General features: G+C 35.3%; 3 protein-coding genes and 1 long non-coding RNA gene across 4 annotated transcripts; 3 read left to right on the top strand and 1 right to left on the bottom strand.

The window, feature by feature from the left end:
• Positions 1-41,942: 41,942 nt before the first annotated feature.
• On the bottom strand, positions 41,943-42,827 carry LOC116182067 (putative ankyrin repeat protein RF_0381). Its single transcript, XM_031502567.1, has 2 exons — positions 42,701-42,827; positions 41,943-42,653 (listed from the first exon to the last, which is right to left on the bottom strand). Exons 1-2 carry the CDS (start codon positions 42,786-42,788, stop codon positions 42,001-42,003), a joined length of 741 nt encoding a protein of 246 aa, XP_031358427.1. The 5' UTR covers positions 42,789-42,827; the 3' UTR covers positions 41,943-42,000.
• A 10,908-nt stretch (positions 42,828-53,735) lies between these two features.
• LOC116182060 lies at positions 53,736-54,152 on the top strand. Its single transcript, XR_004147405.1, has 3 exons — positions 53,736-53,832; positions 53,892-54,015; positions 54,072-54,152. It is a non-coding gene; the product is annotated as an uncharacterized LOC116182060 (long non-coding RNA).
• An 8,784-nt stretch (positions 54,153-62,936) lies between these two features.
• LOC116182068 lies at positions 62,937-64,369 on the top strand. Its single transcript, XM_031502568.1, has 5 exons — positions 62,937-63,068; positions 63,601-63,681; positions 63,737-63,897; positions 63,946-64,050; positions 64,105-64,369. Exons 2-5 carry the CDS (start codon positions 63,612-63,614, stop codon positions 64,156-64,158), a joined length of 390 nt encoding a protein of 129 aa, XP_031358428.1. The 5' UTR covers positions 62,937-63,068; positions 63,601-63,611; the 3' UTR covers positions 64,159-64,369.
• A 3,240-nt stretch (positions 64,370-67,609) lies between these two features.
• On the top strand, positions 67,610-69,060 carry LOC116182071. Its single transcript, XM_031502570.1, has 5 exons — positions 67,610-67,722; positions 68,254-68,334; positions 68,383-68,543; positions 68,589-68,693; positions 68,748-69,060. Exons 2-5 carry the CDS (start codon positions 68,265-68,267, stop codon positions 68,799-68,801), a joined length of 390 nt encoding a protein of 129 aa, XP_031358430.1. The 5' UTR covers positions 67,610-67,722; positions 68,254-68,264; the 3' UTR covers positions 68,802-69,060.
• The last annotated feature ends 3,029 nt before the right edge of the window (positions 69,061-72,089 follow it).

The following is a 72,089-nucleotide window of genomic DNA, read 5'->3' as shown; positions in this document are numbered from 1 at the left end:
TTCGGTTTTGGGACATAGGAACGTCAACGGTGCGGTTCAAAATATAGTAATTTTGAGGAAATTATTTGTTCAGCCATCGAGCGGGAAGTCACGTTCAATTCTGTTACGAGCTCTCGAGAGCACAATATGTTGAATGCGGTTCGTTTAAAGAAATATCAAGGTATAACGCGAATCGTCCTTATAGGTTTTCGCGAAAAAATGCAGTAAATATGAGATTTTGCAAGGTCCTCAGTGACAGTTGGTCCCATTTATAATATCTTCAGTTCCTCCCATTTCCTTCCATCTCCATATCTTCGTTCCGTACAAGAGTGCGCCTCTCACCACTGCATCGAATAGGTACTTTTTTGTTGTACAGTCATTCATCAACCCTCCCTCTTATTCATCACACATATTCCATCACCACCACCCCCTTTTTCCTTAATTCTCTTATTTGCGCATTTGCTCCAGACCTTAATATTTAATTTTCTTTACCTTTTCTATCCCGTTTTCCTTTTTTTCCACCCCCTTTCCAAGTATCATCATCTGTGACTTTTCAGATCTTCCATTTTTTATCTCGTTCCACTCAACGTTTCGTCGCCTTCAAGTTCATGAAAAAAGCGAACACGTTTCCGCCCTTTTTTCCAATTCCTTTTCCACCAATGTGTGTAATACATATTTGTGCAGTCGATCGTTACCCTCCCTTTTCTGAAGTCTATTTGTGTTTCTCATTAAGGTACTTCCCCTATAATTTCCCACACCATCTTTGCTCTCTCTTTTTTGAAGATCAGCACAATCTTCTTCCTTTCACTCTTGGGGTAAACCCACCCTTTCCATATCTAGTTTTCTAGATTTCCTTGTGCCTATCTGTGGCGAAAATCCACGCCTCATTACCTATCTCGTCTCTCCTTGCCGCTTTCCCTTTTTCAGTCGTTTTAATTGCTGACCTCCTACCTCTGCCATAGCCTCCTCCTTCCCTTGCTTCCCTTGTAGTAACTTCGCAAAATGTTGTTTCCAGTCTTATAATTGTACCTTCTTCCTACTTTTTCTTTTTTCTGCTGTTTATCATCTTCCAAAAATCCTTTTCTGTTTTTATAGTTTCTTGATTTGTTCTTCGTATTCTTTGTGTTACTCCATACTTTTTCTTTACATTTCCATTGGTACTTTTTTCTGTTCTCTCTCCTCTTTCTTTCTCCGGCATTTTTCTCTATCAATTTCTCCCTTATATACGCGCTTTGTCCCAATTTCACGTTACAGCTTTTTTAATACTCTCCTTTTGCAATTTATTTTAGATTCCTGTTACTGTTGCTGTATATGTTACCTGTTTTGTAATAACATAGGTAGCTATATTGCTTGTTCAGTTTGCGTTATTTACCATATTTTTACAAGTTGGTGCTTACAAATTAAGAGAATTTAATAAAATACTTTTGCAACACCTATATCTATAAAATGAAACGAGCTATGCAGTTCAAATATAACCCCCTCATGTTATACCACAAAAAGTAGAATGAAATGGAATTTAATTAAAGCTACCTATGCATGCGAATTTTTCCGCGCAAGAATGTTTAATGTATTTGTAATTATTATCGGAGGAATAAATGAGTTTCATTTTGGGTAGCTTGTAAATGCATAATGTAAATATGTTTCGTTTAATTACTTTAATTTATACTGAAACATTCCACTGCATACGCATTTCTATATTTGTAAACAGTTGATTTTATCCCTTAAAGCTTCACTATTCTCCGCCTAAATGGTTCAAGGTATCTGTGTTCCATTCGTCATAATTGAGTATCCAGTGTATAGATTTGAATGCATTGGAGATAATCTTCCAAGTCGCATGCACGTTCAATAATACCTTTTTTTGGAAAAACCAGGATTATTATTTCTACAGTAGACTTGTTATTACCTTAGTGCTTTAGTTCCCCGCTAGAGGTCGTAATCTTCTTTTCGTTCTCCCACACGCGTAATTCAATGCAAAGAAAAACTGTCTCGGATTAAAATTGTCTCCTGAACCTAAAATTAGATTTAAAAAGGAATTTTGTATCCGCACAATTCAAATCAAAACAAAATAATTATTTGGTCAACGGAAGTCTTTCATGCGCACATTAAGCTGGAACGCAATTCTTTACTCGCAGGGATTCTTTTAATGCTGAATAACTCCCGAACGCCGATTCACTATTCCAGAAACACTTCAAAAGAAAGGATCTCAAAATCAAAATACCCGACAAATTCTATCTACTATGGACCTCTTATTAATTCGGTGGTCCAGAGCCGCGTGCTCCGCAGCGACACACGCTCCGCGCGAATATCTACAGAAATTTATATCCTCGACTAAAATCTTTCCATACGCACTTCTACCCAAATATAATTTGAAATCTACTAAAACTTAAAATATTCAACAAGTTTCCGTTACATGGTTCGTTTGCTACAGATAAGGCAAAACAGTGCCTTTCTGATCTCGAAAAGGTCGTTACCAGCTGTGGTTTTATTTTTCGATGACTCCTTAATATAACCTTTGATTACATACTGGTTTTCGATACAATCGAATTGTAATTACCACATTATTAGTTTGAATAGTCATTTAACCATTGTAGCTTCGTTATTTTCTGCGGAAGCCTGTTTTAATAATTTTTCAGTTCACGAATTGATCCCCTTTTTTGCTAAAAAGTGGCATTGACATTTCAGATATAAATATTACAGTGTCGTATTTGTAATATTTTGAGATCATTTATTAAACTACCCTCGATTGTGACAATAATTCTCGTTTATGTTCTATCCCTGTCAATTATTTTCTTTCTTTAGCTTATCAAGACCAGGACATGGATCTCTTGGTCTGCCTTGTTTCCCCTTTAGGTATGAGTATTCTCTTTTCTCTTTTGAAATTTACTAAAGACTAAGTGGCGCTTATCTGGTTTACTGTTACTACAGCACAAAATTTTAAATTAGCAGCACAAACTGCGCAAAATGATCACAAAATTATGAGATACTTGGGACTTAATTCCCTTTAAGTCGACACTACTACTTCACGGGCCCTCAAATTTGTGTGTGGCACGATGCATAACGTGGTAATGACTTATATCGATCATTATTCGTCAACATACCTACCTTTCATGATTGAAAAGTGGAACAACGAACCTTTCTTGTATGCAAAGATTGTAAAATGAAATACGGTAATTTAGTCGTCGCGCATTGAGTAGGTACTTAGGTAGGTAGTACGTATCTGTAGGTAAAAGCAATAAGTGCAGATTGAAAATGTATGAGGGCAAACTCAGAAACAGTTTCTTGTTGTTTATTTTTCGGATATAAATGAGAACAAATTTATGTCTGGCAATAAACGGGAAAAGTTCCAGTAACTACACACTTAAAATAAATATTATACAGAACGCTTAAATTGTTTGAACTCAAGTCAACCGTTGTGCTTGTATCAATAGAAAAAACTCGGAAAAAACGCAAGGCTAAGCACTTCAATTAGCAACACTTCGAAATTCATGTTCTTGTTGAGTTGACAGTTTTTGTATACTAGGTTCTGTTTCCAATTGCATTAAAAACTGGATCGTAAATGGTGAATGGTTAATTTTCCACTGGAACTTCCAGAAGTGTGAAGTCGTAAATTTGAGGTGTTTCCAATTCCTACGAAAATCTGGTACATTCAGACCCTAATTAGTTAATTTTACAATTTAAGTCAGAATTATGTAACTAACATTAAAATATGATGAACAGATATGAAAAAAAAAAATAAAAAAAAATAAAATAAAATTAAGATTTTTAAAACAGTTTCAAAGAATGTATGAAGATATGATTCGCTGTGTCTGTAGATGCCGAGGGTTTCCCCTTTCTTCCATTAAACTTGTTGTTCATTCCTAGGTATAGTCCTCATTTTGGTGAGATCTGGGAAGCATGAATAAAGTCTATGAAATCACATTTAAAGAGAGCTCTTTCTATCATCTAATTTATAAAGATTTTCAAACAATTTTAAAACAGTAGGAGTATTGAATTCTCGTGGTCCTCTCTCTACCGATCGTTTCGATCTAAATCCTTTAAATCCGGCTCATTTGCTACTGGGACGTCCACTTTCAAGCAATTCCCGAGCTGGATTTAAAGCTAGTTCAAGAAAACCGCCTAAACCTAAATGAAAGGATTAAATTTCTTCACCAATAGATTTGGAACTCTTGCGTTGGTCACTTGAATATATTTTCTAACTTCAGAATCGACAAAAGTGGAGAAGTAACAATGATCAAATCTATTTGGGCTCGTTAGTTCTTATCAAAGATAAACAATTATCGCCAAGAGTTGGTTTCTTGGCCGTGTGGAAGAACTACATCCTGGTTCTGATGGTGTCACCAGAGTGATATCCTTAAAGTCTCCAAAAATCTGTCCCTTTCCTATAGAAGAACAGTGATGTGCATTTCGGCTTTGCTTTTGAAAGTTGTCCCTTTCAAGACGGGGCGAGTATGTCTGAACTTTATATTATAAATTAATTTCTGATCAAGTAGTTATAATAAATAAAAAACGTTAAAAATTCCTACAACGTCCTGTCACAAAGGAATGCCCTTTTCCAACTCAATAATCCTATAAGTTAATTTTTTTTTGTTCTTGATATTATTTGATGAAAGTATTTTTTAAAAATATAATATTACTCGATTAAATTCCTTAGCGATTACATAATTAGTTAATTATACAGAATTTTACTGACGTTGTGGATTCTGAAGAATTCTTCAGGGTAGTGGGAAATGTTTGGTTTTCACATGCAGGATTTTCTATGATTTTGTAATCTGCCAGGGTCGCGTAGATAACCGGTCAATTCCATTTAGTCCGTCGTGCAAATAAGTTACCTATACGGTTTGATCTCATACAATCTTTAAAATCACTTACACGTGTGGTTTGTTGTTAAATAGCAATTAAAGTTTGTTCAGTGTAATTGTTAAAAGCGTGAATAACGAACTAGAAATTCAAAACAATTAATGAAGACCTGCATTTACCCTAATCTCCTTATTTACCTTATTTCTCTTCCATATCAATCTTGTGGCGAAGGAATTTTATCAAAAAAGGGTAAGTGCAAACATTAACTAAAAATTACATTTCACTTAAATATGCAACATTTGTTGGTCCTATCGTATTTCGCGCCTTTTTTACGAACTGCACTGTTCGATTGTTCGGTTCGGTTCGGTCGGGGTTTACATATGATCTTTTTCCCTTAGAATTATTGAAATACATTCACTTTTCATCGACACCATGCATTTGTAGCTGGGGCCATTATTCGATTTCATATTTCTAGACCTAAGTAATCCAAAATGATTAAGTACTTACATCTAATTTATTAAACAGCCCCAATTTGTAGCCGAAAACAAGAAATTTGCCCCACTTAATCGTGCAGATATCCAAATTTGATAGTATGAAATAAGTACCTACATCACCTTTCCTGAAGTGTTTTGTAAACTTTTGGAATTGTTTTGAAAATTATAGTAATTTAAAGAAGTGACGGTCTTTTTATCTAACTGGTTAGTTTGAATTTCGTGTTGATTGTATAATACCAAGAGCAGTGGATAGGAAACTTAAGTTTTCAAAATTTATTGAATAAAAGAAACCAGTTTCAAAGGAGTTTCAAACGAATAATTTGATCGTATTTGTTACCCCTTTCCATTTCAACACGACTTTGTAAACGATTTAGAGAATATTTTAGTGAGGTTTCTAGGAACCGCTAGGGATTTCCAATATGACAATGGATTCTTTAAAGAATTATGAAAATTTTAGGAAAGTTTCATCAAAACACTTCTAAGCAGATTTTTCTTTACTTCTAAAAAAACTGCTCAGAATATTTCCAAAAAACCCGAAAAGGCTCCTTAGACCAATATTTTTAAGGGTTCTTAGGTGTTTTTTTGGATGGTTTCTGGAGTGACCTCTAAGACGACATTTCTATGAACATTTCTAAGTATATTCTGAAGAATAGCCTCGGAGAAATGTTCGTAAGATAATTTTTAAGAAAAACGGAACTCCTAAGAGTTATTTTATGGTACCTATGAATGTAAATTTATACGCGTTTCATAGAAGATTCTTAGAAACATCTACAAAAAAATTTAGAGCCGAAGAATGTTTCTCCGATGGTTACTAACAGAAGATTTCTAATTTTTCAACAACGACTACTTAATTTTGCTTGATTATTATGGAAACCCAGTTGGTGGCCTTTTACCACAGCATTTAATTAGAAATTAAAGTAATTTTAGATTAATCAAGCAGTTTTCCTATCAATAATAATAATAATATAATATGTATTTCGTGTTTGTAATACAAGTACACTTTTCAAAAAAGAAATATTTAAAAAACATACTTACAATTACCTATTAAAATGATTGCAAAACATGAATTCTTAAATTGAGTAAAACGCTTTGCTAATCACTGCTTTTTTGAGTTTTTTCTTAAATTCATTCAAATACATGTAATTCTTTTTCCGTTTATGTGTCAATATTTAAATTTATGTTCCATTCAGTACCCTTTACGCCATCTATATACTTCCTCTGTAAATCTGTCAATTTTAGATGTAGCTGCTTGAGTGTTATAGGTTTCATTTACCTTAATTGAGCCACAAATTTGGATCACCCTGTACTCTTCTGCATTTAATTTTATTCCTTCTTTTTTATTTTCTACAAAAACAAACACTTTTTCCGATTAAAAAGCATCCTTACCTCTAGTTAATCACATCAATCATTTATAACAAAAAACGTAATACCCAATAATTTATTTAACAAAACAAATTGATAACGAAAACGAGATATAATTTTCCTACCCTTAATAATTCTAGGAAACAATTTTTTTTATAATGACCCAAATAAAGAAACTCCTTGGATACACGCTAGATACGCAAAATCGTTTTGTGTTTAATAGTAAGGAACCCGCCAGTTAAATGAGTCGAAATGAATATTGGATTGGTAATCAAACGGCCTGCATTGTCTTCTACATTTTTATTGGGCTACGTCTCTGTTAACAAAATTCAACCATGGCCTTTATTTGCCATCGGCCTAATGACTATCAATTATAGTCATAAGCCTAAATAAACATGTTTTAAACGCTTCTTGTCAACATGTTTAATACATAAGACTCACATTAGTTGCATCTTCTTTTAAACATACTTACCCTGACTGTAGGATACTTTAAACTATATATATTTTAGGACATCGCTGGAAACAAAGACCTGGCTTTACCACCATAGTTGTGAAACTTTCACGAAATCCACAATGAGATCCAATAAATCCTCTTCTCATCTTCTACCCCAAACGCAAGGTCCCCAAAGCCTTCGAAATTTGCAGAATTGATATCTTCAAAACCAAAGAAGCTGTACTACGGAATCAAGACAATAATTTGTATCTTTTTCAGGATACGAGGTATAACTTGTAAATGATTTGCTTAAACTTTTTTTAATGAACGACTTTAATTCTCTCTTTTTTTTGTTTCATAAATACCTTTGTAGCGAAACACCGAAGTGCCATAAAAGATTATAGTGATCGGCGAAAAGAAACGAAAGCGGATGTGGCGCATTCTTTCCGGGAAATATGACGTGTTTGTTTGAGAACATTCGATAATATTCGGGAGCGTTCTAGAACATTCGAGAAGTGGGCGTTTGATATATAAGCAAATCGAATTGTGCTTCTAACAGCGTTGCCGAAGTGAAGTATTAAGCTCCCGCTCCTGTTACATTGATAATTACTGTTATAAATTAATTCATTTCAAGACTGTTGTAAACTTATTGTTAGTTAATTGAAAATAAATAAATCCCGTAATTAAATTTACGTTACACTATGATCCCATATCCAACTTCCATCTAAAAATCAATCGCTGTACATGTGGTAGTAGTAACGAAAAATGTCTTAGGTTGAGTATCGCAGAGACGATACAATATTAAAAGAGAATTTTTAATTAAAAACTAGCCAATGTGTATTTAATTTCTATATTACTTCTACTAAATATTCATTTATTCAAGTTGGTACACAAGAAAACTGTAATGTAAAAAATGAGAATTTATCGCGAACAAACGCATTGTAAATTTTACTCCAATTTCCGAAAATATAATTAAGTCAACATTTACTTACCTACAAAAAATAAACATTGCCTAAAATAAAATAACAATACATAATAATGAAAAAAATGTGGAAAATTTCCTCGTACTAATTGGTTTGTTTTAGGTTCCTGAATATTGTTCAAAGTATATGAATCGAGGTTTAATCCCCAAAAGATGTCAAACAAATTGCGTTCGTTATTGTTTTGGTTTTGCTCGTATCAATATTTACCGAGTTTATGGATCCGTGTAGGTGATCGTCGTCGTTCCGAAATTAACCCGGATTAACATCACAGGGTAGATCACACACGAGTGTATGGTTGATCGGTTTTGTATTATTTTTACTGCTGCTCCACTGATCTGTAAGTGTTTATTCATTTACCCTCGTTTGATTATTGAAACGTGCAAAAGGGCGCATGTTACTATATTAGTGCCTATAGTACAGTAGATGAACCTTTACATACAAAATACCTATACTAAATGAACTTTAACGACGACGCAGTTACTATAGTATGGTAGTGTTTGCTTTGCTTAACTCTATTTAAACCATTCAATAATTAATAATTTGTAATTACAATAAAATTAAATTAATCCAGTATCTCCGCTAAGGACGCAACCTTTAAAATTTTAAATTAATATTAAGAAAAAGAAACACGTCTTCCTTCCTTGAATGTGGAAACTTTTTTTAAATAATCATCCCTAATGAATTATACAATTGTCACTTGGCCATTGAACATTAAAAAACCTTACTTTAAATACAGCGTGTCCATTTTAAAAATGGGAATATATCGAAAACATCTAATAACTTCAGAAAAATGCTCCAACACCTTCCGATGGGAGGATTAGAATGCCGCCATTATCTCAAAAATTGGCAAACAATAAACCGTAATCATTTATGAACCCACTACCATGATAGTCTATTTTATAACATCAACTATACGACTTATTGCAGTTCTTGAAATAATTGAACCTCTACAGCACTGTCAAAAATTTCAAAATGGCAATTAATTTTTAATTTACCCACGGCTAGCTCAATAGTAAAAAGTGTTTTTTATACCCCTTACTTTCCGAATGTTTGGCCCCTTCTCAAAATCTGAAATTCAAAATTTAATGCTACACTAGTAGTAGATAGTCTTAAAATTTTTCCTATACGTTAAATAATTCTTTAATATCATACCAATTAATTTTTTACTCCAGAATTACAATGAATTATATTCATTTACAATGGCTCTTAAAGAGATTCGGCCTTTTAATACGAAATAGACAACACTGTACCTCGCAAAAGGAATATTCTTGCAGATAAAGGTGTTGAATCAGAAGAAGCTCGGAACGGCTTCCTTATTTGATAATGATATCTAAACTTAATCAGTAGTGTCACAAATGGTTAACTAACAGGTTCATTGAAGGGAAAATTTCCACTATGCGCGATTCCAAACTAAATTTTCATTAACCTTCTACCAAAAGTAGTGGCTTAAACTTTAAACACTTTGACAGATGAGAACTGATAATTTTATTGTAAGAACTACATGCTATTTATATCACAGAATTGCTTCCTGAATAACCTAGTTTAATATATTGTTAGTTAAGAATTACTGACATCCAGAGCTGGGCAGAATACTTTCAAAAAGTATATGAATACTAAATAGTAAATAGATACAAATCAAAGGTATTTGAATTCTAAATACTTTTACGTCCAGCACAAGCGAATAATAGATACAGATACATTGAAAAGTATTCAAATACTTTAAAAAATAAGTATAAATACTTTAGAATGTATTCGAATACTTTCAAAGGTATTCGAATACAAGTATTCAAATACTTGTCACTCAAGTACATTAAAAATTTAAAATAGTACACTAGATAAAAGTCTTAATACTACTTAAAAAATCAAGTTACCTATATTTTGTATACTTTATATACAAATTTTCCATAATTTCAAATAGTTTGAAGATTGGGCTACTAGATCAAAAGTTACAGCCATTTGAATTTTTTTCGAAATTTGTTTTTTGTTCATAACTTTTGATTGAGAAGTCTAATCGAAAAAGTACGAATTGTTTTGGATTCTACGCACCAAAATTAATAAGAAAAAGTGTTTTCCCGAGAAATTTTGGTGCAGTCGATTTTTGGTAAAAAGGAAGGTTATACACTGCCTTTTTTTGAGGCCCGAAAAAAAAATTGTCTCAGATCGGCCCGGAAAAAAAAATTCTTATAGAATGTGGCCTATAGAATCCATAATTTCAAACAGTTCCAAGATTGGGCTACTAGTTCAAAAGTTACAGCCCTTTGGATTTTTCCTTCGAAATTGGTTTCTAGTCTATAACTTGAGAAGTCTCATCGGAAAAGTACGAATTGTTTTGGATTCTAAGCACCAAAATTAATAAGAAAAAGTGTTTTCTCGAGAAATTTTGGTGGAGTCGATTTTTGCTAAAAAAGGAAGGTTATACACTGCCTTTTTTTGAGGCACAAAAAAAAATTGTCTCAGATCGACCCGGAAAAAAAACTTCTTATAGAATGTGGCCTGTAGAATCTATAATTTCAAACAGTTCCAAGATTGGGCTACTAGTTCAAAAGTTACAGCTCTTTGAATTTTCCTTCGAAATTGGTTTCTAGTCTATAACTTTTGATTGAAAAGTCTGATCGAAAAAGTACGCATTGTTTTGGATTCTACGCACCAAAAATAATAAGAAAAAGTGTTTTCCCGAGAAATTTTGGTGCAGTCGATTTTTGGTAAAAAGGAAGTTTATACACTGCCTTTTTTTGAGGCACGAAAAAAAAATTGTTCCAGATCGAGCCGGAAAAAAATTTCTTATAGAATGTGGCCTGTAGAATCCATAATTTCAATCAGTTTGAAGATTAGGCTACTAGTTCAAAAGTTACAGCCCTTTGGATTTTTCCTTCGAAATTGGTTTCTAGTCTATAACTTGAGAAGTCTCATCGAAAAAGTACGAATTGTTTTGGATTCTATGCACCAAAATTAATAAGAAAAAGTGTTTTCCCAAGAAATTTTGGTGCAGTCGATTTTTGGTAAAAAAAGGAAGGTTTATAACTGCCTTTTTTTGGAGCACGAAAAAAAATTGTCTCAGATCGACCCGGAAAAAAAATTTCTTATAGAATGTTGCCTGTAGAATCCATAATTTCAAACAGTTCCAAGATTGGGCTACTAGTTCAAAAGTTACAGCCCTTTGAATTTTCTTTCGAAATTTTTTTCTAGTCTATAACTTTTGATTGAGAAGTCTGATCGAAAAAGTACGAATTGTTTTGGATTCTACGCACCAAAATTAATAAGAAAAAGTGTTTTCCCGAGAATTTTTGGTGCAGTCGATTTTTGGTAAAAAAGGAAGGTTATACACTGCCTTTTTTTGAGCCCCGAAAAAAAAATTGTCTCAGATCGACCCGAAAAAAAATTTTCTTATAGAATGTGGCCTGTAGAATCCATAATTTCAAACAGTTCCAAGATTGGGCTACTAGTTCAAAAGTTACAGCCCTTTGAATTTTCTTTAGAAATTTGTTTCTAGTCTATAACTTTTGATGGAGAAGTCTGATCGAAAAAGTACGCATGGTTTTGGATTCTACGCACCAAAATTAATAAGAAAAAGTGTTTTCCCGGGAAATTTTGGTGCAGTCGATTTTTGGTGAAAAAGGAAGGTTAAGTAAGTAAGTGTGCGGAGTATTTGAATACTTCTCAAAGTATTCAAATACCTTGCGAAGTATTCGTATACTAAATATTTGTGAAAGTATTTGAGTTACAAATACAAATACTGCTTCCATAAAAGTATTTGAATAGTTTAAAGGATTTGAATACTAAAAAGTATTTACAAAATCGGATACTGCCCAGCTCTGCTGACACCTCGCCCTTGTGTTTATCGGTAACATTAGATTTTACAATTTTTATACTTTCTGTGATGATATTCACAAAGATTATTAGTGGATGCTGTAGGAGACATTTATTAGTGTAATATTCAACTCGTTAACTGTTTTGACCCATGCTGATCTCGAAGTATCCTGCGAAAATCTGCTCCTTTGAAAACACAAACTAAAACACTCCAATTAGTATGTGGAAATTGTGTAGCATGCGTAATTGGTTAATGTTAGAACGTAAACAGGAGAAACACTAATGTTACACAACATAAACAGCAAAATAAGAGGGTAGTTTTACAATTTCGGATGTTACATCACCCATGATACATGTAAATAAGCTTTCGAAATGTAGAATCCCAGGAAGAATCCATTTATATTTAGTTATACCATTTTTTAAGGACACTTCTAAAAAAGTGTTGTAGCCAATTACAGCGTTGATAATAATTGACACCCAGCCACTAAAAAAAAGCACACGTTGAAATGGTTCTCTAATAACTTTTTTATAACTCACAATTTTGAGGTGAATTTATTAACACTAACAAAAAGCAATTTACTAAACATACCCCACGTCTGAAGATAGTAAAAAAAAGTTATTGTTTAATGTAAAACACTTGAAAATTTCTCCCATTTTTTTTTCTTTTATCTGTATATACGACATGCTCGTAACCAAGTTGTAAAACGTACGAAATTTCCCCCTTCACTCTAACATTAAATTCAAGTTGCAGCATTGGTTAATTAATTACTACAAGTTTAGTAGCAAATTTAGCAGTTTTAAGTCGAAGTTGGAGAGACAGTTCTGTTCTCTATTATAGCGTGCAGATTATGAATCGTGAAACTAATTAGAATATTTGATTTGATTTATACACTTTACTCTTACAAACTCATCTAAACCTCAAATTAAAGGAGTAAATATTTCATAAGAATTTCTGCAGGAAACGCCGGGATTGCAATTAAAACTTGTTTTACACCCTTTCATGATTTTAGTCAAAAGTATTGATATTTTCTGTATGTTTCAATTAAAAGGAAAATCTATTACTCGAGATTTCCTCAGACAGCTTTTTAAGGTTAAACTCAATTTTTTTAAATAAAAGATGCCAGTGCCCATTAACCTATAACTAATGTACCTATGTTAAGATTTAATTAGTGACACGTGGAGGAGCATTAACAAAGCGTACATACGCGTGATCAATCCCTACTTGCTGCCATCAAACGAACTTTTGACAACTCATGCATTATAAAGAACGTTTCAAAGTGTTCGTGAAATACATATTTTCATTATTATCAGGCGGAATATAATGATAAATTTAATTTTAAAAGGACGGCACGTGGCATACACACAAGGTTTTTTGCCTTTATTACGTGCGTTCTACAGTTTCTCTGCAACTACGCCACGAATTCGGTTCTTATACTTTAAAGGCGTATACTAAATGTGGTATTTTCAAAATTCCTTCCGTCTGAAAAAACGGCCGTTCTGAGCGAAGTACTTTTTTCATTCATCACTCAGTGATACATACACACACTGTTAACTGCACTTTTGGGCTGCATCAGGCTTTTGCAGTGAACTTCTTTTCCTTTTCGCAAAAATTTGACTCTAATAAACGATGAGCTCATCTTCATACAATTGATCCATCAACCCCCAAGCAACTTTAATAGTTGAATCGAACGTGGTGTTGGTTACCACCCCCCGCAGACATTACCCTCTACCCTCCTGCATACGAGCCGTCTCCTCGGACCTAGCAGCCCTGTAAGCATGTTGGATGGAAGTACCAGTACCCCGTTCCTTATGTATGCATCCACCAGCTTCTCCGCCATTTTTAGATGAAATGATGATGTGTAGTGTAATAATATAAGGTTATTAACTTATGATTGTGTAAAAGTCAATATCCACAGGATATCCGCCGATATATGATGAAATTGGCTATTACAGCAGTCTAGAAGTAAGTAGCAAGGTTGGCAAACTCGCAGGTGATTGAGTTTGACGACGATTGATAGTCGGTAGTGTGTAAGACTTGCATTGAACGAGTTAGGTAGTAAATAAACTCTCTTCCCCAAATGCAGTCATTTATTAGTAAATAATCCTAACCCCACAGATGTAATCCTTCGCCAAGTCATCTTGACACGATCCGCTTTTGATAGGTAGTTTTCTCCTGCTTCCTGAAGCTTTCCCTAAAGTCAGGGAGGTCCTAACAGGGGCAACAAATGTAATAGCAGCGGTTCCAGGCTCTTCTGCAGGAAAGCCGAAAATCCGTGTCCGGTCCTCACTGGGCTGAACATGCTAATCGCCTATCTCAGAGATCCACCATGGCAGCTAGTTTCCAGCCAATCAACTTTACACCGACTTCGGTAGCTTTTCTTTTGGTGGGTCCGAAGTTAGGTAGTGCCCAGAGCTTGTAAGGTGTGTTAAATCCTCACCCATGGTAGACGTATATCTACCGTATGGAAGCCTCACTCCCCGCTTTTCGCCGCGGGTTCTTCAAAAGGATCTTACAAAGTCTATGTTACCACAGAAGGTTTTCCATTATCCTCGTTTTGACCTTCGAATATGGTCCTTGTGTCCAGCTTAATTCGCATGACCCATTGAAGAACCTGCGAGCCTACTTAGGAAAATTTTCGAGGTCCGAGTTCCACCAAGCTGTTTTCTTTGTTCCTGAAAGGGTTCACCAGTTTATATCTGACCTGACATAGCGTCGCTTACTAATGCGACCGCCTCTTTCGCCTGCCCTGATTTCCGATAGAGCAAAGATGGAGAGTTTCGACACATCGTAGTCCCAGTCTGTGAGCTATGGAAAAGAGACTCAAGGCTCCTCTATTACTGACGTGCTAGGTTCCTTCCTGCCCTTGGTCGGAGCCAAGAACCGCAACACAAGCCTAAAGCTCGTCGACAACTTTCTCAACCTTTGAGGGCACCGCTAGGTAATCATCCCGACACGCCTTCGAGGTCGATAACGAGCCGGAGCACTCGCTTTCGTCACAAATGTGACGTGCAAGGCTCCCGCTTGCGCTTGATGTGCCCGGTAGAATGCCTCATCGACACCAAATGCGAGAAGGACCATACCAGGCTCCTCCCTGCGGAAGGAAGTCCTCCATGCTCATCCTGAAACCACGATTTCGCATCTGGCGTAATTACTTTCTAGACAAAGTCTAATTCTTTTTAAAGGAGTCCAGTTTCATGTGAGTTCATGAGTAAACAGAAAGAATACTTGCAAGACAAAAGAGTTTTAATTGCCTATAGGTTGAGCTCTTTAAGAATTATCAAACCACACAATTTCTTAATTAAAATTTTCAACAAACTCGATCAAATTTAAAATTAGCATGATTTCTTCCTTAATGATTCGAACCTTTAATTTTGCATAAATGAAAAAAAGCTACGTCATATACTACGGCCCTTTTGCAGGTGACTATTGGGTTAGATACAACTATTCAAATACTTTCAAAAATAAGTATTCGAATTCTTTCAAAAGTATTCGAATACTTTCAAAGGTATTCGAGTACCTACTTTCAAAAGTATTCGAATACTTGGAAAAGTATTTCATTAGATTACTTTGAAAAGTATTCAAATACTTGTCACTCAAATACTTTAAAAATTAAAATTATTACTAGATATAGGTAGCAGGTACCAGGCCCTTCGGACCTTTCTCATATCAGTTATATCCTTAAGAACACGTGTACCAGTTTTCAAAGTGATCGTACGTCGTGCACATGACACGTACATCTTTCTGCAATTAATCCTAGCGATTTTGAAACAGATCCTTTTCTGTCGGTCCGTCTGTCCGTGTGCACGACAAGTTGTTTAGAAACGTTCGATCGCTTTGAAAATTGGTACGCATGGTCTTAAGGATATAAGAAAGGTCCCTATTGTTTTTAAGTTACGTAGACTATCGGGTCAAAAAGTTTCGCTCCAGGATCGTTCGGTATTCAGTTGTATCGGATTTTTATATTTGAATTTGTGATGATGGAAACTTCTCCAAAACATTTCTAAATAGTTCTCAAATATTTGAAAAATTTAAAAGTACTGCCTTTTTTTGAGCGGAAAAAAAAATTGTCTGAGATCGACCGGGAAAAAACATTTTCTTATAGAATTTGGCCCGTAGAATCCATAATTTCAAACAGTTTGAAGATTGGGCTACTAGATCAAAAGTTACAGCCCTTTGAATTTTCTTTCGAAATTGGACTTTTGGATACTTTCACTTTCACCAAGTATTCAAATACTTCGCTAAGTATTCGAATACTTCACCAAGTAGGTACCTATTCAAATACTTTGGTAAGTATTCGAATACTAAATATTTGCGAAAGTATTTGAGTTACAAATACAAATACTGCTTCCATAAAAGTATTTAATTACAAAGTATTCGAATACTTTTAAAGTATTTGAATACTAAAAGGTATTTACAAAATCGAATACTGCCCAGTTCTGTTGCCACCTCACCTCAGGGGTGGTAATTTTTTATTCCAATTTTCATACAGAAATAGATAGAAGAATTAATTCTAAGCAAAAAGTGTTCTATATATATTTTTTAGAAAGTTAATACTTCTCCAGTTATTCGCGACCGAAAGTATGAGTTTTTCATAGAAAAGGTCAAAGTTTTTAATTGACTATTCGCGAAAAACTCAAAAAGTATTATGCATTTTATTAAAAAAAAACCGTGAAGAACAAAATCGTAGCTTTAAAAAAAAACAAAGAAAATGTTTTTTTTTAATAATTGCTGTGTAACCAATCCGAACCGAGTTTTGGCTTGTTAAAGGTTACCTCTTGTTCGTCAAACGCTAAATTAGAGAGCTTCACAGTCAAATAACAGCAAAACTATGCATTTTTCGAGAAAAACTTGCAGAATATTCTTTAAAGTATTTAAAAAAACCTTTGTTCTTTTTTTTTAAAAACAAACTTTAGCATAAAAGTTAAGTGAGTTATGATGAAAATATGGTAGATCCGTACTTTTTCAGCGAAAAAATCAGCGCAAGCAACCCCCTAATTACCACCTTCATTAAAATTAGTTTTTTCTAATTACGTATTATTAATACATTCTAGAAGTGTGACCAGTTTAGAAGACTTTCAAATAATTAAAGCTAAAATTGAAAAACGAATTTTTGCAATTTCGTGAATAACGTCCTTCTTTTCAAAATAATTACTAAACAACTGGAGATACGTAAAAAATGCTAGAACATTCAATTGTAGCTTTTTTAATTCCAAACATTTTTCTCGCCGGGAATTTTAGAACCATGGGTTATATCAAAATGAAAAGTGGTAGGTATTAAAGTAAGTTTTTTTTCCACCAGAAAATAGGTTCACAGGTGTTGAATATGACCCCACTCGAGAGATATCAATACGATTATATGTACGTGCGCGGCTGCCCGGAACTTTTACCTTTGCACAAATACACAAACACTCTTTCTCTATGAAATGTTTAATGTTTATATCAACGTTTGATACCCCATCTATCAGGAGGTCGAACACCATACTTTGTCCGAAATGCACACTGAACAACTGTCGTCAATAGTAAATTATTATTCACTTTTTGAGAGTAAACACTTTTTTTTATTAAACCGCAGTAAGGGTTAATTTTGAAGGGTGGAAATATTCTGAAAGAATGTTCCAAAACCTCTAACAATCATTACTCAACTCATCTGAACCAAATTTTACTCAACTTAAGCTTTAATATGTAGTTTTATGGGTTGGCAAAAAGGGGTAGTTTTCACCCTTAAAAAATGAAGAGCGCCCATCGGCATAATATAGATGTTGAAGTGGAGGGTAAGTTTAAATCGATGCATTTTGAAAAAATTGCCAGGTTTTACACTATTTTAAGTTTCGTTTCCTGGGCAGTAGAAAATCTTGTTTTATAAAAATAGGACGTAGGAAAAACAAAACCCGAAATACTTTGGCATTTATGACATAGCATGTATCCAGAAATTTAGTGCAATTACGAACCCGAATAAGTAGACAACATGGCATCTTCTTTTGCAAGAAAGTATCCTCAGAGTTTCATACTCAAATAACTTGAGAAGCCCAAGTCTACGTAAACTTGGTTGTATCTTCGAACTTTAGGTTTTATAAGATCTCCTCTTGCAGTTTTCGTTCTTCAATTACCAATTTATCTATCTTATCTTGTTTGAGTAATGACTAAAAAACACGGTGTAAAATCAAGGCTGAAAATATACGAAATGTCGTCTCAATATTGGATCTTGTTAGAATCCCATTTGTGGCCTTTCATTGTAGCTTTGAATCCTAATTTTATATTCAAAGATTGTAGTTTACCTACTTTTTTGCCTTAACTAATATGAATTCTGTTACTACTTAAAAGCAAATTTTGCACTCAAACATCGTTTTTTATCTAGAATTTTCATCTAAAGATTGTTTTGTTAATTGCAATGCCGGTCAGTTTCTCCGAGAACGTGTAAGTAACGGCAGAAGAAATAACTTCTGAAAGAGAATTGCGTTTTATATTATTAATAACAAGGGCATAAAGGTTTTCGTATCTAAAATCAATAATCCTCATTTCCGAACATCACCGATCAACGACATTATCATTTATTTACAAATGCCGCTTGGGCTCCCTCAAAGAATGAGGGCCAGACGTAATTTCGTCTGAAATTTCGTGTATAAAGGAAACATTGTGAATGAGATATACCTTTGAAGTTGTTTTTTTCCTAAAACGCTCTCTAATAAAATTTTCCAGTACAAATATATTTGTTGGCATTTTTCCACAACGTGAACCGAACGCCTTATCATTCTTATTGTTGGGTTACAAGTACAGTATTTTCAATTACGTCATTCGAAAAAAAATTAGGTGCTTGTAAACGACCAAATTACTACATGTAATCTACTATGTCGTAGAAAAGGTCATAAAGTGTAGGTAGTACTTACTGCATGAGTAAGTCAAATTATTGTTGAGTAAGGAGCATGACAAGAGGTCACTTACTTAGAATTCCTTTTTTGAAACTTGACTTCAAGACTTGCTTTCTGAATTACTTGCTTGCAAAATTAAACACCGTAAATTTTTCTGATATAGGTAGTGATGAAAATAGTCAAATATAGGGAAATGGTTCTAATTTACATTATCCTTTACAGGATTTCGCTATAAAACTTCAGAATAACTAGATCAAGTTCGTGGTCACCGTCTTTGTGAATGAAATAATCATAATGGACCCACTAAATTGAAAGATATCTTTATTGGGTGTGCGGTAATTTCGCCCCGGAAGACTCGCCCCGGTAAATTCGCCCCCGGAATATTCGCCCCCAAGTAAATTCGCCCCCGGAGTATTCGCCCCCAATAATTCGCCCCCGGAATATTCGCCCCCAACAAATTCTACTCCAAAAAATACGCCCCGACAAATTCGCTCCCGTAGCATTCGCCCCATAACATTTATTAATCCTTGAAAGTAATAGTAAATATTTGGTGCGAGACTGACAACTCGAAATTGTTCATATTCAATCGTCTTTCACCTGCAAAAGGCTGATTCAACGGTTCAACGTCAACCGTAGGTTACGTATGTATTTTACAACAAATTGCGTTTACAAAGGAGTCTAATTACTCAGCCATGTATGGATGTATTGAAATGTTTTTGGCATCAATGTATAAACAAAGAATGATTCTTTCTTTAGACTTACATTTGAAAATTGGTCCAGATTTGATATAAATTTGTGTTGAAAAACACCAACATTGATGAAGTTTGCTGAAGTCTCAAATTATAATTAAAATAACTAAAAGAATCTAACTCGAAACAGCCCATTTCTTTAAAATATAAAAAAAGTTTGCTGATATATTTATTAGTTAAGTAGCAATTAGTCTGCTACGGTACTTTTACTCGTTCCAATTTCAGCCCGTCGGATCAGCCTTAAATTTGAGAATTTTGGTAAAAAATGTGCAAATGCCATAAAAGTTTTAAATTTCCCAAAGTATCCACTTGAGATCAAAAAATGTTGAACGTTGATCATTTACCAAAAATTTAGACCTTAAAAAGACGATGAATTTAGTATATACTTTGTGTCCTACTTTATGTATAAAAATGACAATACAGATACGTTTCTATTACTGACATAAAGAGTTTCTTTTTTGCTGTTGTCAGTTTGATTTTCGGATTTTTGTATTTACGAAAGGTTAAATATTGTGTTTGATTTACAATAAAATAAACTCTTCGTGTATTAGGATTGTAAATTTTAAAATCTTAGGGAATCGTGCACAAAATTGGTTTTTTTAAGTAAATCTAATTATCTAATTAAAAATTAATACAAAACTTACCAGCACCACGTGAAACCGATCTTCTTCAATACTCAAAACTATTTTTTCATACAGGTTTATATCAAACTCAAAATCCGTGTTCAAGCCAAGTATTGACCCGAAAGTTAAAAAAAACACCGTAGAATAAAATTGTTAACCAAAAATCAAAGTTCGTATTCGCGCCAAAATATAACATAAAAAGTTTCAAAACAAACAAAAAATGACCAAACGAGCCAACGTTGTGTTAGGAAGAAATTAAGAAGCTAACAACTCAGTCAATCAAAAATGTCATTTAAATTAGATTATATATATTACCTTCTTTTGCAATACAAGAGATAAGGTGGTTTTCCATATATCCATTAGGTCATTGTGAATACAGGTTTTATTTCCTTTGGATGTCAAATCCTTTGCAAATCACCCTTACTTTATTCAACCTTATCCTAATTACCTATACATATTTTAGTTAACAGATATTTGAGTGCTATTCTACCCCCTTTATGTAGGTATACACAGTTACTACAAAAAAATTAAAATTAAACAAAATTCATTTTATGAACTGCTGGCCCTGTTACCTCCGAGGATTAATTAATCTTATGGGGCGAATCTTCCAGGAGCGAATTTCTCGGTGGCAAACTTGCTGGGGGCGATTTTTCCGGGGCGAATCTTACGGAGGCGAATTTACTTGGTGGCGAGTTTTCTTGGGGGCGGATTTTCCGGGGCGAATCATTCTGGGGCGAATCTTACGGAGGCGAATAGTCGAGGGGCAAATTTACTTGGGACCGAGTTCTCTTGTGGGCGAATATTCAGGGGTCGAATTTTCAGGGTCGAAGTTACCGGGGCGAATTTTCGGGGGCGAATCATCCTATAATCACTCATGTACTGGCTGTTAACTTCATAAAAATACTTGTAAGTATTTTCTTGGATTTTGTGCGAGCCCTTCTGTTTCGTTGTTTACATTATTGGTTTGGTTCCTAAGTCGAGGGAACTCGTTCATGTTTAAGGGTGCTTGATGTACGCGAGCTTTATTTGCTAGTCTTCTGAATGGTGCATTTTTGGTCCTCTAAATGTGTTGGTAGACTGTACAACAAGCTGACGGTACCCGTAGATTTATTGCAGAAGCTAGCCGTTGTAGTCCAGTATGCAGATAATTTTGACCTGCAAAAAATGGTGTAAAAGATTTTATTGTTTTAAATGGTCCATTTGGGCCCAAATAACATGGATTGGAAGAGTGCACACCAATTTTTTCCCGGTACAACTTTTGGCAGCCAAAAAACCTCAAAATGTTTGGATTTTTTTCAGTTTTTCGCTCCATAAACGGTCCATATTTTATGAATAACACTTCTTTAGTCAAAAAAAGAAAACAAACGCCTGCGTCGATCAAGGATCAACAAACAAAATCGGTGCAACAGAAAAATTTTTACAAGCGATCCACGCCCATTTTTTCCAACTTTTCAAAAAAACTGAGTTAACCTTTTTTTAATACGTTGTGGCTCCTAAAGGAACAATAAAATCTACTAACCCCCTCCCAAAAGATTGTGGAACATCAATGGTGTCGCCAGAGTACTAAGGAGAGCTCCCCCAGCTTCTTCAATAGTGTCATGCGAGCTTGTAGGGTCATAGAATGTGTCCCGCAAATGAGTAACGTTGTTCAGAGGGTTGCAGATTTTTCTCTTTCCCTGGCTGAAGATTGCTACTGAAGTCGTTTCACACCGGCTCAGGGCGTGACTCAGCAGTAACCCCTTGGGGTTAAAGAGGTAGGAGGTGGTTCCATAGCGAACATATTGGGTCCTCCCTCTCGCAGGCTTTAAAAAGAATATGTTACCGTTTGACTGGCCCAAGGCTGTCATTAGGACAATTAAGTCGATGTCCTCCCCCACAACAGTCACTTTGTGGGACATCGACTTGTCGATGGCAGTTTGGACGATGGAGACGTCAGCATCCCCTACCGCCTCCTTTGCCTACATCTTACATCCCTCGAAATGTGTTTTGAGCAGGATTAGCTGGGTATCCACCAAATACGACGACCACTTCTGGTCCACAGTGCCTCTTTACGAATGTTGAGTAGGTTTCGGCTATGGTTTGGAATGATGCGTTTCGAGGCCAAACAACTTTACGAAGCAAGAAGCCTCCGCCAATAAACTTCCATCTCTCTTGTTCAGGCCGAGTGCTACTCCCTCCCTATTTGGTATGTAATTTTTTTGGCTCATCATCACAAAAACGTTGATTTTGTGGTCGCTTTTGCGGCCATAAAGTTTCACTTTATTGTACGCTTCTGTCAAACTTTACTTATTTGAAACTGATGTGTGAGAAACAGTAATCTGTTTGATACAAAGCGTCTATCTGGTCTAGCCCCATCAAGGATAGGGCCATCCACGTGTGTTTTTTTTCATTTTCGGACTTGTAGGAATGTTTCACACTATTTTGCATAATCACAATGTTCACATTTAAAATGATAGTTTGACGTTTCAATCTTTGCTGCTTGCAGACCTTTTTGAAGTGTAGAACCAAAACATGAGGAAGATGTTATTGCTTACATTATTATACGAAGAATCACCAGCAATTAACTGAGAACACAAGTAGCTACCTATACCTACCATCAAAGTAGGTAATCAGGTTTCTAATAATTGTACAGCATGTTAACTATAAGGTCTTGGAAGCCACAGTTACGAAGGACCTATTGCATTTGACATTATTAAAATCTTGTGCAACGGAGGAAGTTGCGATTGTACTTTTACTCTCAAATGCCTGCTCTTATATCATATATGACGCTTGTAGCTTCCAAAATTTCATTTGGGGTATCTGAACTGTCGCTATCACCCATTTTGATACGCACAAAACACGCAAAGATGCTAATTATAATTACATATGACAGGAAATGCTTTGTTTTTAATTGTCTAAGATAACTATGATTTTCAGAAAAAATATGTTTATGACCAAATTTTTGAATTCTTTTTTGATGATCGCCTAAAAAATGTTGTGTGCACCTTGGTCAAAAGTGATTTGTTAGGCCTCATCTGAATTGCGGCCGACGCTTTCGGCCAAAAAAGATCACTTTTACGGCCTTGGTACACAAATAACTATTATTGGAGGTCTCCCCGAAATGGATGAATTTTGGGTTGCACGCTACAACTTTTGTGGACTTGCATCTTTTTTAATGTGTAAGATAATAACTTTTAGCTGCGCACTATTTTGATAAGCTCTGCCTGTAACTAAACTCTATCAAGATAAGATTATCTCTTTATCTACGACTCCCCGGAGTCTAGGGCTTGCCAAATCTATTAAAAAACAAACCATTACTGAATTAAAATACTTAGCATAAAGGCGATTGTTAATTTCTACCACGGGTCTTTCTTTAAACTTCCAATTATCGTACAAATTTCAGGAAAAAATCAAAACTATAATTTTAACACCCTCTTGATATGTAAATGCCCAAACTGGTCTACCCAAAAATTATTTCCCAACACATTTTCGACAAAAATTTAAATTCAAATTTAGAGATCCCGTTATATAGTACGAGTATACTACATGCTTATATAATTGGTATACTTTTACACTCCTTTTACCCAGTCCATTATGAAATAGGAGTGTTTAGTTAGCTTAAGATAGAAAGAGGGGATGAAACTGGCACCTCAATTCTTAAATCACTTACTACAGCAAATTTGTATAAGGGTTTATCGCGAGTTGCATTAAGCGAGCACATTAAAAACTAGGTCTCCTTATATAATTACTAAGAGAGATTCTTGCTTGATCGTGTTCCTCGAAACATGTACGACGAAATCTATAAACATACTCATATTTGGAAGTTTTAAGAACAATCAGAAACAGCACTCAACTATAATTAATAACGTCTTAGGTTTTAACATGTTCTAAAACAGTACACGGAGAGGGGTTAAAGTTTGACAGTTCCTTACAAGGGAACTACCCGAGGTGTTTGAACGAATCGGAAAATTTGGCGAGTGCCAATTCCCTCACTGTAATATCACAGAGGAAGGGAAGGATTTTTTTATGCAAAACTGTTCGAAACAATGGGAGAAGAAATTTTAGAACGGATGTAATTAAAATCTAGCATTTTAAAAGTGGATTAAAAACTAATTCAGTCACACTTAATTCCTCGCTCTAATACCTATAAATATAAAATACGTTTCCAAAAGCACCATTATTGTAATATAGAATCTAATTTAATTATTTGTATCGAGTTTCAAATTGAATATTGACATTTTGTAAAAGTATTTTAATGTTCATTTGATATTCCTCAATTTTTCAATCTGTACGCATAGAAAGGTATTGGTTTACTCCGAGTTTAAACGTATAGCTTTTATAACTGATTTGGCAATTGTACAGTAACAAGCAAGTAAGTAGAGAAGGTTAGAATAATAAATCTTACTACTATAATATGGATTTAAACACATTTAAGTGGATACTATGATACTTGGATTTAACTAGAGTTGCGTAATTCACAATTGAAAATTAAGGGAACATTTACATACAATCGTTCGAACGTGAAATGATTCCTAATATCGCAGTCGCATTATCTCGTTGAACTTCAACAGAAAGACGTTTTTCCCCAATATTGCACACTCGAGTTTGTCGCTGATCTCTTCATTTAGCTCTCTGGTCAATTCCCCAGCAATTCCCATCGATTCAAAAGAAACTGAGTAGAAGATGTATTGATGACCAAGGTCCAATAAAATAAAAATAAAGAAGTACCAAGTTGTGGAGAAAGGGTATAGCATTTTTAAGTCGAGCAGTAGAGCGCAAGGGTTGTAGGACAATTCGCACCCGGACATTTCGCACCCGGACAATTCGCACCCGGACAATTCGCACCGGAATAATTCGCACCAGAATTTCGCTCCCCTGAGAGGGTATTTTGTGTATGGTTGACTTTTAACATAGAAAGTCGGCTGTGAAGTATTAAATTAACTCAGAGCTTGAAGTCTCCAATATTACTCACCAATATCACGTTTTATTACTTTGTGCATGTAATAGACGTATACCTACATTTAAAATTTGCATACTTTCAATATTAAGGTATAATTTGGAATCATGACGTCCATTTTGTGTTCAAACTCTAAATGGGATAATTTATTAATATTGAATAAAAGTTCTCTAAACCGTTCCCATATAATTTAATAAAACGAAGTGATACACTACATGTTTCGACCAACGGTCATCTTCAGGTGATCTACAAGATGGTAGAGATCATTGAGGAGAGACTATAGCTATAAAACTTACAATAGATGGAAAACAATTAAAAACCCAAAAGGGCAGTAAAACTGGAAAGCCCAACGACCATATCCGTGGTTGGTTCCAGAGTAAAATTGAAATTTGAAGAGGTTGATAAACTAAATTTTTTGCAAGGGAGGGCCGAACCTAAAAACTAACATTAGACGACGGTATAAGCAACGATGAAACTTACGTATAAAAAAGTCAAAAGGTCAAAAGACGATATCCTAACTAATAAAATACCCAATTAAGGGCTTTGAAACTGGAAACCATCTGCACTTCCAAAATCAGTGCTCGGTTTAGCTAATCTTACCTTGTCATCGTTGACCCAGATCCTGGCATTGCATGTTAAACTAAGAGCCGATGGATCCTTCTTTGCTCTTCTCGCTCGACACAGCCATGATGAGCAGTTTTGGAGTTTAAGGTTCTTAGCAAAGAGGTACATGTATCCTTCATAGATTATGTATCTCTTTCCCCTTTTCGTTGTACCGAACTCCATTGTTACGCGCCCGTATAGTTTGCACCGCCTAAATCTCATATCCATTATCAACTTTTTGTAACAAATCAAATTTCAACTTTTAGCCTCAGGGACAAGTCCATTTTTGATGATATTTTCCTTGATTTTGGCATTTTAATGTGGCACTTAAATATTTATGTTGGTTAAACAATAGCCATACAATTTGTAGAGGAATAATTTTTTTAATAGTATTTATGAGGCAAGAATTCATACGTACAATCCTATGAACCTTTTTAAATGGAATGGACCTATATCAAAGCAGTAGAGATTTTAGGTCACTTTAATAGCATCCATATCACTCAAAATCTGAAATTTAGTACTTATTTTATTGTAATCTCCGTATTAAACATGAGAACACTTGCTAAAGATACCATGAATGAAAATTTATTTAAAAAAAAAACAGAAAAAAGTAAAAAGACACTCATCCGTGATGTAAATTGTCCATGCACTCATGTTCACAAGTAGACGGATGCTGCTAAACGCTGGTATCGGTCTATCAGCAAAACTGTCACCTGACATTTCTTAAACCTATTTACCCAGTTTTATTGTACCAATTCACAATCAAGGTTTTTTTCATTTGGAAACCTTTTAGCACGTACAAATAATATTGCAATAGGAATATAAAAGTATAAATAAAATTTTAACAATTATTATTTGTTAATAGCTGCAAGTTAAGTTTCCTAGTTCTCTAACCTTTGATGTCGTCCATTTAAAGGACACATAACGAAATACGTATGTATTGTCTTAAAAGAATCTCAAGTAAATTATAATCATATTTGAACGTAAAACAAATAGATTCTTGAGAGTTTCCGTAAAATTAAAGAGATAAGAACTGTAAAGTAACGAAAAAAGCAAAAAATGTTGATAAATATCGTGAAAAAAATTGCTATAAATTATATGGCTATTATTTAAATAATATACTGAAATTGTGAAGATCCATGACTCTCAATGAGGTGCTTAAGAAGCTTCGGAGAAATAACACCAAAATCTACCCATTTATTATTATAACAATTTTTATGGGAGATTTTGGTGTTATTTCTCCGAAGCTAAATAATATAAGTGGTGGTGCATTAGAAACGATACATAGCTATTTCTGTAAATTAAAATAATTTTCAAAAAACGCTTTGGCACGTCAAATTGATCATGGAAGGAAACAGTGTCTAAAATAAAACTTGCTCACTAATGTCTTTGTCTCGCATCGCTGACAGTGCAACCCTTAAAATCTTAAATGATGCATCGTTGGTAAGGTCGCCCATCTCTGAATTCGGATATGTAATTTTTTTGGTTTAGTTGTTTCATTTCCAGCGCATTCGACGTTGCAGGTACAAGTTTTCTCTTTTTTATACCACTTGCAACTGCATAATTTTGACGCACGATCGCATTAGCTTCTATTACATAGTGATCGGCCCGACATCCTTCCAATGACATAAACAACAGCGCGCCCTCAACTTACTTTTAAAATATTTCGAAAATATCAAATCTAAAAAATTATAGTCTCACCAAATTCAGAGAAGGAAAGCCTTTCCAATGATGTCCTATCTTCCTTGTTGCGCAATTACCAATGCTAAGGGTTTTGCTTTAGTACTAGGTATGCCATACAAAAATTAAAAAGGAAGTATATAGGTACTCAATAATTACAAACATTTAAAAGAAAAAATAATATCGACCTGTTCCTAAAACGTTTCAAGATTTTTAAAAGCTTTACTGTTTTGATTATTAACAATCTCTTAAAAAATTGCCAGAATTTTTCCATGTATCTCTTCAAACTATAAAATAAATAACAGTAAGAAAATCAAAAAGAAATTTTTAAGTTCATTCACTACCATAGTTGTAGCAAAGATAACGCAAAAAATAAGCAGTTAGTGTAAATTTACTGTCACCAATAATCAACATTTAGCCATATGTGGTCAGAGAAACGTAAAACTGGTTCTAAGAAAACTGGAAACTTATCTTTTCTGAACACCACCACAACACCACCACCAGAAATAAAATTTTTTTAAATTAAAAAAAAAAGTATACACAAAATCAAAACCCGTGCTCAGATAAATTTTAAAATACCACTCTGTCAAACGTTCAAGAATGAAGATACTATACAGGCGTTAAAGTTCTAATTAGTTGTGGTCATACGTACTTAAACCTGATTTTTCGGACCTAATTATTTTTACCTTGTAATAAACCCTATTCATCTTCCAGAAATAATAGAAAGGATGTCATTACGATATTTCTATTATTGTTTCTTTATGAAGTGCAATTTGTGTTATCGGGGTATTTTCAAATTTACCTTTAATTATAATGTTATCTTAGTTACTTATCCAAGTTTAGTGCCATCTATGAAATGCATTGTTCTATTGTCATTTATACATACTCGTTTTGTCTAAAAGAAATTTAATTAATTTCCTTTGTCACCCTTTTCAACTAAAGAAATAAAGAACAATTTTTTATGTGTCTTCATTAAGAAATCTTTATGTAAGGGAGCGTTAAAATTACTTCCTTTTTCTATTTGCATCTTGATCTTATAATGTAAATATTTTTAACTTTAGACTTATCACTTTGTTTGTGTACGGTATTATATGTTGATTCTGTTTTAATATTAAGAGCGTCTTAAAAGTAGCGAATATTACACATAATATTGTAGATATAGGTACTATAACTAGGTATAACTATTTGGTATTTAATTACTCCACAAAAGACGTTTCAGTTACCTATTCTTATTTTCTCAAAACGAAAGCGCAGTAGATAAAAATTGTGTGTTTTCTTAAATTACAGGATTTAACTATATCAGACTCTTCATACAACTTCAAAAAAAAACCAGCGTGATTATATTTAAGAAATGAAAATACTTAAAGAATCGCGATGTTTTGAAAATGAAAGACCAATTTATATTATTTGAAAAATTTTCCATGAAGTAGATGTTTACCAATATGTGCACTACTACATACATTCTGTAAAGGCAATCGTCTAGTAGCCTCTTAAAAATATTTAATTTTAATAAACCAAAGATTTATAGAATTATCCGGGTGTGAATTATTCGGGAGCGAATTTTTCGAGTGCGAATGGTCCGGGTGCGAATTATCCTGGGAGCGAAATGTCCGGGTGCGAAATGTCCAGGGTGCGAAATATCCTGGGAGCGAAATGTCCGGGTGCGAAATGTCCAGGGTGCGAAATATCCTGGGAGCGAAATGTCTGGGTGCGAATTATCCGGATGTGAATTGTCCGGGCGCGAATTGTCCGCACACGTCTTCAGCAGTATTGTTTCAGGGGCCGAGGATTGTTGCCACATGCTATAGGACGAATTCCATCTTGTTTAAGCAAGGCCGTCAATGAAGCACCAAAGGCTTTATGTTTATATCCTTTAGACGTATGCATAAATACATTACATTAATTTATTACTGCTAAGTAAAGATTTTTAATAGGCGAAGTTTCCGCTCCACTAACCCAATCCACCCTACACATACCTACAAAACATTAAACAGCCTTATTTCTTGCGACCAAATTTCCGAATTAAACGCGTAAGCAAGTCACATTACGAGAGTATATGAAAGCACACATGCAAAAGAAACACAATTTTTTTCTGGTCAAAACATTATTTCAAGCAACGTATAAAGAATGGGGACTCCGTTACGTGGTAGGGATTTACTAAAATGACCAAAATAAAATTAGATAATCAACGCTTTCATTAATTTTCACTTTCTTTTGACGGCTATGTATCAGACATTTTACGCGAATTATGTGCTTTCATCATTAATTTCAATCTATGACTTACTTACTGTTAAAAACCATTATAGAAGTGTCCTTCCCTAAAACTGCGATTATTCATTCTAAGCTATACTCGTTTAGCCCCCGTTTTTGCTGTAAGGGAACACATCCTTTGTTATTCATTACATCAAGTATTATATGAAAATATTGCGTTGTATTTTGCAAGGAAATTGCAATTTCCTTCCACTTTTATATTCATACTGATCCCCCAAGTAAATTTTTCGGTTAAAAATCTTCGTATTACTCAGTAGATCGCTAATATGCATTTTGCATTCCGCATAGCGTTTGAAAGCAGTTAATTAATTTTCCAGTTTCCCGCAAAACGCAACTTTTATTTCACTCAAGTTGACAATCTTTTAAGATGCTTTTAAGGCTGATATTGATTGAAAATGATTGCGCCGGTAACCCACATGCCAGTTTGAACATTATTCGAACGCTTTTCATTTGAAAATGTTTTTACAAATAATCGATATTGCCATTATTTAAGATTCTAACTTTTAAAGAATAATAATACCTTAAAAAGCATGCTTGATTTAGTCTGCACAATATAAAAAGCTTTTAAAACAAAATTTGTACCTACCTACGCTGTTTCATTGCATGAAGTATTTTGTAAGATATACATTACAGTGGCGTTTCTTTTCTTTCCGAAGTAACAAACGAAAATTTTGCTATAGATTCTGATAAGGTAATAATAAAATTCCTAAAATGTATCTCTTAACATGTGAGCAAATTATATTTGTAATTATATACCCACGCCCGATTTTTTTCAATACTTAGACGCACAGCTCTCTGGAGTTGGCAAACTTCATCTAACAAAAGGTTGCTTCTAGTTATGCAAACTTATTCCATATTTTCGGACATTTCTTTTTAAGTTTGCATGACAACTGAAAAAATATGGTTCCAGTTATCGTGGTATTTATTTGCTTTATGGCACATAAAACGTACTCATTACTCCACAATATGGAAAGTGATTAATTTACGAAGGGAAGACTAACGATGGTACCACGTTTCATTCCGCTAATGACAGTTACAAATCATGTAAGCACATCGTTACTCAATGCGCTTCCCAATGTAATACTAAATAAAATGATCTCACTGTAACAAAAGGTAAGATGCTACACAGTTCTGGACTGTATTGATTCCTTTATATTGTAACGTGATTTATAAATTCGGGTTCGATTTATATCAATATTTATTAAACAAAACTAAAACACTATAAAAACTGTACAATTTGTATCGACTATTTATATCACACACTGCGCAATTTATATTTCCGCGCTATATGTTTCATCCGTACTCGATCTCGTTCGGTAGTAGACTGCCGCGATGTTCAGTCCGCAACCATTTATACACGCAAGCAATGTAAGTCCAGAACATTCGCGTAATTACCAGATAAGTTGCAAAAATTCCCACTATCGCGCGCCTAGAAAATTCCAGAGCGCCAGAGGCGACGTCATGTCTGGAGCGTTTCCGGTACACTGCCCCCTTCTTAATTCTGGACGTCTCGTTCAGAAACTGCGTTAGTATTGCTTTTTAATGCCTCGTGTCGGAATCTGCAGTCAGAGCCTGCTCGACAAACACCTTTCTTGATAAAGTAACTGTCCACAGTTTTGCGGAGGGTCGTCCCCTGTGGGTTGAAGCAGCATACTGTAATTCGAACGCTAGTGTTTCTAAAAATCACTTCGATCATGGTTCGCACTATCTTCCAGTCCAACCCATCTAAACCACATCCAATCTTCGGGATCGCCAAGCTATTTATGTCATAGTATGCCATGAGTTTCTTTAAGCTTTTTAAAGCAGACCAGAGGTTTTCATAGGTGGGTTTGCCTTCTGACGTTTTCTTTGAAACCAAGTAGAACAAAGAGCGTTGACTATCTTCCAAGCGCAGTACTTTACCCACTCGTGGTCTTTGCTTTAACAACTCGTCTATTCTTCCAAATCTTTTCCGGAATACGGAAGCTATTCCTCTACCCATGCAAAGGTCTTCGGCGCCACAATGGGCGATGGAAACGTTAACCGGAAGCTCAAAAATATTTTGACAAATTTCCTGAGTAACGCCAAATCGAGCTTTCTTCCGCTGGGCGTAATTTGACATAAAATCGTTAAAGTTTGGCTCGATCCCAAAGCTGCGTTCTTCTTCTCGAATACCTCTAACTTCTTCGTTGTTGTTGGATCCGGCATATCGTGCGAGTCGATTAATGTGGACAACTTTCGGTTTCCGGTGGTTCATTCGATATATCACGTCATTTATTTTCTTGATCACCTCATACGGACCTTCCCATTGTCTTTGTAGCTTGGGAGAAAGACCTCTTCGCCTCTGTGGATTGTGCAGCCATACCAGATCTCCAGCTTCAAAAGTTTCATTGGCCGAGCGGAGGTTGTATTGATTTTTCATGCGATCGCTGGCAATCTGAATATGCCAAGTCGTGAATATCGTTCATCTTCGCCTTTAGTTGGTCAACATAATTTTTACCTGCGACATATTCTTCATGGGGTTTACGCCCAAACTCGAGGTCACATGGAAGGCGTAGTTCACGACCCAACATAAGGCAGGCAGGAGTCTGACCCGTGGTCTCGTTGACGGCTGATCGATACGCCATAAGGAACAGGTGGAGGTACTGGTCCCAATTTTTCTGATGTTCTGCCACGACTTTTGAAAGATATTTACCCATCGTTCGATTCATTCTCTCCACCATTCCATCTGAGAGGATGCAAAGGTGTTGTTCTGGTTTTATTGGCTCCTACCAATCGACAAACATCTTGGAACAAAGCCGATTCAAAGTTCCTTCCTTGGTCTGAATGGATTTCTATAGGAACACCAAAACGTGTAAAGAACTCCTTTACCAACACTTCTGCAACTGCTGCCTCTTGGTTTGGAATGGCGTAAGCTTCAGTCCACTTTGTGAAATAATCCATAGCGACTAGGATATATTTATTTCCGCCATCTGTCTCGGGAAACGGTCCTGCGATATCGATAGCAACTCGTTCCATCGGACTACCAACATTATACTGCCTCATGGGTGCCTTCTTCTTGGAAACTGGTCCGTTTCCAGTAGCACATAACTCACATTTTCGACACCATCGCCGGACATCTTCTTTACGGTTGACCCAGTAGAATCGCTCACGTACCCTTTGCAACGTTTTCGTAATACCAAAATGTCCTCCGGAGGCGCCGTCATGCAATTTTCGCAATACTTCCGACACTTTGCTTCTAGGTACTACTAATTGCAGCGTCGATTCGGTGCCATCTTCACTTTCAAGGGTCCTATACAACGGGTTGTCTTTCAGAGTCAGGCTATTCCATTGGCCCCAATAACTCTTTACTTCAGGACTTGTGGCACTAATGTCTTGCCAGTCTGGTCTTTGTCCATGGCGTATCCAATTCAGAACAGTTTTTAAACTTGGGTCGTTTTCTTGGGCCGTTTGATTTTTCGCTTGACTTCCATTCCTCACTCTCTACAGTTGTTCGTCGCAGATGGCCAATCTTGTCTTCTATTTTAGAACAATGTGTGCAGTTGTCCTTGCACGGGCTTCTTGACAAAGCGTCTGCATTATTGTGAACTTTTCCAGACGACGTAATGTTTACAGTGAAGATCGGGGCTTTGTTTCTGCAGGTCGACGATAGCCCCTTCCTGTCGACCTTTCTTAGTTTTCCGACTGCTGCAATGGTTTTTGGCAGTTGCGGCGAACGTGTCCAATCTCGCCGTGGTTCACGTTTCTTTGCCAGTGACTGTATTGCTTTACTGACCTTTTCTTCAAAACTTTCAGAGCCACCTTCCTCTTCGATGGTTCTTACCCGGCTGTCACTGCGAGGTTCCACCATACATACTCGCGCACTTCCATGACTAGCTTTCTTGGCGGCTTCGAATTCTAACGCATGGGCCAAAGCTTTCTCAATTTTGTCGTGCCTAGCCAGTCTCAAAGCCTGCTGGGCATCTCCATCACGAACGGCATCGATAAATGTTTGTACAGCCAGTTGATCAAGAAAGCTCTCCGGTGCCGTAGGGTATGCCAATCGAATCAGTCTAGCGATGTCCGCTTCAAGTTCCTGCAAACTTTCTCCAGGTTTCTGCATTCGGTTCTTGACTTGGGCATAGTAAACTTGCTGAAGGTGTTTATCGCCATATCGCATTTCGAGTCGCGCTACTATTTGTTGGAAGTTCTGTTGATCCTCGGGGATGGTCCGCAACACATCCAGAGCATCTCCTCTCAGAGCAAGAATCAGGGCTGTAGTTTTGTCTTGAAGAGTCCATTTATTTGCCGCAGCCGCTGCTTCAAACTGTCGAACGTACGTGGTCCAAGGAATCTTACCATCAAAAGTAGGTGGCTTTACTCGGGCTTGCTGAACGTCGCCTTCTACTCTTGTATTTGTTTCTGGGTCGACCTTCTTGTAATGAGTAGACTGTGGCACCTCAAGAAGACGGTCCATCAGTAATTCATCTGGGGCACTACTAGTACGCTCTTCCGTAGTCAGTCGCAAGAATTGCTCGCGCAGCTCTTCATACTTGTGCTCAATCTCAACGAATGTTGCTTTAAATGTTTTGGAAACTTCCGTAATTCTATCTTCAACTTTTTCTTCAATTGATTTAGGGACTTCTTCGATAATCTTTCTAGAATTTTCCTCCATCTTTTCGAACTTCTCGTCCATTTTTCTAGAATTTTCCTCAATCTTCTCGAACTTCTCTTGAATATTTCTAGAATTTTCTTCATTAATCTTTCTAGAATTTTCTTCCATTTTCTCGAACTTCTCTTCAAAATTTCTAGAATTTTCTTCCATCTTCTCTTCAAAATTTCTAGCATTTTCTTCCATCTTCTCTTGGTTGCTTTTCATTTCTTGTTGCAACACCTGTTGGCCATTTTGGATTTGCTGGAGCGAATTGAGCATCGTTTCTTCCATTTTAGCGGCAGCAGATCTTGTTACAGGCATACACAAGCAGAAGCACTTAATTTAAATCTTACTTTTAATTAATTTAATTGATCCCACTTCTGACACCAATGTAACGTGATTTATAAATTCGGATTCGATTTATATCAATATTTATTAAACAAAACTAAAACACTATAAAAACTGTACAATTTGTATCGACTATTTATATCACACACTTCGCAATTTATATTTCCGCGCTCTATGTTTCATCTGTACTCGATCTCGTTCGGTAGTAGACTGCCGCGATGTTCGGTCCGCAACCATTTATACACGCAAGCAATATAAGTCCAGAACATTCGCGTAATTACCAGATACGTTGCAAAAATTCCCACTATCGCGCGCCTAGAAAATTCCAGAGCGCCAAAGGCGACGTCATGTCTGGAGCGTTTCCGTTACAATATGTATTTCACAAATTGATAGTCTCAATGTGCTTTCGCACAAGAACTAAATCTTCTAGTTTTCCGGTCATGGGGACTTTTTTGGGGAAGTGATGATGCAAAATATTCATTTACTCTCTAATTTAGTTAGAGGGACGGCAAAACGCATCGTCTTGTAACAAAATGTTCGTGGTTACCATAGATAATGTCATTCATGTCTCCTATAGAACGTTTACACTAATTTTACCCCTGCCTATGCATGTGTAAAGTTATTTTTTATATAAGCAAACAATCCTTCCAATAGCATGTAAGTCAAAATGATAACAAATGTGTCGAAACAATGAATTCAATACACACACTGAATAAGATTGACAGGTTATTGGATAAAATATCATGTCTAATGGATTTTCGTTGCTTTGTTACACATTCAATTTGCGAATTTCGCAACGGTTCCAAAAAGCTTTTTCCGTCACACGCAACACGCAGGCACTTATTTACGACGAAAAAAAAAACCATTTATTCTTAGTTTTTTTTTTAATTAGTAACATGCTCGTTATCTGTCAACTGAAAACGCGTTTTCTCTCAAATTGCGAATTCGCCAATAATCCAGTTAACCAGTTTACGCAGTAGACTGCAATTGTCGCGACCGACAATGTTCGATTGAATTGGATGGGCATATTATATGCAATCAATACATCGCAAACATCAAACGCACAAAAGGGTAGGTATCCCTATTATTTTCAAACTTTTCGGGGTAGTTTTCGGATCCATTGTCTTCGGTATGTTGTTTCTGTGTGATGGTAAAAGCTGTATGTGAGACTGAGGATGGGAGATAGATCCGCTCGGTTACCTATATATTGATCGTTATATATACGCCTCGCTGCCCGTATTGTGTGCTACGAGGTTTATATCGAATTAAATACGCTAATTGAACTTCATGATGAAGTGACGCCATAGTGCGCTTGAGTTATTTATTACTTACGGCGATGCCTACGAAGAGCCAAAAGTTAAATGAATTATATATTACATTTTTTATTCATACCTTGTCGCAATTACTGAAACGACTTTTAACCGTATAATCAACTTCAGAACAGAATTCAGATCAACAAATGCTGATGGCAAAGTTATTTTTCCGATCTTTTTTACTTCCAACGTGCTGTGATACCATGCATAATTTCAGTTTGCGCAATTATTTTGTTTATTGAGGAAGCTTTATCGCCCGAGGGATGGTGCGCTATTGGTTTAAATAAATTGAATGTAGGCCACATTAAATAAAAATGCGAAATTACTGCTTTATTTAAATGTTTAATTTTGTCACGTGTGTTTAGGAACCCAGTAAGTTTAGAGTCTTTTGTAAACCAAATTTGTAATTGTAGTTGTGTGACTTTTTGAAGTCATTTTTAGTGACGAGGAGGGGGGTAACAGTTCCATCTATTACTTTTTAGCGTTTTTTACGTAACTTTCCAGTAATTTCTATTCTATTTGTCTGTGTGTTGCGACGAACCTTCGCCGGATGCTCAGGTACCTACCAACAGTAGCTTCGGTACTCTGTTCAACCAACTCGGCACTTGCAAAATTTCGGTGCCCTATCCCAGGTTTGCAACATGGAACGTTTTGGCCGTAAACCACTAAATAAAGCTCCCAGAGGCCAAGCCTTATTTTTTTCTAGGTCTCCATCACAGAAAATGGAATTAAAAAACATAAGAGGACAAAATTTGCATAGTGCGAAAAATCGAAGCAGATTTCTAATTTCACAGTACGAGTCAAGGTCACATTGTAGAACGTCGAATAACCATAGCAGTACTCTTTGGAATAACGTAATGAAGCGCACATAATTTTTCTTGCGCTGCAGAAATAATGGCCTCGAGAGCAAATCCAGAAGGACACAAAAGTGGTCATTGTAAAAACTAGCACTGTACTTACTTCCCATATAAAAAATAAACATTGAATACTATCCATATGAGTATATCCAAGAAAACGTTAATATTGTTGTATGTAGAGCAGACGTTATTTTGGTCTAAACGTAAAAAATAATGATGGTACCCGGTATGTGAATATTTTAATGTATTATGTGTAAATCTGGGGGATTATTTACGAATAAAGCACAAAAGTAGGTTTATTTTACTTAAATTTGTGCTTCGGTGTTATTTTCTCTTTTAGAATTGTTTGTAATTGCGTATTATTTGTAAATTGTTTATTCAAATTTGTGTATTTAATTATAAAACGTGCAATTGCGTATTAAAAAGGAGGGAAATCTGGGGAAATATAATTGCCTTGTATTTTTAAAACCTAAAGTACGTGCAAAAAAGGTTAAGTCCACTCTTTTGATAAAAGTTTCTTCCCAATCGAAGTCTAATCGAAAAAGTACGAATTGTTTTGGATTCTACGCCCCAAAATTAATAAGAAAGGTGTTTTCCCGAGAAATTTTGGTGTAGTCGATTTTTGGTAAAAAAGGAGGGTTATACACTGCCTTTTTTTGAGACCCGAAAAAAAAATTCTCAGATCGACCCGAAAAAAAAATGTTCTTATAGAATGGGTCCTGTAGAATCCATAATTTCACACAGTTCCAAGATGCCCTATCTTCAAAAGTTACAGCTCTTTGAATTTTCTTTCGAAATTGGTTTCTACTTCATAACTTTTAATTGAGAAGTCTAATCGAAAAAGTACGAATTGTTTTGGATTCTACGCCCCAAAATTAATAAGAAAGTTGTTTTCCCAAGAAATTTTCGTGTAGTCGTTTTTGGTAAAAAAGGAAGGTTATACACTGCCTTTTTTTGAGGCCCGAAAAAGAAATTGTCTCAGATCGACCCGGAAAACATTTTTCTTATAGAATGGGGCCTGTAGAATCCGTAATTACAAACAGTTCCAAGATTGGGCTACTAGTTCAAAAGTTACAGCCCTTTGAATTTTCTTTCGAAATTGGTTTCCACTCTATAACTTTTGATTGAGAAGTCCAATCGAAAAAGTACGAATTGTTTTGGATTCTACGCCCCAAAATTAATAAGGAAAAGTGTTTTCCCGAGAATTTTTGGTGTAGTCGATTTTTGGTAAAAAAGGAAGGTTATACACTGCCATTTTTTCTGCTCCGAAAAAAAAATTGTCTCAGATCGACCGGGAAGAAAAAATTTCTTATAGAATGGGGCCTGTAGAATCCATAATTTCAAACAGTTCCAAGATTGGGCTACTAGTTCAAAAGTTACAGCCCTTTGAATTTTCTTTCGAATTGGTTTCTAGTCTATAACTTTTGATTGAGAAGTCTGATCGAAAAAGTACGAATTGTTTTGGATTCTACGCACCAAAATTAATAAGAAAAAGTGTTTTCCCAAGAAATTTTGGTGTAGTCGATTTTTGGTAAAAAAGGAAGGTTATACACTGCCTTTTTTTGAGGCCCGAGAAAAAAATTGTCTCAGATCGACCCGGAAAAAAAATGTTCTTATAGAATGGGGCCTGTAGAATTCATAATTTCAAACGGTTCCAAGATTGGGTTACTAGTTCAAAAGTTACAGCCCTTTGAATTTTCTTTCGAAATTGGTTTCTAGTCTATAACTTTTGATTGAGAAGTCCAATCGAAAAAGTACGAATTGTTTTGGATTCTACGCCCCAAAATTAATAAGGAAAAGTGTTTTCCCGAGAATTTTTGGTGTAGTCGATTTTTGGTAAAAAGGAAGCTTATACACTGCCTTTTTTTGAGGCCCGAAAAAAAAAGTGTCTCAGATCGACCCGTAAAAAAAATAATGTTCTTATAGAGCCCCAAAATTAATAAGAAAAGGTATTTTCCCGAGAAATTTTGGTGTAGTCGATTTTTGGTAAAAAAGGAAGGTTATACACTGCCTTTTTTTGAGGCTCGAAAAAAAAATTGTCTCAGTTCGACCCGAAAAAAAAATTTTCTTATAGAATGGGGCCTGTAGAATCCATAATTTCAAACAGTTCGAAGATTGGGCTACTAGTACAAAAGTTACAGCCCTTTGAATTTTCTTTCGAAATTGGTTTCTACTCTATAACTTTTGATTGAGAAGTGACAGTCGTTGCGAAAAGAGTTGTCATCGCTGCCTACGCTAATTAAATGTCGAGATAAGGACGTGTTATCGCCTATTAAAGAAACACAAGTGCAGTTTGATCTTTGGAAGACGAGCGTTATTTTGTTAAGAAGGAGGAACAGAAATGAGGAAAGGAAAGAATTGTTAAATAGAAGTGAAGGACGTTAATCGAAGCATTTTGTTTGTTACCTTTTGCTTTTTGATGGTCAAGCGTTTGTTTGATTGTGGCTTCTATTTGGTGGAAGACGTGAATCAAATTAAAACGCAGTGGTATTTGAACGTATTTATTACTTTTCGCAAACAGTCAGTTTTGCCGTTTATCGTGCGTTATCGAGTATTAAGAGATTTATCAGTATCTTGCTTGTGTCTATTGATTTGTCGCTTAAGAGAAGGTTTGTCCACCATTAAAGAACATTGGTAATTATAACGCAGGGAGTGTTGATTAAATTGTTTGAGTGAAATCAAAGCAATGAAGTTCTAAAGTATTAAAATTTTGTGTCTGTCTGTGCGTATTTGTTTGAAAATCGCAGTTATTACCGTAGATTTTTGATTATTGAATTAAGATTTCTATAATAAATTAATTGTTCTATCGAACACTTGTTGCGTGCTGGGTACCTACCAATTTTTCTTTCAGTTTGATTGTTTACGTGCAACAAAAAAACAATATAATTGAATATATCAAGTGGGTAAAGAAAAATCAGGGAGCTATATGTCACATCAAGCATAAGCTAATTTTAATTACAGTCCATTTCAATTGCTTTCGCTTTTTAATAAAACCCACGTACGGGCCTTAGCATTGATTGTTTTATGTCAAATAAATTTGCTTCATATGCAAATGGTTGGTGATTAATCGAGCCCAAGTTACAACCCAGATAAGAGTTCTCATTTTTTTTTCATGCCCAGAATGACATCAGCTGTTTATTAAAAAATTTGTTAATTAATGGTTTGGAATTTTGCAGGCAGATAAGATTGTTGAATTTCTAAAATTCTTAAAATTTAATTCAATATTGAGATTTTCGTCTTGCCGGAGGCTGGACGTGCCCTAGTTGTTAGTATATCAATTTAATTGAGGTTGCCATTGCACATAGCAATACCTAGACATTTAGGAAATGGGTCAATTATGGCAAAGAAAATTATCTATGAGCTTCAAATGATGACATCCTATTTGGTGGTGTCTGAGTGCGAGTTGCTTTATTAAGAATCGAAAAGCCCAGAAGACCGTAACGCTGAAAAAATACACAGATCATATTATATCTTATAAAATACTGTTGCTGCAATTGCTTAAAAGGATAGACTAAAACTGACTTCGATTGCAATGCTTAATTGCTTAATTAACAAAATGTTGGTAGTGCCCTAAAATTAATCATCAAAGCAAGGCGTTCGATTTGGTGAGTGACGAACTCTTATTGGCCAAGTTATCTTACATCGGTTTAGATCAACTCACCCTACATTGGTTTCAAAGTTATTTGTGTGGTCGTAGGCAAAGGGTGAAAGTTGATCAGGACAATATCTCTGACTTTATGCTAATAAAAAGAGGTGTACCACAGGGTAGTATATTAGGTCCCATTTTGTTCTCTATTTTTACCTTTGACCTACCATACGTGATAAAGCATGCTAGTGTTCATTTGTATGCAGATGACATACAAATATATAAGTCATGCTCAGTGCGAGATATCGAAGGAACAATAAAGTTATTAAATGCGGATTTGGATAGTGTCTCAAAGTGGTGTACAAGGAATGGACTAAGGCTAAATGCAACTAAAACCGTAGCTGTGTGTATAGGCTCACAACAGCAGAGAAGCTTAATCTGCAATAGTAGCTTGTCAATGGATGGTATCTACATTCGCTGGACAGAATGCATAAAAAATTTAGGTGTAATCATGGACAGTAGATTAAGTTTTGATAAGCATGTCGATCAGGTTTATAAAATTACTTTTTTTAAATTGAAGTCTTTATACCATCTTAAAGATAAGCTTTCACAGGATACTAAACTTAAACTTGTCAAGGCGCTAGTTTATCCCCACGTAGACTATTGCTGTACGGTTTACTACTACTTCTCATATGCATACAGCAAAAATAAAATCCAAAGGATTCAGAACGCATGCATGAGGTTTGTTTGTAATATACCTTATCGTCACCACGTTACACCTTTTTTGGTTATGCTTAATGAACATACCATGTTTGAAAGAATTACTTACTTAAGCTTAGTCATATTACATAAGATTTATCATACTCAAGAACCACCATACTTATATAATTTGTTAATAAGATCAGAAATGCACAATATTAATATAAGAATAAATAGCTTTACACTTCCACAACATGCAACCGTAAAATATGAAGGGTCGTTTGAGTATTTAGCATCATATCTCTTAAATTTAGTATTAAGTAAAATTGAAATGCCACCGTCGACTTTCAAAAAATTCAGTAAAGAATTCGTTAGAAATCTCACCTGGAAGGAAATGTAGTTATTATTATTATTATTATTATTATGAGGATTAATTTTTGTAGTTCAATTTTTGTTTTTGCATACTGTTATTTTTCAATTAACCATGTTACACTTTTTGTATGATTTATATTTTAGATGTATACCTACCTACTTATTGTAGTTATATACCTCCGCAATTTAGGAACGAGAAAATGTAAACTTTTATTTTAAGGGGAAATGGAAGAACGGTTTTTACCGAATTTCCTCCTTTTGTGTATATTTTCTGTACGCAATAAACGTTATTATTATTATTATTATTATAATTGCGAGTTTCTCAACAATTAATAAAATACGTAGGAATTTGATATGGACTACGCATATCAAAAAGAAAAGCTCACCGCAGCTACCAAAACAACCCCTTGTGTAGAAAATGATGATTTAGTTACAAAAACATTACATTTTGTAAGTAATCGGAAAACGAACTGGAAAAACCTTCTCCGCCGGAATTTAAATCAAAAGCTACAATAACAAAAGAAACAGCCGAAGAAAAACAAACGTACCTAATTTCTTAAATAAACACACATTCTGCGTTACAATTTATATGAATCTCTACAAAAATAATTTTTAGCGAATTAACAATTTCATTGAATTTTTACTTGCTCATGTAGATCATTTGAAGGAGATGGAGTTGTTACAGTCAATATTAGCTCGGCAAGGTTTGTAAAGTCGTTATATATGGCCAAATACAGCAAAGTTTCGCCATCTTCAGTTTTAAACGTATAATCGGCACCATTTTCCAAGAGAAATTTAGTCGCATCTGCTGCTGCGTTAATTACAGCTAATTGCAGTAGCGGTGCGCCCGCAACTTTGTCGTTGGCTTTTACGCCTTTTGCAAAAAACAGCCTTAGAATCGCGACACTGTCCTGTCTGATCGCCGCGGCCAATGGGTTTAGGCTGGTGTCGTTATTGCTACTTATAGTTGCGTTATTTTCCACTAAAATTTGAACAGCCTCCAAATATTCGTTGGACACTGCGGTCAGAAGAGGCGTGTAGCCGTTGGCGTTGGGTATGTTGACATCCGCCTTTCGCCGGATCAGCAACCGCATAATGTTAGGATAGTTGAATAGTGTCGCTTTATGAACTGGGGTATATCCATCTTGATCTTTGGAGTTGACATTTGCACCTCTCTCCAATAGTAGCCTGGTTATGTTGTGGTAACCCCTCTTTATCGACAAATGTAACGCTGTATCCCCCTCTTTGGTTTTCGAGTTCACATATTCACTATTGTTTTTACCTAGAATTGGATGAGTTACACTGAAAGAGTAGGTACCACTCAATTACCATGGACATGTGACCTGGAGCTCTGCGGCAAACTGAACGCGCACGCACAAAACGCGAAGAAAGAGATTGAAAAAAATGCGTGCTTCATGTTGACATACAAGGAATTATAGCTTCAGAAACACTGATCAGTTTGTGAATTTGGTGAAGTAATCAACAGTTCAATGCTTCGTAACCTCGACCTTTCGATAAACTTATCGTTGCTCATGTTAATGTTTGGTAGTTAAATATTCCAAAAAGTCCGTTTGTTCAAATTTTAGCTCACTTCTTGGCAACCGGTCTTGTTCCATTTTTGGCATACCTTGGAATCCAGCACTGCTTTTGGCATTTCCACATACTTAAAAAAATTAGAAGCATCATACCACTGACTCATTAAAGTGCGGTTTCTACTGTGGCCAATAAGGAACAAGTACTCGTGCAGAATGGATATTCGAAGAGTAGGGTGTCTTTTTTGAGTTATCTATGATTTAAAAAAGTGTACTTAGACATATACGTCACGTTTCCATGTCACTGATGGGTACCATAATAATGCCCAATTAAAAAAAAACCAATTGGTCGCCATTTTAAATACCTCAGTTCTAGTCGAGATTTCGTTTTGGCAACAGGCATTTTCGGACTCGCCGGTGTCGAAACAGGGGGAAAAGACTGTTTGCCAAAAAGTAATATGAAATGCTCCTTAAATTTGGATTTTTTGAAATAAGGACTAAAGACACCGAAAAGTTAATTTTAGGGAATCTGTTGTGTATTTTCAGGTTGCACACTATTAGTTAACTTCACGTCTTTAGTTTAGTGAACTTTAATTACGCACAAGTACAGAGAATTATTTATATCGAAAATTAATATCTTATTAAAATCAATGCGTTGCGCATTAAAAATAATAATTGGCAATCCTTTTTTTTCCAGCAACACCACGCTAGATTTTTCGACCTAATTCAATTTTAAATAGAATCATAATAGAATCTTGACAGGAATTTGATGAGAAAATATTGTACGCACTTTGAGTTCGATTAAACACACAGTTTAAATTACAAAGCCAAAAATTTATTCCGAAAAACAGTTAAACAAGACGCTGAAAGAAAGAGAGGCTTATAGAGCCAGTTACACATATCTTGCATGCCGGCGTTCGATGGACAATTAAATAAAAAATCTTAACTATTTACAGTTTTTTTATAATCCAATGATCTGGTAGTAACAACTTTGCGATATTCTGGCGCACTTAGAACTGACACAAAAACTCGTTGACAGCTTCAGGAAAGTTCACTTGCTTTTCTAGTACACTGAACTCAAAGACTCGAACTAATTGTTTATTTAGATGACAAAATTTTGTGGCTTTTCGGATGGTAGAACAAACCTTAATCAGAAGCTTCGCTCTAAACGAAAACTGCTTGTTTGACTCAACACTCGTACTAAGAAAACTGGTTTAAAAACCCCCACGAACTTTTACTACTGCACCTTGACGAGGTAATAACTAAAATATTTTATTAGGATTGCTTAACTTCTTCTGCACATTTTATTTTGATACCTACGAATTACGTTTTCACATAAACAGGCTGACTGCCCGAAAAAAATTTCGTGTCGTCGTGAAAAAAAAGACCCGTCTTCTCGTTGTTTTCAGTATTTAAGGAAACACCACTTCCACCACAACAAAAATCTCCTCCGTCCTCAATCCCAATTTAGACTTCAATAGGTTTCGCCTGATAAAAAAACCTTTCTTATCGCAACGGCCAAAAAAAACCTTTTATATACACACATCGACAACGACATTGAACAGATGTGTCTGAAGTGTAACACCTTATATAAATAGAGTAATAAGATTGAAATGAAAAAATTACGCATCCATAAATTTTTAAAAAGAAAATCAAACACTGAAAAACAAATTCAAGTAAAATGAATTTTCCTTATATTACCTATTAATTGCACTTTAGTTATTCCAGAAATCCCCAATAATTAGTCAAATAATATTCAAGATATTTGGAGGACTGATTCTTGTTGGTCTTGTTTAATAAATTAGTCTATGAGAATAATCTCTAATAAATTTATGGTAATATGCTGTTAACCCGACAAACGCTTTCATATTCTTTTGGTACGGGATAAGTCTTCAGTGCTTTTATTAGCATATTTTCCTCAAAGTGAAAAATCGCTATTGGCTGCACTTTGTCGTCCATCCGTCCGTCCGTCTGTCCGTCACACGTAACCCTTCTATACCATTGAACCGATTTGGGAAATGAAATTTTATACATAGGAATTTGGAATAAAGATACATCTAATTCCAGTCGCAAAATTTGGTTTTGCCCAGGCGCAATGCCAACTTCCTTATTTACGGGCACATTTAAATGAAATTTAATACATAGGCACTTGGAATACAAGCAAATCTAACACCAGTTTTAAAATTTGGATTTGCGCATGCGCGATTACTACTTTCCTATTTATGAAAGCAGTTAAATTATTAATATCACATGTAGGCAATGAAACTAAACTAATACCGGTTTCAAAATGACTGTTTACGCATACTGTATGTTTTATTTATGAAGGTATTCCATGAAAGTTGTAATGTAGACAATGCGCAATGCTATTTACAAAGGCATTAAAAAAAGTTTAATATATAAACACTTAAAATAAAAGTAAAATTAATGCCCATTTCAAAATTTGTTTGTATTTATATACGATCCACTATTTTTCATTAAACTGTATTAGACTTCGCCGATAGGCGGCTCATTTGAAAGAGAATGGGATAAGGATTTTGTGCCTACCGGTATTTTTTCCGGTCCTAGCATTAATATTATCAGGAGAAAAATACGCTCTCGTCATTTGTGTTTGCATAATGACTTTTTAAATTGTTTTCTTTCTACTCGCTTTTAGCCCTTCACTAGTACTGGTATGACCTAAAGTGGTGTTTCTTTAAATACTGAAAACAACGAGAAGACGGTTCTTTTTTCTTTCACGACGACACGAAATTTTTTTCGGGCAGTCAGCCTGTTTATGTGAAACCGTAATGCATAGGTATCAAAATGAACTGTGCAAAAGAAGTTAAACAATCTTAAACCACTCAAAAATTTTCTCAAACATTCCTTCGTGCTGTATAAATGGTGTGACTCAACTACAATATCATCAAATACATTTCATTCCTCGTAATCCACGAACCACATCGGCAGTAGGAAGTTGTGTCCAAAGATCTTTCGCGGTGAAGACGTTTCGGCGCCAACAAGTTTTGCTATTAAAAAGCAACCTAATTCGTGTTTGAAAAAAGTGTTGATAAATAATAAGAAGCGAGTGGTATATACTTTAGTGTACTTTTAGTGAACTTAAAAGGTGGCTTGTGAACCTTCTGGATGGTATCAAACAAGGAAACAAAAATGTCTGAAGTCCCACAAACATTACAGCATTTACAATAGACGAACCTGTGAGAAAATGGGGGATGGTATACCCTAAAAAGGTAGCTTGTGAACCCTGGAAACATAATCAAATAAAGAAACTTAAATATTTCATGTACTACAAAAATTGCAGCACTCCCATTGGACGAATCGTTACGTAAAAGTGATCTGTTATTAGGAGTTTGGGATTCTGCGACTTCGTAACTTGTTGAGTCCCTTGGTCTTCACTATCGGAAGAGAAAGTAACCATCAGATAGCCGAGTTCTGACCAAATATCAGTGTTGACAAGGTCATCAGTAGCCTCTAAAGCCAATGCAATTGTTGCCAAACCTGGATCTTCTAATTCTAATTCCTTCAAATTCTACTACCACAAATTTCCGAAAGGTGACGTGAAAGCCTTCTTATCGCGGTCCTCTTCTTTCATCGGAACCTGCCATTCCTGCCAATATTCGGACCGTGAGTCTAGGTACCGTTTTCCTGGGTCATTTGAAAAGGTGAATCGCCTAACATTATGCCCGTATTTCAAACGAATTCACTATTACAAATCCCTATATTACATACCATTAATACAAATGATCTTTCCACAAGGAAGTTTTATTAAATTAAGAGAAATTAAATTTCCAAGAAAATTACCTCCTTGTCAATAGGTACTCATTAAATCGCATGTCAAGTCAAGTGGGCGGGGGGGGGGGGTTCAGGCAAGGCTGGTCTACCAACCCAACCCACTAGACATTTACAAATATCCATGCCCAAACCCGGATTCGAACCAGGGACCCTTAGCACCACAGTCCGGCTTTAAGTGAACTACGCCACACGGGCCGCCAAAAACACAAAAACACTCAAAATTTTATACCCTTTATTAAATGGCAACAATGAAGGAGAATGATTTATTTCTTATAATTTACTTTACCAAACGGATCCAACTAAAAAAATTACAATGGATATAAATGGTCACAATACCTTTTCTGTTCATCACATTCCTGATGCATGATTTTGGTTTGGGAAACGTCTTTACGATTATCACACTTCGGATGGCTTGAATATTGAGAACTGTTGCTGTCTTTAAACTCTCCTTGATATTGTAGATCCCGGGTAAAATTTTGAAGGTAACGCAATGTTGGGCAATGTTATTGTTCTCACTGACCAGGAAATTTCTTTTACTGGTTGCAACTGTTTAACTAGTACAAAATTTGGGGAATACAGTTATCAATTGATCTGTTACAAATGGGAAAGCTTGACAATAAAATTTTTTACCGTAATTGAATGCATTGAGACTATTTTCGTTTAAAACTGAATAATTTCCATTTTGTTACAGGATACGACCGTCCGATTAACATTTTAAAGTCGATTGTGTCAATAGAACTCTTATTTCTCCTTGATTTAAAATAATATCTTTGTACAAAAATGTCCTAATTACTGCAAGAATTTAACCAAACTGTATTGTGCACTTTTAACACAAAAGGTAAAACTTTTATTTAGATACCTTGCGCGCTTTCATCAAATAACACCCTAACTTTATCCACGAACTTTGAAATTTCCGTAAATTTCGGAACTAGTCATCCCATCGACAAACAACGCGAATCTCTCTCCATATGGCCGTACTGGTCGCCTTGAACACCAAAACGCGAATGCTTGAGGACCGTAGTAGTCGCTTTGTAGCTGTTTGCTCTGTACTCACTGGCAACACCACAAAGTACTATATCATTGAATTCCGAGTTGAATTCAGATCACAAAGGGCTTTAAGAAATCCGATTTTTTCAAAATATTCCAAAATTATAACATTTTTCAGAGATTTTTAAACGCTATCTTCTTAAACCTTTGATAGCACATTTTTCCCATTTTGTAGGTATATTTAGAATGGATATGAAAACGACAAGAAATGAAATCTGATGCACTAAAAGTAAAAGGCGGATATACGATTAATCACACATTAAATCCCCATACATATGTCGTATAGCTAAAAGTGGATTAGTTACGAAAGCTCCTCCTAGCTCACGTTCTAATTTTTGTGCCTAGCGAATTAAAAGTGCCTACCGACATTTAATTACGAGTATTAAGTAGGTACGGAGAGAGAATGGGCGCAATTTGTGTTTGCAGGCGAAACTTGATTAGCATTTAGTAATATCCGTCATTGAAATTAATTATAATCAAATTAGCATAATTTCGTAAAGTAATTAAAATTAATTAAAGCTGATATAATATTAAGCAAACTTTGTAACGATCTGATTATCTCTATAGTTACGCTTATCGCCTCGGCAGCGTTGTAATCCAACTCTTTCAGAATTTCAGATATATCTCTTGTGTTTATTGAAACGCTTCTATCGCATCCCGCTCGCTTCGGTGATTCGCTTCACAAGCTGTTTACTGATTTCGTTAAGCAGCGAAAATGAAGCTATTGAAATGTACAACTTTGAAGTAGCAAACTGAAGATATTTCCTATATCATAAATCATTATTGTGAACTTGCAAATACACAAATTAGGACTTATCCGTATAAATTTTGCCAGATGTATTCAAAGTTAAATTTCGTTTATTTTTATATTTGCTTTCCCTCTACCTTATGATCTAATTGTAAGGGGGTGCGAGAAATTCTGTTTCTCAACATGCAAATTTATTTCTCAAGTGCTGGATTAAATGTATTTGTTATGTGTTATGTGAAGGAAGTTCAATATATTTCAATGCACGAATATACAACAAACAAAAGAAGATGGTATAGAATGATAGGGCTTAGACACGAAAGATAGAAGATAGAAGGTAGGTCAGTGGGCGAGAGAGGTGCAGTACATAGATCAAATACTTAGCATCGTAGGCAAGGGCAGTTATGTATAAATGAAGAGGATCAAAAGAAATTGTAAACTCCGGGGAAAATTTTTAAAATAGCGAAACGTTGGGATTATTTTATATTCTTACTGACCAGAAAATTTTTCTCAATATGTGAACTTTTTTATGATCTTTTACCAAAAAGGGTAATATTTGTTTGTTTTTCGTACACTTCAGTTTATCAGTAATGTTTTTTTAAAAGCACGATGCGTGTATTTTTTGCCTGTCATGTCGCCCGGAAAGTGTTCCCGTTACGAGATAGAGAGCGCATGATTCGTTCTAAACTACATAAGTGTTTTAATTATCGCGTTGTAATCGAAAGAGTGTTTATTTTGCGTCAGCAGGAATGTATTAATTAACCCTTTTTGTTCTCCTGGACATGAGACGTGCTTAGTTACACACAAGTATAAACGCATATTTACATTAACTTGGCAAAGTGCTCACAGTCCCACTCAGAGAGTTTCGAAAGTTTGTAGACTTTCGACATACACTTACCATCCATATATAGATAACTGAATCTGAATGTATTTTACAGTTCCCCAAGTCATCAAGTTTGAAACCAATTAGTCATATAATAGATTCTGGAGCATAATATGGAACTAAGATCGAAGGTACCCTACTTCTCGTAGTAGGTATCATATAAGGATGTCGGCCTCAATGACGCTTTTGTATCCGAAGAAACTCGCACCACCTTCCAAAGTTTCATAGGATACGTCAGTGTTTATTGCACTTGTAATATCCTGTCGCAAAGAAAACCCGTTTAAATCAAACGTCGTATAAACCACCATTCTCAGATAATTGCATTTGGATTAAGAATGGAGTCTAAATGAGATTAATGACAGACTCGAATTGCGAGGTTGAATTTAGATTGTGCCGCAACGCGAACGACACATTTTGAATTGAAGGGGCCTATAAACTGAATAAAAAAAGTAATAAACGGCTATAAATGTTCTAGCAGCCGTTAGGAAAGTTCGTTTACAGTTTGAGGGTTAAATAACGCCAGAATCATTTATGAGTATTATGCTCTTTACTGTATTCTATTGTATAATTTCCACAGTAGATACTAGACTAGGTAATTATTCAATACACTTAGAATTTGGTTTGGGAGAATAGAGGAATTATGTTATAATTTCAGAAGATCGAAAACTGAATTTTACATGGATTGTGTGTACGAGTGTAGTTTATAACGCAAATTTTATTACGTAATTATATTTAATTATAGCTTAAAAATCGTCCATATAAATTGTTTATTTTTATACAAAGTACTAAATGTATTGCTTGATAAGTCTAGTTCATTTTCTCGTAGATATTATGTAAGGAATGCCTGCCCACGTTGGGCACCAAAGGTTAATGCTGTGTGCCCCACGTTAGGCACCAAAAATAATTTTGTGTGCCCCACTTTGGGCGCCAAACAAAAATTGACGAACAGTTTTCTTTGTTGAAGTTTCGCTTTACACGTGAACTTCAACTTTCTTTTACTTGATTTCACTGCGAGGACACGCGATGAATTTTTTAAGGAACCTGCTGACGAGCGCTTTTATTTACAATGATTGACTGGAACAGACGGAATAGAAAATCTTAATTACTTACAGTTTTTAAACCTCTATCCAATTTTGAATTGTTAAAATCAATTGGATTTCTCAAGTAACAATTTCTTTTGTAGGTAGAAAAAGAACTGACGATTTGGGTCTAGATTTGGTATATATAATAAACACGTGAATACTTGAGAAAGTTATCTAAAAGTGAATACTCTCAATCGTGTTACGACTACATCCAATTAATTAATAAGACGAAGCGTACTAAACTTGCCTTCTCAGGTTTCGACTTATATGTTGATGTAGCAGTTCCACTCTTATTTGCCCACTTATTTACCAAGTAAAATTCGCCCTCGCAAACTTATTCACGCAGAACAATAATCTTTAATACATTCAAATATTCTGGCGTACTACCTAAGTAACGACACAACTTTATTTTTGCCGAAGACTATAATCCATCAATAAACTGTCACGTACAAAATAAATGACATCCTCTCCATTTAAAACAAAAAGACTAATGCTTAAAGTTTCAAATTTTAAACTGCTAAATAAGATTTTTTTGCATGATATAGTCTTATCGGATTAAAAAAAGTAATGAAAACATTACTTGCTTAATACTTTAAGGACTGTGCTGGAAAGGGTTATGTTATAGGTAAATTTGTGACAATATAAACCAGATTATTTTCGGAAGGTACGTAGCCAATTTATTTCAAAGCCACTGTAGCACACATGAGTAGGTACTTGTATAGGTAATAGTTATTTAAATATGAGTATGGTAAATCAAGGTTTACGTTAACGAGTGAGATGTTTACTGCCGAAGCAGTTGCGGTTGCTAGGCAAAATTTCCAGTCTGGTAAAAATTTTCAGTCTGGTAAAATACTGTAACGTGATTTATAAATTCGATTTATATCAATATTTATTAAACAAAACTAAAACACTATAAAAACTGTACAATTTATATCGACTATTTATATTACACACTTCGCAATTTATATCAGATTTTCGCGCTCAATGTTTCGTCCGTACTCGATCTCGTTCTGTAGTAAAACTGCTTGCGATGTTCGGTCCACAACCATTTATACACGCAAGCAATGTAAGTCCAGAACATTCGCGTAATTACCGGAATATTCCTATACAAATCCCACTATCGCGCGCGTAGAAAATTCCAGAGCGCCAAAGGCGACGTCATGTCTGGAGCGTTTCCGTTACAATACGATTTACCAGACTCAAATCAGTCTGGGAAAGCGGCGATTACTAGATAGTATGAAATAAAAGTCTTTTCCCGAGAAATTTTGGTGCAGTCGATTTTTGGTCAAAAAGGAAGTGTATACACTGCCTTTTTTTGAGGCCCGAAGAAAAAATTGTCTGAGATCGACCCTTGTAGAATGTGGCTTGTAGAGTCCATAATTTCAAACAGTTCCAAGATTGGGCTACTATTTCAAAAGTTACAGCCCTTTGAATTTTCTTTCGAAATTGGTTTCTAGTCTATAACTTTTGATTGATTGAGAAGTCTGATCGAAAAAGTACGAATTGTTTTGGATTCTACGCACCAAAATTAATAAGAAAAAGTCGGTTCCCGAGAAATTTTGGTGCAGTCGATTTTTGGTAAAAAAGGAAGTGTATACACTGCCTTTTTTTGAGGCCCGAAAAAAAAATTGTTTCAGATCGACCCGGAAAAAAAATGTTCTTATAGAATGTGGCCTGTAGAATCCATAATTTCAAACAGTTCCAAGATTGGGCTACTAGTTCAAAAGTTACAGCCCTTTGAATTTTCTTTTGAAATTGGTTTCTAGTCTATAACTTTTGATTGAGAAGTCTGATCGAAAAAGTACGAATTCTTTTGGATTCTACGCACCAAAATTAATGTGAAAAAGTCTTTTTCCGAGATATTTTGGTGCAGTCGATTTTTGGTAAAAAAGGCACTACTGCCTTTTTTTGAGGCCCGAAGAGAAAATTGTCTCACATCGACCCGGAAAAAAAATTTCTTGTAGAATGTGGCCTGTAGAATCCATAATTTCAAACAGTTCCAAGATTGGGCTTATAGTTCAAAAGTTATAGCCCTTTGAATTTTCTTTCGAAATTGGTTTTTAGTCTAGTCTATTCTAGCGGCGATTACTAGATAGTGTGAAATAAATATAATTATGTCGTATGATGATGATTGTAACGGGAGTTCCCTATACAGAAATTTAAAAGAAAGCAGAAGCTAGATTTATGTAACCTTGAGTGAAAGCGAATATACAAACACATACAAATTTCCTATATTCAGTCGATCGATGTTTTTGACATTTCAAAGCGCACAAAAATAAAACATGTATTTAAAAAAAACAACTTTTTAAGGTTAGACGTTATTAAAAAGAGCATTAGTTTTAAAACACCCTATAAAAGAGCGATAGAAATTTAAACCATCATCCCTACAACAGTTGACTAAATCCTGAAAGAGGCGGCGATGTATTGTTGATTTTGGGAAACTTTTGTAAATTCACGCCAATGGAGATTTAAATTATTAATGAGCGTCTGAGTATTTTTAGGTAACGGCTTGCCTGAAACAGCCTGTATACCACATAGCATAGTGAGCACCCTGTATGCGCCTAAAAACTCCCACCCTGTAGCTTAGTCAATTTCCTGCAGAAATAATTCTGTAACTTTTAATTGTTCATTGCAGAATAACGTTAACGGTTACAAAACATAGGGTAAATGATGAAATACCACAGAGGATTTTCTCTTTCGAACTATTCAATTCATATACACACATGAATAACGGGAATGTCAACATGTATATCGTTACATCTATCAAAATATTTAAATTTCCTTCTATTAAAATCGCATCAAACATGGCACATACCGGATGATTTCGTACAATGAGCTTTAAATGCAAAATACGGCGACGAGCAGAAAATCGATAATATTAAAATTATTTACGTTATTCCTTGGAATTTTAAAAATATTTCCCAAAATTCTCAAGTTTAAAGTTAATACGCTGTCGTACTGTACTATAGGCCATTGTGATCAATTGCAACAAATCACTATACCGCATAAGCAATGGCACATTCTTGCTTCGTCCACTCATTTGCATGCGAAATTTTGATGAACCTAAGACAATTTCAAATATGTGATTTCTGATTTATTCCAGTTATTTTGTTGTTGTGGAAATTAACTTGTGTATCAAGCGCACCTCATTAGGCAATAATTTAAGTACCTTAAATTCAAATTGCGTCTCGTATCTTAACGCCAATACTAAAACAGTATGTTATCAAAAGACTTAGTGTTAATGAGTGTAATTTACTACGATTATTTGGTAATTGCATTATAACAACTCTAGCCAGTATATAAGAGGGATCCCTTGAGATGAAAATGTATTCAATTTCGTTTTGAAACATACAAACAAAGTAAGAATGAAAGCTGTCTTTTTGGTAAGTACGCATTAATTTCATATTATTAATTATAACGGTATTATTTGCTTTGCCTATAGATAACATTTGTGTTGGCACTCTTCGCCTTGGCTGCTTCTAATCCAGCGCCAAAACCCAACCCAATGCCGAATCCTCAATACTGGAACTATGGCTACGGAATGCCGATGCCCTACTACGGAATGGGTACATTATTTTGACTATGTCATGACATCAATAATAATAATTTGCACTATTTTCAGGTTACGGATACTACTACTGAGTCAAAAATATGTTATGTTCCGTGCGAATGTAACGTTGTGAAATAAAGGCATTGCAACAATTATATTTGTTTCATTTCACTTCTATTTACAAGAGTATTAATTAATATAATAGAAAAAGAAAAGTGATATAGTCAATTGTTCTTTGCTACCAATCTACGTACCTACTTTAATTGGTGGTCAGTGGTGCACTTCTGCAGCGTGAATGGGGGCATAGCTACTATTGCATATTATTAAAGGGAACACTTTTTTGGACATATCAGTATAAAAAACATATTAGATAATAAAATTTAGAAAAAAATTCAAACTAAGGAAAATAGTTGTGCCAAGTAATTTTATAATTTTACTAACTTGATATGTTTTCATATTATTAGATAAAAAAAGATCCATTCTTTATCATTACCTCACTGAAAATAGTGCTTTCCATTAAATAATGACCCCTTTCGCCACTGTAAATTTAATTACGGGATTTTATTTTAAAATTAATTAGTAATGAATGGAAATAGGAATGATATCATTGAAATTAAATGCCATTTTCCAATTAATGAATCGATCAAATTCCTATCAATAAACGCAACTTAAATCTGTTTCATGCAAGTAATTGTCAGGGGTCAATTCCTTTAGGAATATTAAAATTATTTCGAACAAAATTCCTTACGCAAATTCCTAACAAACGACCACCACCTTATAGAGAAAACCCAATTTGGTAGAAGTGGAACAGGAAAAATCCAACTCGTCGCGTATTCAATACGAAATCGAAACCAATCAATTTGATTTTTAATTAATTACTCGGCTCCTGTTCGTGATAAAATTCCCGAACATCTGGCAATCGATTCGTTAATTAAGTGCGAACAATTTGACACCAAAATCTCCTCGATAGGCACTCTTTTACTGTAACTCATTTAATTTGCACGCTAATTATACATACTCAAAAGGCTGAATGGAAGCTCAAGAACTCATTACATTAATTAACTTTATGTTAATTGCAAGTTTTCGGATACAGAGCCGACTGGCGCTTATCTAATTTTTGCAAGCACGCGGCGAACTAATAACGAACAAAACAACTCGCTTCGGAACTTGTTCTATCCTTGCTTTTAGTTATCATGGGGAACTAAAACGGCACTGAAACTAAAAAATATGAATAGTCCCTCATCTTCGCCAGGATGAGAGCCTTCGATGGTTACAAAAATAATTCCAAAAGGCGTTTTGATGGGCATGAGAATTTGAAACCTTTTTTCATGGAGGTTAAACAAATTTTTTTGTACGTTAGGAGCAGATTTGAACCCCTTAGACGGTCGCTAAATGTATAGCTATATATCCTAGTAATTATATCATGGCTGCCGCAGCGGTGACTTTTTAAATGTTTCAATTATCCTCCTGCACTGGACGTTCGGGCGTCTTCGGCAATTTGGCTGCTAACTTTACACAGGTCACCCATGGTTCCTGGTTAGGGGCCTGTCATATATGTACGTACGTTTCCCGTTCTATAGTTCTATATCACCTTAAAATCTCCCAATGTTCACTATTTTATTCACGAAGCCTATGCCAAGAAGGAGTTTTTGTGTTAGGAATTTGCCCAAAAGGTTGTAGCTAAGAACGAACGATTTCGTAGGCACAATTTTTCCATTTCATTTGTTGAAAATTTATGATCTAAGGAAAATGTATAATATATGAGAGCCTTCTAATTATGATCGCATCTTGAGACCCCACAAAAGGGTTTACTCTTCGGGTTTGCTTTCTCAATAAGAATTATTTATGTTAGTAGAAATCGTTTTGTTTTCGGGAATTCAATTACGTTTACTGTATCCTAAACTTTGTATAAACAGACGAGATATAATTACAAAGTATAGTAGGCACCGAATACTTTTTTATACCCATCTAATTAACCAGATACGGAAGTCGTAAGGATTTACCACTTTAATTTAATTATTAAAGATGAACTCCTAAAAGTTTAATTATAATTTAAGGAAAACAACTGCAGTATTATAAACACGGCGTTGCTGTATGCCAAGGTTAATTAAAAGTTATGACTCTGGCGCAGTTATTTTCTATCCTGCTGACCTAACGTGACCTTATGGGAATATTTCCCTGCGGGATGCGAGTGTTCCTGCCGCTATACAACGTACTTTATTCATCCTGTTGCTAAATCCCGTGCCATTACAATTTTAACGTTGTTATTAAGCAACATTGCGACTAATTATAATAAATCATAAGATTTCGCGACAGGTTTATGAAATTTTTGAGTCACCTGAGTACGTAATTAAATTAGGAAAACGCTTTCGCATTTAATCAAGTTTAATAACTTGAGGTTAATAGAATAATTAAAAAGAATTTTGCGGCGTACATATGCGCTTGATTTATTGCTCACCAGATATCAATACGTACGAGCGTTTTGAATAATAAAAGGCCACATTCGCGCAGCTACCCCTAAAAAACTAATTAAAAAGAAAAAAAATTCTCATGTAATAGCGAACGCCATATCGATTACCATTTAAATGCAGTAGTCCATCCTACCACCGCACCATAAGCACAAAGCCATTTCATTACGACTTCAATTAGAGGATTATATGAAACCTGTGCGAGATACTCGCTAATTAAAACCTATTAAATATATAATTAACTTATGTGAAAAACGACTTATGAGTTCGTTTTTCAGAACGCAAGGTAGTGTTGCTTACTTTATTGTTCAGACAAAATTGCCTTTTAAATTAATAAATGTCATACCTTTTCTCCCCAGTCACATGCTATTTTAAATTATACAGGTGGATTTTCATGATATATTTAACTCTCTTGTGCTAAATAGACAATGCACTAGCTTCTAAGTCAAAATTCTAAAGGCCCGTTCAATTTACAACATGAACAAGATTTATTTTGCATATAAAAGATTATTAAAATTCTCTTGAAAGGGTACATGGCCCCCTTTGGTAACCGTTGCCACACATAAAGCTGAAAAATAATCGTACTTATGAAGAATTTCTTTAGTTAAGCAAGTAAATAGTATGAGATGTCTACGATACGCTGGACATTTATTTAGTGTTACTCCATTTGTTATCTTCTTATGTAGGAAACAAACAAACAAGTTATAAGCTACCTCTCGTACTTAAAGATTTTCAAACTTCACTTAACGGTAGCGTAAAAATGTAACCGATTAGAAAGCAAATGGTGCTTTCAGGATTCGAGTTAATATTGTTGAAAGCTTTGTATAATCGACGAATCTCTATTCACGTGAAAAGTTTCAGTAAATTTATTACTTTATTCAGTGTTTGATTTCCGATTTTTATTCCGGGCACGGACGCCCGAGCGAAGTTCCGATAAAGCGCTAAAAATGAGATCCATTTCCAGGAAAACCCGTTTAAAACAATTACATTTCGTGTTTAAATTTCTGTTTGTCCTCTCGTTAATGGAATCTATTAATGATAATTCCGAATTGAAAGAGGTTGATAGATAGAGGTGCATCGTTTTTAGAATTTATTCATGTAACGGAAATCGAGAAAATGCACTTTATAAAAGGCAATTTGGAGACTTTTGTAACGCCCAATTGAGTGAAGATTTTTTCTAAACAATGGACACAATTTAGACTTGATCATTAGACAGAAATCTAACAACAATGAAATCGATATACATAGGTAGGTATCTAAAGCTACGTGTAACTGCTTTCGCAGATTACGAGTTACAGAATAGTGTGCTGGAAATGGCGACAAATAGGATTAGGTGTAAAATACTCGCATTCGCACAGAGATTTAGAAAGGCTTCGACACGAGTAGTAATTAGCCATGTATGGCTTCGGGTGCAAGACGAGGAGAAGGAACAAGATTTGCATGCATGACTTTTTTTAAGTGTCTTCCTCTGCAGCGTTAAATTATTATCCACTTTGCATCGATCGGCTCAAAAATGCTCAGTTAAATCATCGCTTTAAAAGGATTGTTTTACACAGAAACGCTTTGTGTGAACACAATTAAAAAGAACATACGCGCCGTTTGTGAGTAGAGGCCAGAAACTTAAATATGCAAGTATAATGTGATTAATGAAGAACACAAGACTACTAAATTATATTAAATGTAACCTAATAAAATATCCGACTAGAGTTCATAGCGCAAAACAGAGTGGTCCCTAATGGATGTAGCCGAGACGTTACTGTAACTCATTAGGGACTTAATTATATCTATATAGACAATTTATGAGAAAATAATGGAAATAAATGTCCTTTACCGAATGACGTTTTTCTCTGTTTACTTGCCTTAGCAGTAAGTTTTAATTGATATTTACATAATATCGTTAAATTTTATTTTGCGTTTGGAAAGTGCAGAGCAAGCTTTTACAGCAGTCTGCGTTATGAATATAGCACTTGAAGTGAAATAACTTGCAAGTGTAGCCTAGTAAAGGAAATTCGAAAATTAGGGTAGTATAACAGTGACGCGCCTTCCTTAGTGCCTACTCCCTACTTAAGCCTTACGTTTAAAATATGAAAAATGTTATAATTCCTTATAGGCACTTTGTTGTCCGGTTTATGGTGGTGGGGGTTGTGGCAATTACAATCTCAATTGTGTAACTTTTAAGGATCGCTTGCTTTCAACCCCTACTACTCGATGTCGTTCGAAACTACATAGCAATTGCTTACTGCTGTAACAAAGCAAACCGTTTTGCGACATGAAATCCACACACTCTGTATTCACTCAACCAGGCGCTAACTAAAACACGTGACTTCTGAACCATTTACTTCACGGAATTGGCAATGGAGTGCAGAATTAATTGCCTAATTTGTTGTGTCGTCTTTCTATCGTTGATAGTAAAACAAGATACCGTATATAATTCGTCCGTGTTGTAACCGTTCCCGTGGAGATATTTAAATTATTTTTACAGCATTCCAATGTTCTCGTCATTTAAGGTTCTTCCCGCATTTTGTTGTTGGAAACGCTTAATTAGGGTGGCCTCTAGTCATTTTTATTACTCTCATGATCGTACCTGGAGGGGGGGGGGGGCTTATTAGCATATCGTACCTACTTAAAAAGTGGGGTAAAAATATTGAACTGATTAAAAAAATTAGTCTATGAGTAAAAGAAGGATAAACTATCCGTCAGCACACGAATAGACCCTATAAATAGTGTAACGACATTTTCGCCGTATTTGAAGGGACATGCTACGTTAATTTAACACACAACACAGAGTAGGTGTAGGTATATTAAAATCCAGCAACCATTTTCTTTGATTACGCTTCATCTAAATGTTGCTGTGGTTTTGAGGCGCTCCAACGTCCGTAAACGTGACAAAATGTAAACTGTAGCGATAAAATAAATTCCGTTGTGCGAAACTTCCCTTTTTCGCAATATCCGAAAAGAGACGTCCAATATATCAAAATAGGTGATCTATCATTGTTTAACAGTTTTATGGAGTATTGCGAGCAGGTGCGCTGCAAATGGCCAATTTACTTAGTATTCATCATCCGTAACGTTTAACAATAGGTACGCTGGACATGCTGATAGTTAAATTGCTTATTACATGAAGCAACGTGAGGTTGTAATTTTTCAAAAACATCATCAATATTGTAACTTTTTAATGAATGGTAAATGTAATTTCATGGGGCATAACATCCGGCATTTTATACTAACGAGATATTTGTGTCAATATCCATATACCTAAATATTAAAAAAAAGAAAAAAAAAAGCTTTTATGTATCAGTGCTACCCGAAAGATCATATAACTTATTTAAGTGCGTCCAAAAATTACGCTACGAATTTTGCCACTCGGTTTAAAGTTTCTTTTTAAAGCTCGAATCGCGGTTTCGTTTTCTCGGGTAGGCAATATAATAGAAGTTCGAGCTATGAAGAGGTGTCCCAAAGATGGAGTAAGTACTAAAATTACTTGACCCAAGTTTAAATAATTACTACAGAATTCAAAAACGAAATATTGCTTCACTGTATTTGCTGTCTAATCGAGCCATGACAATGGGGCTCTGTTCGATCTGCTAGCTTAGTGTCCTAAAAATCTGGGCGCCATTATCGTTCTTGTCGCGCCGATATCTGCAAATATGGACACTGGTTTTCCATCCACTAAACTAAACAGTCTACACAAATCGAACTATTAGTATTGAGTGCAGGGACAGTGGTTTCTGGGGCTTTAACATAGCAGGTCAATGTTTTGCCCTTCAACCTTTTTTAGTTATCCTCTTTTGTTGTTGGGATCCAATAGTGAGCGCCTACCTGCGATGATTGACGTGACTGTTTTTATACTAGAAGAGCAATAGATAATTTATTACTTTTTGCTCAAGATCCCAAACTTCATATACCCCAGTAATCTATCTGCAATATCTGTCAAAGCTTTTGACAGCGATTGGAACCAAAGGGTACAGAAAAGCGAAAAACAGCCATTTTGTTGTAATTCCGTGACTGACCATTTCCGTTCTGTCTAGCTTTCCCAATTACATTTGTTCAGATTAAAATGACTAGATTTAGGTTTTGTTTCTGCCTATCTGGCAAATCAATTTTAAGTCAGGTCAGGCAGTTTTACTATATCGTAAAGTGGAAAAGGTAATATCTGAAATAAAATGATACTTTTCCCAATTTTTCTTTAATTTCACTTCAAATAAATTATTTTAATGAAAGTATTCCTCTTACAATTTCCGAATAATAACTTTCCCTCTTCAATATAATATTTTTTTTAATATAGAGCGAAATTTGTACTACTGCTATAAAGATTATTGGTGAATGATCAATTTTAGCTTTGAGCCGAACTTAAATAAATGTAAATGTTATTTTAAGAGAAAAAAAATATTCATAGGGATGATTAATCTGCTGAAAAGTAAGAACATAATTTGACATATCATATAAAGATTATCTCAGCTTAAAATCCACTGAATATTATTTTCATCAAAGAGGTTAGTTAGAATATTACACGACCCGATTTTATTCATTATAAAAGGTCTATTGGCGCGATTGAATTAAAAAAAAACTTTCCGAAGGGCGTATCCTGCAAATGTGACGATTAGAGCATTGTGCGTGGGTTCACCATCCACCATGCCCCACCTTTTTGTTTTTTGTGTGCCGTAGATCGTTGTGTTCGTCGTAAGTAGGAAAACACTTTTTCCCACTCGGTGCGTAGAATCCAAAACGATTCGTACATTCTTAATACAGTATGTACTTTGGAACATTGCTGTTGGATCGTCTTCCAGATGAGTATCAATCAATGATTATGGGCATGGATCGTTCAAGTATAGAAATTGCCGACGGTATCCTTATTAAAAAATAAAATTAATTAAAAAATACTAAACATAACCTTAAATTTTAATTAAAAGTAATCATGTAAATAAAATTTATTAGTTTCCAAATTATTTGAAATTGGATAGCAAACATTATTTTGTAACGGAAACGTGATTCACTTTCTTCTACAAATTGTATAATGAGCAACAGTTGCGAATTTCAATAAGTGTTCGAAGTAGTCACTCCCGTTAAGGAGACACACATCCACTCTTTTCTTCACGTTTTCGAAAACTGCATGAAGTTTTTGTTGTGTTATGTTCCATATGACAAACCAGTTTGTTGGGATACCTTTCACAGTGGCTTATGGGGGATTTGTTCTAGTGCAGTACGCACCATCTTCTACTACCGCCTCGTTAGCAACCGTTGGACGACCAGGGTATATTCCACAAACAACACTTCCCGTATCGTCAAATCGCTTAAATCCACGAAGAATGTGGTGGCGCGTTGACGGAAATTTGTGAGAACTGTCTAAAACCCAATCATATTCGTAGTGAAGATAGTGTTGCAGACATGTTAACCGAGCCACTTCTGATACAGTCATAGTGTTTTCAATTACCCTCCATCAACTTTTCGAATTAATTTGATTTTACACCCATTCACATTTTTTTTCTTCGAATTCTTCCGACTATAGAAATTATTTAAATTATTTACTTCCATCAGGTTTTTTAATTATTACGATTTTGACAATTTCATTGTTTAGGACCTTCCAAATAATAGAATAAAAATTTTAGGTTGCTATTTGAAAAAAAAAGTTCGATGCCGTTACGGCGCTCCAAAATTTTTTTTCAAAAATCCGGCCCGTTTTTTTTTCTGTTCGGTATGCCTAAAACATATATACAAAATTTCAACAAAATCCGTCGAGCCGTTTTCTCAGAAAATTGCCAACAAACGTACGTACGTACGTACGTACATACAGACGGAAAAAATTTTTATTCTTTAAAAGTTGCTTAAAATGTTCTAAAACGTCGACATTTGATGAAATTTTGAAATGTTCAAAAAACGGCTATCGCAATAGCTACCTAGCACATGCTAGGAAGCTAAAAATACGGCACAAAACATTGGGAAGAAAAGACTTTCAAATAATGTGATGGCATTTAAAATGGGGTTGTATTCATATCATTGAAGAACGATAATATCAGTGGGGGAATTTTATTGCAAAAATTGTACAATTGACGCATCAACCTGAATTAAGTCCCGACTGCTTTTTTTATACTTTTTTGAAAAATTTATTTTAGAAATTCTTTCATTTGTAAAAAATCTACGGAATTGCATATTAAAAAAGTAACTTTTATAGAGCTTGAGCGTAAATCGAAAAGGATGCTTGCGTTTACTTTTAAATTCTGATAGTGGTCTATAAAAAAAAATTATTTTTGTCGTGACAATATGGAGATTTAATCTATTTTTGTATTCTTATAATAATAAATCGGCTGTGTACTTATGTTCTCAAATCATTGCGTGCATTAACAGTCTTTCTTAGGGATTCTCATTGACGCGATTTACCAATTACAAAACATGCAAGTGTACGTAATGTGGAGTATAGATTTTTACTTATCCAGTTAGGATAACGCTTTACTTTGACTATATAAACAAGCACTATTTTGTTATGATGCACTCATTTTGTAGCCTGCCAATAGGTATCATAGTCCTGGCAAAAAGCGGTACCTACTACTTGTCTGTTGGTTACAAATAATTATTCCATCACGTATCATCTCTTCAGTGCAATTTGGCAAGTGTTGATATTGTTCTTTATTATTATTGTAGTACCTATCCCTTCTCGTCATTATTAATTGAATATTTTGTTTGGAAATGTTGGCTTTACATATAATTTTCCAGCTATAGCATGTAAAGCCTCGTTTAAAATAGGTGTAAGTAGGTTAATTTATTAGACTTAATTTAACAGTAGGTCGGGAGGTTTCTGTAGTTTAATGTAAGGTAGAGTTGTCATTTATTCCCTTGAAGGGTCGTTTATGATTTTTAGCCCTCTCAAGTAATTCATCAGTTCTTTCATGATCCAAACCCAAACCTAGTTTTGTGTGATGGACCAAACCGTTTATTGTAATATTCAATCTGTTGTACGGAATATGAAAAATATATAACAACATAAAGCAGGACAAATTATAATCATTCCCGATGAGTGTGCTTTGAGAAAGGTCACCGATGAGATCACTGAAACCTCGTAGATTGTATTGAAGTTACCACTCCCAAACTTAATTAGTAATCTTCATAGGTTCATTACACAATTTTTTATACTTTCACAGAAAGAGACGCTATGGTTCAAATCACTGGAAAATACAAGCTTCAGAAATGCGAAAACGCCTCCGAATTTACCAATGCCATAGGTAAGTGGGGAAATTAAAAATTTCCATTTCTTATAACAAATCGTTCAAATTTCAGGCGTTCCGGCCCATGCCGACAAATTGTCAGATCCGGGACTAGAAGTGAATGTGACTTTAGACGGAAAAGTATATACCTTTGATTATGGATTTACCAGATTTCGGGTCATGTTGGATCAGGAATGGATAGAACCTCTAATAGCATGTCCAGTGAAGCTGAAGGTTAGTAGACCTATCTAGGAATACAACTGCGAGAGAACTCTTTTCCAGAATACTGCGAAACTTGACGGAAACACTCTGACTGTGTCTACGACTGCGGATGATGGTCGATATGGAACCAGGGTTTACGATTTTACCCAAAAGGGATTCGTGCAAGTAAGATCTTTGCTCCTAGACCGTTTATGTGGTAAACACGTTTTCGATTTGCAGACTCTTACCGTTATGAATGTAACAGCTAAACGTCATTTTGCAAGAGTTAACTGAGAAGCTATTCCGGTTACTGCGTACGCTTTTGTGTCTGTTGTGTTCCCTTGGCAATATTTCAAATTTGTGCCCAATTTAATCACCCAGTGTACTAAAATTTTAATATTATATTTGTTAAGTACTCATTTATAAACAATAATAACCGTAAATAGTTAGTTATTAAATATTAATCTCAAACAAATGTCTAAAATATGTTATGTTATGCATGTGACGACTTGCCATTTATTGTGACCGATGAAACTACTAAATTACTAAATTGTTTCTATACATGGTTTGTGTATAGGGTTGGCAGAAGGAGAATCTGAGAGGGTGTTGCTTAAAGTTTCTATCCTACTTTGTTCAGTCGCTGTCATGGAGTGGACGGAGATGCGGTTGAATCTTACTTTTCTAATGGTCTTCCATCATCGCTAGGCAACGTGGATTCCGTGCCCGTGACGGTTTTCCTTGCTCAGGACCAATTGTTTTATAGGTAAATGACTTCACAGAAGCTGATGATGTGAAGAAGAAGAAATCTGGAATTCCAAGAACAGTTAGATCATCTCAAAACATTGACTTGGTAATCCGTTCCGTTCTGCAATCTCCTAATATAAGCGTTCTGCTTGTTAACAACCAGCAGCTCTTGAGATTTCTGCCGTTTAATCAGACGAATCCTTCATGAGGAACTGAACTTTTACCCCTACACATTGGCAGTGGTACATCCATCGTGATTTTGCTGTTCGTCCTCGAACGCCATAGTTTTGTTCACTGATGAGGCTCATTTCCATCTTTAGGGATGTGTCAATAAGAAGAACACAAACGTTTTTAGACCCCTGCCAGCTTCATCAACGTCCTTTACATTCGGAACGTGTTGCTGCTCGGTGTGCGATATCGCGAGTTGGTTTTTTTAAGAGAACAACCAAGCAGTCACTGTGACTGCAGACCGATATGTTAACACGGTTCAAGAATTTTTCTTTCCAGCATTTGAAGAAATGGGCGTGGGAGAAATGTGGTTCTAGAATCACGATGCCACGGCACACACCGCATGAGGGTTAATGACAGTTTTGCGGCAACACTTTCCAGGACGACGATCTGCGTTGGTCGGCGCGGCCTTCTGCCACTACTTTCAGCGGAATTCTGGATTCTGGATCACGATAGGAGGGTGGACACGCCTACCTAGCCCTCAAATGTAATAATATTGATTTACCCCTAGGGTTGAACTTAGTGTTGTCTCATTTACTATGGTCAGCATTTGAGGCTCACCCCTATAATTAGGTGTTTATTGCTTCTATCAGCAGAAGCAGAAGAGCTTTAAAATAGCTAGAAACATAAATACATGTACTAGGTTTTCTTGCCGTGTATAAAAAAAAGCGGTTCCTTTTGTGCCCCCAATATTAGAAATCAGTGATTTAACAACCCATGGTTCTTGAATGATGGCAATGTCCTGCTTTACAGTGAGGCATCTACCTAAGATAACAGCAGCCGCTCTACACTGTCGCAGGTTTATTTGTATAAAATCATACTACAGCAGCGCCTCAATATTCGCAAACTCCTCCCAGTTCGAAATCAGCCCGGGTGAGTTATTGACGCTGGAGCAAGCACCAACCACAGGTGCCTTGGCAGCCTGGATGCTTCCATAACTTCTTCCAGTTGCCCATGTAGCAGCTGTTGGTGTTGTTGTGGTGGTTGTACTGATGTACTCCCCATCTCAGGTTCGGCAGGGTTACTAACCCTCACCTTTAGAGTGGAAGAGACACCAGCTGCCTACAATTGCACCCCTGACCGCCATCAGGTCGCCAGGTTCCCCCGGAACACCTTTAGGTGTGCAATCTCCCACCATTGTAGGAAGTTGCCAGCCCCCTCCCCCCTCCCTTCAACCACTTCAAGGGAATCTCGTATGATATTCTTAGGATCTCGCCCGAGGATCAGTTCATCCGCTGTTACGGGTCGCTTCGCAGGGTACAAACATGAGGGTGTTGTCTTTAGTCTGAATTCTCACTGGGGGCCGTCATAAGGAAATTACTCTACCATTCATGCATTCTGTTTCGATAATTAATAAGAAAGTAAGAAATCTAACAACATAGTTATTGAATTAAAATTGTCTTTTTTTAAATATTCCCCTAAATTCAAGGGGGGGATTTAATAATAATAATAATGATGTATATTTTGCCCAACAGATGAGTATCCAATTAACGGACAAAATCCATATAACAAATACGCAAGCAAGTACAGTAACAAAAAGAGAAATTTAAATATATGAGTAGAATAACAATAAATTTAAAAATACACTATATAACAAAGACAAAAAATATTTAACATTTCTTATAATATTAACAATGAAAATCTAAATTATTAGCCCCTTTATGGTTCGAATGAAAAGACAGAATTGCATGATCAAATTCGTATACATTATTGGAAGTGTTTACAGTCATCGCTCATGTTCTTACGATGATTAATGACAAAAGTTTTGGATTTTTCAGATTCTGTGCAGTATTATTTGGTGCTGTTTTCCATTTCCTTGAATTTTACGTTTATTCTAGTGCTTTCAATTGCCCTCCATCAATTTTTCGAATTAATTTGATTTTACACCCATTCACATTTGTTCGAATTCTTCCGATTCTTAAAATTCTTCAAATTATTTGCTTCCATCAGGTTTCTAAAATTCAACATTTTTTTTTAATATTACGATTTTGACAATTTTATTGTTTAGGACGTTTAGTGCTTCACATGCTTTGGATCGTTGATTATACTTCGGACATTGTGGATTCTTGAGTTTATTAAAATTATTCTGACCTTTCAAATTCTTCGGAATATTTGTATTTTTCCACGTTTTTCAAATTCCTACGATGCATCAGATTCCAATTGTCAAAACAAAAAATAGAAATCTTTATATAACCTGAAACTATTATCCACAATGGAGAAAGCGAAGAGGGAATATGCATTTATTTTTTTTAATTTTGCTTTCTTAAATTCTGAAAGGCACCCCTATCAAAAAATGTTTCATTAAAAAAATTATTTTTGTCGTGAAAATATTGAGATTTAATCTATTTATTGTTGTAATAAAGTGCAAAAATGCTCTTAGAATCTATATCTAGTCGGCAAATTGCTATTACTCGCTCCAAGATTATGTGAAGTCATAGATGTTATCACTGTTGTACGTTATCTGTTGTATGTTATTTAAACTGAAATATCCCTACGCTTATTATAGATGTAATCATTTTTTATTTGTTATACAATAATTACCGACTTACCTTTACATTGTAGGAATGGCAACAAAAAAAAAGGTTTAATAAATCAGCTGTGTATGTATGTCATCAAATCACTGCATGCTTTCTTAGGGATTCTCATTGATGCGATTTACCAATTACATAACATGCAAGTGTACGTAATGTGGAGTATAGATTTTTACTTATCCAGTTAGGATAACGATTTACTTTGACTATATATACAAGCACTATTTTGTTATGATGCATTCATTTTGTAGCAGCCTGCCAATAGGTATCATAGTTCTGCCAAAAGCGGTACTACTTGTCTGTTGGTTACAACTTATTCCAGAGTACCATCACTTCATCTCTTCAGTGTAACTTGGCAAGTGTTGATATTGTTCTTTATTATTATTGTAGTACCTATCCCTTCTCGTCATTATTAATTGAATATTTTGTTTGTAAATGTTGACTTTTACATATAATTTTCCAGCTATAGCTTTGTTTAAAATAGGTTTAAATAGATTAATTTATTAGACTTAATTTAACGGTAGGACGGGAGGTTTCTGTAATTTAATGTAAGGTAGAGTTGACATTTATACCCTTAAAGGGTGGTTTATGATTTTTTGTCCTCTCAAGTAATTCATCAGTTCTTTGATGATCCAAATTTAGTTTTGTGTGATGGACCAAACCATTTATTGTCTTACATTTTTTGAAATTTTCTACTTAGGCAATTCAATCTGTTGTACCGAATACGAAAACATAAAGCAGAACAAATTATAATCATTCGTGATGATTGTGCTTTGAGAAAGGTCGCCAATGAGATCACTGAAACCTCGTAGATTTACCACGCCCAAACTTAATTAGTACCTATTCTTCATAGGTTCATTACACAATTTTTTTATACTTTTCACAGAAAGCGACGCTATGGTTCAAATCACTGGAAAATACAAGCTTCAGAAATGCGAAAATGCCTCCGAATTTACCAATGCCATAGGTAAGTGGGGAAATTTCCGTTTCTTATAACAAATCGTTCAAATCTCAGGCGTTCCGGCCCATGCCGACAAATTGTCAGATCCGGGACTAGAAGTGAATGTGACTTTAGACGGAAATGTATATATCTTTGATTATGGATTTACCAGATTTCGGGTCATGTTGGATGAGGAATGGACAGAACCTCTAATAGCATATCCAGTGACGCTGACGGTTAGTAGACCTATCTAGGAATACTGCGAGATAACTCTTTTCCAGAATACTGGGAAACTTGACGGAAACACTCTCACTGTGACTACGACTGCGGATGATGGTCGATATGGAACCAGGGTTTACGATTTTACCCAAAAGGGATTCGTGCAAGTAAGATCTTTGCCCCTAGACCGTTTAGGTGGTAAACACGTTTTCGATTTGCAGACTCTTACCGTTATGAATGTAACAGCTAAACGTCATTTTGCAAGAGTTAACTGAGAAGCTATTCCGGTTACTGCGTACGCTTTCGTGTCTGTTGTGTTCCCTTGGCAATATTTCAAATTTGTGCCCAATTTAATCACCCGGTGTACTAAAATTTTAATATTATATTTGTTAAGTACTCATTTATAAACAATAATAAACGTAAATAGTTAGTTATTAAATATTAATCTCAAAGAACTGTCTAAAATGTCATGTTATGTTATCCATGTGACGACTTGCCATTAATTGTGGCCAATAAAACGACTAAATTACTGAATTGTTTCTATAAACGGTTTGTGTATGGGTTGGCAGAAGGAGAATTCGAGGTGATGTTGCTTAAAGTTTCTATCCTACTTTGTTCAGTCGCTGTCATGGAGTGGACGGAGATGCGGTTGAATCGTACTTTTCTAATAGTCTTTCTTCCATCATCGCTACGCAACGTGGATTCCGTGCCCGTGACGGTATTCCTGGCTTAGGGCCAATTGTTTTATATTCCAAGAACAGTTAGATCATCTCAAAACCTTGATTTGGTAATCCGTTCCGTTTTGCAATCTCCTAATATAAGCGTTCTGGTTGTTAACAACCAGCAGCCCTTGAGGAGGAACTGAAATTTTAACCCTACACATTGGCAGTGGTACAGTATTCCATCCATCGTGATTTTGCTGTTCGTCCTCGAACGCCATAGATTTCTTCACTGATGAGGCTCATTTCCATCTTTAGGGATGTGTCAATAAGAAGAACACAAACGTTTTTAGACCCCTGCCAGCTTCATCAAGTTGGAATAATTGGTCACTGTGACTGCAAACCGGTATGTTAACACGGTTCAAGAATTTTTCTTGCCACCACTTGAAGAAATGGGTGTGGGAGAAATGTGTTTTTAGTAGGACGGAGCCACGGCACACACCGCATGAATGTTCAATGACTGTTGACACTTTGCAGGACGGCTTCATCTCTTCGAAAGGCGATCTGCGTTGGCCGGCGCGGCCTCCTTGTAAAAGTAGTCAGGGAGACACAATGGAATAACTTAGAAACAAGGTTGTTCAATTACTAAGTGATAAAGAAGTAATTGTACCTTATATAGTTAATAAAGTAATAAAATATAACACGTTATTTCTACATAACGGATCAGAAAATTCAGTTGTAGGACAATTCGCACCCGAATAATTCGCTCTCGGACATTTCTCACCAAGGAAAATTCGCACCAAAGATATTTCGCACCCAGACGTTTCGGTCCCGGAAAATTCGCACCCGGATAATCCGCACCGGAATAATTCGCCCCCCAGAGAGGGTATTTTGTGTACGGTTGACTTTTAACATAGAAAGTCGGCTGTGAAGTATTAAATTAACTCAGAGCTTGAAATCTCCAATATTACTCACCAATATCACGTTTTATTACTTTGTGCATGTAATAGACGTATACATACCTACATTTAACATTTGGATACTTTCAATATCAGGTATAGTTTGGAATCGTGACGTCCATTTTGTGTTCAAACTCTAAATGGGATAATTTATTAATATTGAATAAAAGTTCTTTAAACCGTTCCCATATAATTTAATAAAACGAAGTGATACACTACATGTTTCGACCAACGGTCGTCTTCAGGTAATCTACAAGATGGTAGAGATAATTGAGGAGAGACTATAGCTATCAAACTTACAATAGATAGAAAACAATTAAAAACCCAAAAGGGCAGTAAAACTGGAAAGGCCAACGACCATATCCGTGGTTGGTTCTAGAGTAAAATTGAAATTTGAAGAGGTTGATAAACTAAATTTTTTGCAAGGGAGGGCCGAACCTAAAAACTAACATTAGACTACGGTATAAGCAACGACGAAACTTACGTACAAAAAAGTCAAAACGTCAAAAGACGATATCCTAACTAATAAAATACCCAATTAAGGGCTTTGAAACTGGAAACCATCTGCACTTCCAAAATCAGTGCTCGGTTTGGCTAATCTTACCTTGTCATCGTTGACCCAGATACTGGCATTGCATGTTAAACTAAGAGCCGATGGATCCTTCTTTGCTCTTCTCGCTCGACACATCCATAATGAGCAGTTTTGGAGTTTTAGGTTCTTAGCAAAGAGGTACATGTATCCTTCATAGATTATTATGTATCTCTTTCCCCTTTTCGTTGTACCGAACTCCATTGTTACGCGCCCCGTATAGTTTGCACCGCCTAAATCTCATATCCATTATCAACTTTTTGTATAATAAATCAAATTTCAACTTTTAGCCTCAGGGACAAGTCCATGTTTGATTTTAATGTGGCACTTAAATATTTATGTTGGTTAAACAATAGCCATACAATTTGTAGAGGAATAATTTTTTTAATAGTATTTATGAGGCAAGAATTCATACGTACAATCCTATGAACCTTTTTAAATGGAATGGACCTATATCAAAGCAGTAGAGATTTTAGGTCACTTTAATAGCATCCATATCACTCAAAATCTGAAATTTAGTACTTATTTTATTGTAATCTCCGTATTAAACATGAGAACACTTGCTAAAGATACCATGAATGAAAATTTATTTAAAAAAAAAACAGAAAAAAGTAAAAAGACAAGACATGTTCACAAGTAGACGGATGCTGCTAAACGCTGGTATCGGTCTATCAGCAAAACTGTCACCTGACATTTCTTAAACCTATTTACCCAGTTTTATTGTACCAATTCACAATCAAGGTTTTTTTCATTTGGAAACCTTTTAGCACGTACAAATAATATTGCAATAGGAATATAAAACTCTAAATAAAATTTTAACAATTATTATTTGTTAATAGCTGCAAGGTAAGTTTCCTAGTTCTCTAACCTTCGATGTCGTCCATTTAAAGGACATATAACGAAATAAGTATCTATGTATTGTCTTAAAAGAATCTCAAGTAAGTTATAATCATATTTGAACGTAAAATAAATAGATTCTTGAGAGTTTCCGTAAAACTAAAGAGAGAAGAACTGTAAAGTAACGAAAAAAGCAAAAAATGTTGATAAATATCGTGAAAAAAATTGATCTTGCTATAAATTAGATGGCTATTATTTAAATAATATACTGAAATTGTGAAGATCCATGACTCTTAGTGGGGTGCTTAAGAAGCTTCGGAGAAATAACACCAAAATCTACCCATTTATTATTATAACAATTTTTATGGGGAGATTTTGGTGTTATTTCTTCGAAGCTAAATAATATACGGTGGTGCATTAGAAACCATACATAGCTATTTCTGTAAATTAAAATAATTTTCAAAAAACGCTTTGGCACTTCAAATTGATCATGGAAGGTCTAAAATAAAACTTGCTCAC

Source organism: Photinus pyralis, unplaced genomic scaffold (genome assembly GCF_008802855.1).
Source record: "Photinus pyralis isolate 1611_PpyrPB1 unplaced genomic scaffold, Ppyr1.3 Ppyr1.4_unclustered_Scaffold337, whole genome shotgun sequence".
NCBI lineage: Eukaryota > Metazoa > Arthropoda > Insecta > Coleoptera > Lampyridae > Photinus > Photinus pyralis.
The sequence above is the reverse complement of the archived record's forward strand: the minus strand, read 5'-3'. Positions and strand labels throughout refer to the sequence as shown.

Bases quoted from the DNA above. Each gene is read 5' to 3' on its own strand.
- LOC116182068 (XM_031502568.1), top strand. From the start codon at position 63,612: ATGGTTCAAATCACTGGAAAATACAAGCTTCAGAAATGCGAAAACGCC. The intron at 63,898-63,945 runs GTTAGTAGACCT...ACTCTTTTCCAG, and splicing joins CATGTCCAGTGAAGCTGAAG to AATACTGCGAAACTTGACGG. The intron at 64,051-64,104 runs GTAAGATCTTTG...TTCGATTTGCAG, and splicing joins CCCAAAAGGGATTCGTGCAA to ACTCTTACCGTTATGAATGT.
- LOC116182067 (XM_031502567.1), bottom strand. From the start codon at position 42,788: ATGAAGCACGCATTTTTTTCAATCTCTTTCTTCGCGTTTTGTGCGTGC. The intron at 42,654-42,700 runs GTAATTGAGTGG...ATCCAATTCTAG, and splicing joins CTCCAGGTCACATGTCCATG to GTAAAAACAATAGTGAATAT.
- LOC116182071 (XM_031502570.1), top strand. From the start codon at position 68,265: ATGGTTCAAATCACTGGAAAATACAAGCTTCAGAAATGCGAAAATGCC. The intron at 68,335-68,382 runs GTAAGTGGGGAA...TTCAAATCTCAG, and splicing joins CGAATTTACCAATGCCATAG to GCGTTCCGGCCCATGCCGAC. The intron at 68,544-68,588 runs GTTAGTAGACCT...ACTCTTTTCCAG, and splicing joins CATATCCAGTGACGCTGACG to AATACTGGGAAACTTGACGG.